The sequence below is a fragment of the Saccostrea cucullata genome, unplaced genomic scaffold, assembly GCF_032062105.1.
Source record: "Saccostrea cucullata isolate Sc308-1 unplaced genomic scaffold, CSIRO_AGI_Scuc_v1 ctg6360, whole genome shotgun sequence".
Lineage (NCBI taxonomy): Eukaryota > Metazoa > Mollusca > Bivalvia > Ostreida > Ostreidae > Saccostrea > Saccostrea cuccullata.
Window position 1 is genome coordinate 30046 of NW_026939784.1, and position 65416 is coordinate 95461.

General features: G+C 33.1%; 5 protein-coding genes across 5 annotated transcripts; 2 read left to right on the forward strand and 3 right to left on the reverse strand.

Annotated features, from left to right (window-relative positions):
• Positions 1–2899: 2899 nt before the first annotated feature.
• On the reverse strand, positions 2900–20176 carry LOC134253979 (uncharacterized). Its single transcript, XM_062736555.1, has 5 exons — positions 20104–20176; positions 15253–15329; positions 13951–14134; positions 3438–3623; positions 2900–2958 (listed from the first exon to the last, which is right to left on the reverse strand). The coding sequence occupies exons 1-5, from the start codon at positions 20174–20176 to the stop codon at positions 2900–2902; spliced, it is 579 nt and encodes a 192-aa protein (XP_062592539.1).
• On the forward strand, positions 6586–9404 carry LOC134253974 (uncharacterized). The gene is made up of 2 exons (XM_062736550.1): positions 6586–6801; positions 7151–9404. The coding sequence occupies exons 1-2, from the start codon at positions 6776–6778 to the stop codon at positions 9192–9194; spliced, it is 2070 nt and encodes a 689-aa protein (XP_062592534.1). The 5' UTR covers positions 6586–6775; the 3' UTR covers positions 9195–9404.
• Positions 20177–22237: 2061 nt separating the features above from the next.
• LOC134253977 (uncharacterized) lies at positions 22238–24439 on the forward strand. The gene is made up of 2 exons (XM_062736552.1): positions 22238–23844; positions 24043–24439. Exons 1-2 carry the CDS (start codon positions 22238–22240, stop codon positions 24296–24298), a joined length of 1863 nt encoding a protein of 620 aa, XP_062592536.1. The 3' UTR covers positions 24299–24439.
• Positions 24440–45384: 20945 nt separating this feature from the next.
• On the reverse strand, positions 45385–49795 carry LOC134253980 (uncharacterized). The gene is made up of 4 exons (XM_062736556.1): positions 49180–49795; positions 46735–47889; positions 46094–46260; positions 45385–45426 (listed from the first exon to the last, which is right to left on the reverse strand). The coding sequence occupies exons 1-4, from the start codon at positions 49793–49795 to the stop codon at positions 45385–45387; spliced, it is 1980 nt and encodes a 659-aa protein (XP_062592540.1).
• Positions 49796–62587: 12792 nt separating this feature from the next.
• Positions 62588–64259, reverse strand: LOC134253976 (sarcoplasmic calcium-binding protein-like). The gene is made up of 2 exons (XM_062736551.1): positions 64077–64259; positions 62588–63626 (listed from the first exon to the last, which is right to left on the reverse strand). Exons 1-2 carry the CDS (start codon positions 64129–64131, stop codon positions 63055–63057), a joined length of 627 nt encoding a protein of 208 aa, XP_062592535.1. The 5' UTR covers positions 64132–64259; the 3' UTR covers positions 62588–63054.
• Between the last annotated feature and the right edge of the window lie 1157 nt (positions 64260–65416).

The window sequence follows — 65416 nt, forward strand, 5'->3', positions numbered from 1 at the left end:
TTTAAAAAGGTGACCTTTATAGAGAGATGACCTTCAAGGTTCATCTTATTAAAGGAATTTATTTATACAAATATGCCATTTTATTTGTGTTTATATATAATGTATTTCACTACAAAATATACAAGGAAGTTAGGTATTGGACATAAGTGATCTCACTTTTAATTTTTGTTTCTTCCGCATAACTTCTGTGGATGAATTTTAACAAAATTCAATGAATTCTAGAAAATTATAAAATATTTGTATATAGAATCTTACAAGGTAAAAGCATTATCCCTCATCAAAGCAACAATTTTTCCACTTGTGTAGGGAATGAATATATTAAGCAATGAAGAAAATCAATCGAATATTTTTTTATCTAAACTTGAATTGTAAAATAAACTTTTGTACATATATATATATATATATATTTTTAAATGCATGTAATGGATTTTTGTGTAATTAAACAGACAGGTAACTGTCAGATGTACTCAGTTGAAATTGGTGTTAAATAAAGACTAAACAGTATTTATCTATTTTTGTTCTCATTCTTCTTAATCCCGCACCGCTTGACCAATTATTTACATTAGTAACAAATATTGGGAATCAGCTGACTACAGTTCAGGTCACGTGATTATCTGTCGTCAATTCAGTGTATAAATAACGGACTAACAAATCAGGAGTGAAACAAAGAATTACCTCATAAATAAACATCAGAGATGGAATCAGATGTCATAAATCCCTATGCTCTCTTTTTTAAATGAAACATTTTTGCTTCAAGCCTCATGCATAAGAGCAGACATTCATAGCTATAATTTTCTTCAACAGCAGGGGTTTGTTAAAATATTAAATGTGACAATGAAACTTTTTATGAAATTGTGACTATGGCTTAAAAATTTCGAAATTGTAGACTTGTTCATCTTTAATCATTTTGAAACATTTGATGCCATGTATCCACTTTTTATTAATTGTACAATCAACATTTTAGTGTCGTCTGACATTTCAGTGTCATGGTTTCCCATTTGGTAAACAAGGAAGTAGACAAATAACAAAATCAAATTCACTCAAGAAAATCCTAAAAATATGTCAGTAAGAGTTACTTCCCTTTGTTCATAAAAAATCAGTACCACTTTGTTCATCTTTCTACCAATCTAATTTTGAAGTTTTGAAGCGGCTATGAAATTCAAAATTTGTTCAAAAGTTTACGAACGACATAAGACAACAACAGATGACAAGAGGCCCACGGGTCACCTGAGTACCATGCAACAACTTTCCAGCGATTGTATTTGGTTCGTGTTTTAATCCAAAAGCCATGAAATTCACAAATTTTGAAAGAGGCACCATTGCTTATCAAAAGGGCAGATTTCAAAGCATTAATTTATTTTTAGTCAAAGTACGTCCTGGTACCCATGACCCAGCTGCCCTGAAATTATCTATTTTGAAAGAGGCCCCTTTCTTCATTACAAGACAAGCATTTTTTTTATGTTTAGGTTTAGTTATGAACATGAGAATTAAAATGTCCTGTATGAGAAGAAAATATTTTTTTATATAAATCAATTATTAAATTTGTACATTCTTTTTTATGCCATTCTAATAGGCTCCTTACCACTGGACACATAATGCTTACAAATAGGAAAGTAGAACATTGCTTATTTCATCATCTGCCAGTTTGGGCCAGTTATATAAATTTTGTGATGTTGGTCAAAATGTATTTTAAAAAATCAATTCTTTAAATGTCTTTCAATATATCTTCATTTTTTTAATATGTGTTAGGTGAATGTGTAGGCATTGTTCTAAAATTTACTTGATGTCTAAAATTATATAACTCCTATCATAAAACAGACAGGGAGTATTAGGGAGTAGGGTGAACATTTTTTCAATTAAGTGTAAAATAATTTTTCTGGCTGATACAAATGATACTTCATGCCTGTATATATTTGTATATTTTTGCCTTTTAATAGTTGAATTTTTTTCTTTATTTCTTCAGGTTATTGTTTATTTCTTCCTCAAATGGACTTAACTTCTCCCATAGTTTTATTCATTACATCTGATGCATAAGCAACCCCTGAACCCTTTTCTGAAGAATGATGCTTAGACTGTAAGCGATAAGGGATCTAAACAATTTCGCTGACAATATGCAAAAGCTACCACTGGCAGTTTAAAACCTGGGGGAGGAAAATAATTTACAGACAGATACTTTTGAAACGAATACATAATTATCTCACCAGCATGTCATTGTGCAACAAAGTCGTCAGCATTTAATTTGTCCTTTGAACGGGTGAATCGTTTTGAATGGCACTCGAATCGATGAATTTTACACTAAACCAAGCTATCTTCTCAGATAGATCTAACATTATTTACCCGCCGTTTCATCTTAACACCGGAAGTGCGACTTTGTAAATTTGAAATCTCGATCCCGACTCAAATTTGACATCGGAAAGAATTTTTTTTTTTCTGAAAATTCAAAATTCTAAAACTGAAAATAAAATAAATCCTGGCCTTAAATATGTAATTAGATCATTAGCATATTAACCAGGAGCAAAGGATAAGATGTTCAAAGAATTCATGCATTTCACTATATAATCATTAGAGCCCCCCCCCCCCCCAAAAAAAAAACAAGAACCCTTGACCCTGGGGCAATAAAATTCATAATTTTCATAGAGGCACTCTTGTTCATCATAACTATGTACTTAGTTGGTTTATTTAATACCCTGGAGCTGAGAAGAAGATTTTCAAACAAGTAATGTATTTTCACTATATAATCAATAGAGCCCCGCCCTAACACCAGAACCCCTGACCCCGGGGCCATAAAATTCACAATTTTGGTAGAGGTACTCTTGCTCATCATAACTATGTACTTAGTTGGTGTATTTAATACCCAGGAGCTGAGGAGATTTTCTAATTTGTATATTTTATCCTCCTCTCAACCATTAATAGTCACCTCTACAGGCGATAAACTAGCTTGACTTGAATTCTCTAAGCCTAAGGGATTGCAGAAAATTCTCATTCAGTTGAGTTTATCGCTTGTAGAGACAACTAAAAAGGGTTGGAAGGAAGATAAAACATTCAGATTTATTTAAAATGTCTCCAGATTATCGAGGGAAAGGTAGAAGATTTACCAATGCTGGAGATTGCTGCAATTCCCCTAATCAGTGTGAAAAAAATCATGCGCTGTAGTTTGCATTATGGGATCTGTGGCGTAATGGTCAAGGACAACTATAGAAAACTATAATGCTACAGTTCTGCAGCTAGTGATATAGATGTATGTCTAATTCTAGATTCATTTAATATTGTGAACTAAACCTTGGCTAAAATTACAATTTCATTGATAAGTTAATTTACAGGGATGAAATCTTCATACTATAAAGGGAACTACCAACAAATTCTACGAATATTGATCTACCATTAAATCTAATCATTCCAAAGTATACTGTGATACATAAACAACATAAACAACATACCCTTAGCGTTACTGAAGACTTTCTCGCGTTCGTCGAGGTGTGAAAATTCTAGCCCCGTGACAGGAAGTGATCGGATGCTGTCCGTCTCGCCGTCCTCCGAGTCTGTCTGCTGACCCTGAGTCTGGCGAAATTTACGTGGAGAGATCGCAGTCACTGGTCGTATCTCTCCAAACCTTCTGAGATTTTCTGTTAAATTACAGTCGATAATACTTGGAACGTTAAACAAATAAAAGATCACCCAAGTCTGTACTTTTAGACATGATAGATATATTTCACAATTTGCCAAGAAGTTATTGAGTATTTAATAAGCAACACATGACTTGTCCTATAATAACATGATCAGATATTTTGGTTTTTTTCCCCAACAATTACTATTTTATCCTTTAATCACAGAGAGAGAGAGAATAGTTAAGAGAGGGATACCTTCAGTTTAACTGTTTGTGTTCATCACTAAATTTGATGTTGAGTTTATGAAGCCCCCCTAATGTGAAGACAAAAACTAAGCAACAGTCCTACCAATATTTTGAAAAAATACACATATATTTAAAATGATTTCAGCTCAAAAACAATTAACAATTTTAGTCCATTGACAAATAAAATTTTACCCTAAAGAAATGTAATTTCTCTCTGGTCCATGATACTGAGCACGAAATAAATTTGTTAAAAAGTGATCCGCAAGTCAATTAATAAGGAGGATCGTACACAGTAAATCAGTGTACAATATACCCCCCTGTCAGACACGGGGTTTACTGGTGAAGTCAGTGTCAACACATTAACATAGAAATGTTGTTTGATTTCACACCAAATCACAAAGAACCATCTCAGTTAAAGGGAACATTAAGAAGAAAATAAAGAAAACACTCTCCAGCTTATAGTACTATACATGTACATAGAGGCATCTTAATGTTATACACAGGGTACCTGACATAAACAAACTCAAAGTAGTTTAAATTCACTTGTTAGTTAGGAGTTAAAGGAACCACTATGGAGAAAGGATGCTCATTTCCTTTAAAAAAATCTCAAAGTACATACAGAATCCAGAAATTCAGGCAAAAATAAAATTTTTCTCTGAGGATTTTAGTTTCACATTGTTAAGTAATTTGAACTTCAAAAGCTGGTGCACTGACTTGAATTAAGTAAACTGGTCACCAGCTAAGCAACTAAATTCAAGAGTTAGGTCTTTTATTATTTTCAAAAAAAGAAAAAAAAATTCATTGCCAATATCAGTGGTATTTCAGATTTAAATTCCGATTTCATGAAAACCACTTAGTCCCTTGTTCACGACAGCCTGGCATTAAAGATGTTTTAAATCAACTAAATGGAAAACATCATACCCTTGTCTTCATTCAAATGACATGATAGGAATTCAATTTACATACCAGCTAGATATCTGACCTTTTTAAGGTACATTAACCCTCTGCTCACTCATATGAAATTTTTTTTAACTTTTTATGATTTTCCAGAGGAAATGTATATGCTGAATAAAAATAACAAACAATTATAGCATGGCTTGCGGGGCAAAATTTGACCAAAAAAAATACTTCAACTTGGCAAATTTATATAGGAATAATAGACATTTGTGTCATTAAGAGTTATCTCTCTTATCAGAGTATCAAAGTACCTTAATTAAACAACATAATCTTCTTCAGAGTGATTCCTGAATTTAAAGGGGAACTCTGAATTTTCATTTTATATTTAAACCAAAAGGTTCCTGACCATTTCAGATTGTAGAAATGAATTCATAAAAGAAACAAAGATAATGCTGATTTTAAAAGTAAAGTTTAACTTACGTGCCTTGTATGTAAATTGATTCCCTATCAGAAAATCAGAAATTAAACCAGGCTTTATTCAAAGAAATGTCTAAGACATGTAGAATAAGAAATGTTAAGATCATATGTATATGTGGGGAGGTTCTTTTAAATGAAGAATTTGATTTCAAATTCATTTACTTTTTGTTAAAGACAGTGTAAACAGAGAATTAATTTCCTGGAATATTGTTAATAACTTCTAAAATTTTTGTCTTCTCTAAATCCTGACATATAAAACAAGTAGAAAGGCATAGATCCTTTCATATAAAATCTTACTCCATTTGATAATAGACAGTTACTGTAGTCTTAACAATTTTTAGCCAGCCTCTTGAAACACATTTCTATCAGATCATCTCATCATCAAAAGAAATTGATTCACAATAAAAACTCGAAATTGGCGAAGCCCGCTTTGCATAAATTATCCCATCTTTCTGATATCGTTGATGTCCCTGGCATACTCTACTAACTAGACAGTGATTCCTTATATTTCCATTTCACTATATAATCAATAGAGCCCCACCCTAACACCAGAACCCCTGAACCTCAGGCCATAAAATTCACAATTTTGGTAGAGACACTCTTGCTCATCATAACTATTTACAAAGTTAATACCCAGGAGCAGAAAAGACTTTCAAAGAATCAATGTATTTTCACTATATTATCAAAAGAGCCCCGCCCTAACACCAGAACCCCTGACCCTAGGGCCATAATATCCACAATTTTGGTAGAGGATCTCTCTTGTTCATCATAACTATGTACAAAGTTATTTTATTTAATACCCAGAAGCAGTGAAGAAGATTTTCAAAGAATTAAAGCATTTTTACTATAAAATCAATAGAGCCCCACCCTAAAACCAAAACCCTCCATGGGCCAGCACATAAAGTTGTGACGCATGTCAATGGACGAAAACAGATAGCAGTATAGGTCACCTGAGTGACTCTCATCAACATTTAACTTCATATGAAGTTTGATGAAAATATCTTAATTTCTTTGAAAATGAGCTTTAAACTGAGCTAAACGCAAAGTGTGACGCCGGGGGAAGGACAGAAGATGGACATAACTAACACTTTATGCCCCCACCATACATAAGAACCATTCTTAGCAATCCACAATTTGATACCTATCCTTTTATGCTTCACTTCTGCTTAAGGACAAAACTAATTCCATGGCTGGAAATATTTTAAGCCAAAGTTCAAGTGTTATTAATCTCAAGTCTGTATCAGAAAATTTCATCGAAAGCAATTTCATCGAGTCCATAATACATGCAGGAAACGAAATTGATAACTGGAGTTATATTGGGTAAGTAGGAAATTTAACATTTTGACAGAATTTGATTTGGTAAGAAAGTTTCTATAATTCCTAAACATATTTAAATGAGATACGTCTACAATATTATATTCACTTGTCAAATTAAAATCGTCGGTGTCTGAGCTTGACCCCCCAATACTTATCCTGAGGAAGCTCCTTGTCTATCCACATCTGTGACTTGACACTAGTCTCATCAATAGAAAGGAATATACGCCACTGATAATGGACTCTATTAGAAGCTCACAAACGTAGGTTTTCATGACAAGAATTTATCATTCTAAAAACAATTCCTAAATCATCTGAATCAGTGTAATCATGCAGTGTAAATTGTAGACAGTAAAATTGGTTTTAACTTTTTACACCACTGAATTTAAAACATGATATATACCCTAAACACTTTTACTTAGTTATAAATTTAAAAAAAAAATGAATGATTTAGTTGAGTTGAAAAATAACTGATTTAGTTGAGGAAGTATTTTTTTTTTACTTTATGATTGATGAATGTAAAAGTTATTAATTATGATAATTACATTATACATTTACAAAAGTGAAACATTAATTGTACAAGAATATAAATTCCACATTAATCATTCTCAGAACTGAAGGCATACAACACATATCAGAGTCTGTGTTTGTGGGACTGTGTTGTAAAGTGGGGACATCACAACTGGTGGCCATGAGGAGAGATGTGATGGACATCAGGGAGATGGTGGTAAATCAAGTGAAAACAAGTGAGGAGCTCAGTGAGATGGTGAGTGGGAGTTATGGAGAAGGACTCAGACTTAAAGGATCAGATATAGACTTTATGTACTGGCCAAATGATCACCGTGTGATCTGGGATTTATCTCAGTCTCAGTATTACAACACACACAGACAAACACTGATCCTCTGTGACTGTTCTGATAGTCCACCAGGATTTACTTTGTTATATTTACTGTCATCAAGCATGTATAGAGAAATCCAGAGAGTGTGTGTTAGAATGAATAACAGATATTACGTATCTAGTTCTAAATACAGACAGATCACTTTATCTGAGGTATCATCACCTTATAATTACCTTACTCCACATGGACCCTGTGCCAGTGGGGCAACTGGAACACAAGAATATGATCATGCCTACTGTTTTGTCAGTGACCTTTGGCCTCCCTCTGCCTCCCTATGGATAGACAGATGTCACTCATGGCCCCAGCCTCATTTTGTTGATGATATCGTGAAAAATGGATGTCACTTTGTAGCAATTGGACATAAGCTAGGAAATCATGAAGATCATGAATGGAGAATTTCTTTCTCCCGAGCAGAACAAAAACTTGTGTATGTAATGAATCACTGTCAATTCTTAACTTACAGCTTACTTAAATTGATCTTAACAGAAATAATTAACAATGGAGTAGGTGATGATGATAAATTACTGTGCTCCTATCACATGAAGACGGCAGTTTTCTGGTTGATTCAACAAAATACAATACCTCACTGGTGTCCACAAAATTTCCTGGAGGGTTTCTGGGTCTGTTTTAAACTCATCCTCAAATGGGTGTATGAGGGGGTCTGTCCTAACTTTTTTATTCCAGGCAACAACATGTTTCTGAGTAAAATTCATGGCGTCAAACAACATCAATTATTTATAAGACTGTCAGAGTTGTATGAAAAGGATTTAGCATTCCTGCTACATAGTCCCTCCATTAGATCTTGTATTATAGATGTCCTCTATGACCCCAGAAACTCCATCTATACAGATGATCATACTCTGATTTCTGAGGTTGAGTTTGTTAAAAATGTATTTGATGAAATACTACGTCAATGCTTAATACCAAGGCAACTGGACATACAAAGCTGCATTAGATATTTACATACAATAGAACAGATGATAGGTTCACCCCTCCTGACACAGTATCAAGTCCTCAGATTACAGAACATGATCGCTAGTGTCCTTCAGTACACTGCTTTTATATTACACATGGAAACTTACACACCTGACAACAAACTTAGTTATAGAGCTGACAAAATGTCCTGTCACATGCTAAAATTAGCAGCCAAGTTTGGTTTTATCACAGACATGCTGTACATAGACATGTATTATTACAAGACACATAGATACATGAAAGCTTTATCTGTTATAGAGATGATCAAGGTCAAGTTATCACAGCCTTATGTGATGTATATGGATAATGTAGATACAGAGAGGTATACTGAGGCTGTAGGGGGACAGTCCTGGTCTACAAAGATGAGACAGGCTGTAGCAGGGGTTATCATACTTATCAATAGAATCCATTACATCACTGAACTGATACCTGAACAACAGTCTGCTCTACAGAATCATGAAGATGTATTATGTATACCACCCTTGGTACTGTTATACATGCTAGAGATCTTGTGCTACAGACATGTAGACACAATGGAAGCACAAATAGCTTTAGGTGATCTACAAACCCTAGTTCACTATGATCAGGGACAGCTTATACATTTACTTCTTAGAGACATATCATGGCAGATTCTTGGGATCTGTCAACAGGTGACAGGGAACCTCCAGGCTGCTCTATACTCATACCAACAATCTCTCAGACAAGAACCATTCAATAAAATACAAACAGCTACAGAAATGAGAATACAGAGAGTTTGCCAATGGATTTCCTTTATTAATTAAATGTCAGATGATATTTGTAGGAGTTCACAGATAGAGATTATCATGTACATATCCTCTTCTGATTTCATATTTTCTTTTCTGTCTGTTTTATTACATATATTACAAAGCTAATAACTAGTCTATAATAAAATAAAAGAGGCACCACTGCTTATCATAATTACAGTCAAACCTGTATTAAGCAGCCACCTACGTAATCCATTAAAAGTGACCTTTACGTAGAGGTGACCTTTGAATAGAGGTTCATCTTATTAAAGGAATTTATTTAATATACAAAGATGCCAGTTTATTTGTGTTGATTTTATGTATTCCATTAGAAATATCAAGGAAGTTATGTATTGGACATTAGTCATCTCACTTTTAATTTTTTTTTTAATATGCATGACCTCTGTGGATGAATTCAACCTAAATTCAATTAATCCTAGAAAATTAATAAATTTTTTTTATATTGTATCTTACAATGTAAATACATTATTCCCCATAAAAGCAACACTTTTTCTTGTGTAAGAAATGAATATTTTATGCAATGAAGAAAATCAATAAAATATTATTTTACCGAAACTTGATTTGTAAAATTTACTTCTGCACATATATATATTTTTTCAAGGGCATGTACATGGATTTTTGTTTAATAAACAGACAAATCACTGTCAAATGTAGTCTGTTTGCATTGGTGTTAAATAAAGACTATTTATTAATTTTGTATTCACGATCAAATAAAGAATAATTTTTACATGTATTTTTTTTTTATTTTTGTTCATGATCCCGCACGATTTGACCAATTATTTACATTAGTAACAGATACTGGGAATCAACTGACTCCAGCTCAGGTCATGTGATTATCTGTTGTCAATTCAGTGTATAAATAACGGACTAACATTTCAGGAGCAAAACAAAGAATTACCTCTTTAAAAAACATCAGAGATGGGATCAGATGTCATAAATCACTACACTATGAGGTCTTTTTTAAATAAAATATTTTTACCCTAAGCTTCATGCATTAAAGCAGACATTCATTGCTTTAAGTTTCTTTTTCAGCAGGGGTTTGTTAAAATCGTAAATGTGACAATAAAACTTTTTTAATATGAAATTGTGACTGTGGCTTAAAAATTACGAAATTGCAGAATTGTTTATCTTTAAACATTTTGAAACTTCTGATGCCATGTGTCCACTTCTATTAATTGAACTATCACGTTTTTAGTGTCGTCTGACATTTCATTGCCATGGTTTCCTATTTGGTAAACAAGGAAGTAGACAAATAACAAAATCAAACTCACTCAAGAAAATCCGGAAAATTTAATGTCAGTAAGAGTTACTTTCCTTTGTTTATAAAAAAAATGATACGACATTGTTCATCCTTCTACCAATCTAACATTGAAGTTTTGAAGCGGCTATGTTTTTTGTTTCCATTCACCCATTGATGTTGTATACGAAATCTGGTTAAAATTTGTTCAGTAAGTATAGAAAAGAAGCTAAAAATGTTCAAAAGTTTACAAACGATGTACGACAGACAACGACAGACAAAAAAAAGACAAAAAGTCACTTGACTAAACTCAGTTGACCAAAAAATGTGCAATTTACAAGATTTCTTGCCCACTGTTTAGGATAATTTCAATTTTATATTTTGGTAAATCATTTAGTTTTTACTCCTCTACTTCCAGACACATTCCTAAACTAATTTGTATATTTTATCCTCCTCTCAACCATTAATTAAATAGTCCCCTCTACAGGCGATAAACTAGCTTGACTTGAATGCTCTAAGGGATTGCAGAAAATTCTAATTCAATCGAGTTTATTGCTTGTAGAGACGACTTAAAAGGGTTGGGAGGTGTATAAAACATACAGATTTATTTAGAATGTGTCTAGAATTATGGAGGGAAAGGTAGAAGATTTACCAATACTGGAGATTGCTGAAATTCTCCCAAACAGTGCGGAAAAAATCGAGCGCCATAGTTTGCATTACGGGATATGTAACCTTATGGTCAAAAAGACAACTATATAAAACCATAACGCTGCAGTTCTGCAGCTAGTGATATAGATGTATGTCTAATTCTGGATTCATTTTATATTGTGGACTAAAGCTTGGATAAAATTACAATTTCATTGAAAAGTTAATTTACAGGGAGGAAATCTTCATACTATATAGAGAACTAAAGCAAGTTAAATATGATGGGTAAAATTTTAAAACCGGGGAATCATTAAATTTCATGGAGGCTAGTTTTGTTCTTAAAGATTTAATTTCCAGGATTAATTCATTTGTATCTGCAAAACTTTAACAAGAGGGCCAAGAGCCTTGAATCGCTCTTCTGATAAATTGTACAACCTATCACTTGTATTTGAAGCCTCTAACCCTAAGTATCCTATTAAAGACCCAAGTTGCATCACCTGACAAAGTTTGATGATTCTTAGCCAATTAGAACTACTTTTTGGTCTACATTCTTGGAAATCACAACAGTGTTTTTTTCTGTACTTTGGGACTGGGGGCTTGGGCCCTTAGAATTGGGAATTTCAGCGTCAATTTGGCTAAATTGGGAATCTCCAAGAAAACCCAGTCACTTAAAAAGCATTGTCAAAAAGCATTGTTTTGTCTTTGTTTTAATAAATCAAGACTATTCGTGGTATGAGTTATCTATAATTACTTGCATCAAGAACAATAGTGGTATGAATTATCTAATTATGAAGAAATCCAACATGGCTGAACAACAAAACCTGCTTGAACTTCACTGAAAAACATGCAATAAACAAACTGAATTTGATCAAATATTTTGTAAGTTTTTCTTGGGGAAAACTTCCACGATATTTTGGGAAAAAACAGGCATATTTTCAATTGGGACTGGGGCCGAATTTCTGCCCCAAATCGGTCCTAAAAAAATCACTGCACAAAATGCATCAAGTGACAAAGTTTGATTATTCTAAGCCAATAAATACCTACGATACTTAAATATAGCCATAAAATGTCGAAAGAAGGTCATCGTGACCTACATTTTAGTCGACATTTTTCAGAGTCCCAAGTTGCATCTGCTTACTAAGTTTGATAATTCTAACCCAATAAATACCTGAGATATTCAAAAGTAGGTCACTGTGACCTACTCTTTGGTCAACATTCTCAGAAAACCCAAGATGCATCAACTGACAAAGTATGATGATTCTTAACCAATAAGTACCAGAGATACTTAAATATAGCCATAAAATGTCGAAATTAGGGCATTGTGACCTACATTTTGGTTGACATTTTTTAGAGTCTCAAGATGCATCTGCTGACCAAGTTTGATAATTCTAAGCCAATAAATACCTGAGATATTCAAAAGTAGGTCACCATGACCTACTTGTAGGTTGACATTCTCCGAAAATCCAAGATGCATCAACTGACAAAGTATGATGATTCTAAATCGATAAGTACTAGAGTTACATAAATATAGCCAAAATGTCAAAAAGTAGGTCACGGTGACCTACTTTTTGGTCGACATTCTCCGAAAAACCCAGGATGCATCAACTGACAAAGTTTGATGATTCTAAGCCAATAAGTACCGGAGATACTTAAATATAGCCATAAAATGTCGAAAGTAGGTCACTGTGACCTAATTTTTGGTCGTCAGTATCCGAAAACCCAAGATGCATCAACTTACAAAGTTTGATGATTCTAAGCCAATAAATACCTAAGATACTTAAATAAAGCCATAAAATGTCGAAAGTAGGTCACTGTGACCTACATTTTGGTCAACATTTTTCAGAGTCCCAAGATGCATCTCCTGACCAAGTTTGATGATCATAGGTTTGAAGGAAATCAAAATATGTCTTTTAAACAATTTGAAAACAAATGCCTGCAAAATTCTAAAAGTAGGTCACAGTGACCTACATTTTCTTAAATATGTTTTAAGGTGCCATGATGCAGCAACTTACAAGATTTTATGATTCTAACCCTTTCAGTGCCTGAAATAATAGGATTAAATGTTTTGAAAAGGATAAGTCATAAAGTTCAAAAAGTAGGTCACGGTGACCTACTTTTAAGTTGACGTTGTTCAAGGTCCCAAGATGCATCAACTGACTAAGTTTGATGATCATAGACCTTAAAGTATCCAAAATATGCCTTTAAATCAATTTGAAAACAAATGCCCGCAAAATTTAAAAAGTAGGTCACCGTGACCTACTTTTGAGTTAACATGATGTGAAGTCATATGATGCATCAACTTACAAGATTTGGTGATCCTAGTCCTTATAGTAAGCAAAATATGAACATTTTTATTAATTGTAAATTTAGGTCAACTTTAAAGTGACCTTGAGACCACTCCCTTAGCCCTAGGGTCATGCCTCGAACAATTTTAAATCTTCAACATATCCTGATCCTTGTATGTAAGTTTGGTGAAAATCTGCCTGGTGGTTCTGGAGAAGAAGATTTTTTATCAACCAGTACTTTTTGTTTTGTTTTCCTGATTATATCCCCTTGATTCAGGGTCCCAACCCTTATTTTAGTATAAATGGTAGCCCTTGGGCCATGGATACCCTGTGACCAATTTTACACTGATTGACCAAGGGGTTCTTGAGTTATGGCCCATATGTATAAAAGTTAACGCACATCGCACACCGCACGATGCACACCGCACAAATGGCCATAGCATTAGCTCTTTGAGCCTTTGGCTCAGAAGAGCTAAAAATCCAGTTTATCTTTTCAAGGACAGGAGGTACCAACAAATTCTACGAATATTGATCTACCATTAAATCTAATCATTCCAAAGTATATTCTGATACATAAACAACATACCCTTCGCGTTACTGAGGACTTTCTCGCGTTCGTCGAGATGTGAGAATTCTAGCCCAGTGACAGGAAGTGATCGGATGCTGTCCGTCTCACCGTCTTCTGAGTCCGTCTGCTGACCCTGAGTCTGGCGAGATTTACGTGGAGATCCCAGTCGCTGGTCGTGTCTCTCCAAACCTTCCGAGATTTTCTGTTTAATTACAGTAGATACAACTTGGATGTAAAACAATAAAAGATCACCCATGTCTGAACTTTTAGACATGATAGATATATTTCAAAATTTGCCAAGAAGTTATGGAGTATTTAATTAGCAACACATAACTTGTCCTACAATAACATGATCAGATTTCTTTTTTTTTCCACAAATACAGTTTTATCCTTTAATCACAGAGTAAAGAAAACGAACAGTATTCAATCTCAAAGAGAGAGAGAGATACAGTGGAGCCTCATTTATCCGGACGTTTTGGTTCCTAGTCAGTTTGTCCGGATATGTTAAGCGTCCGGATACCTGAATCACCAGTTATACAAGACAGAATTACATTTAAAAATTCAATCCAGATGAAAAATCTGAAGCATCCGGATATCTGAAGGTCCACTGTACATCAACCCCACAGTAACCAGACAGCACTAATGGTAGAGTACTTGAATATTTAATTTGGAGGCCTGGGTTCAAATCCCTTTCTTGTTTGTCAGATTTTTCTCTTTGTTGTTTATATAAGGGAAAAATCTCCTCCCTCTTACTTATTCTCTCTTTCTTTTCATTCATCCTCCCTTTAACCTCCCCCCTCCTTTACCTCCTTTATAACTGTTTCTGTTCATCACTAAGTTTGTTGTTGAGTTTATGAAGCCCCCCTTCATACCCCCCACCCATTTATGATACATTACTTTCAGTAACTGTCTTTGTTCCAAAGTCTATTGTTGAGTTTAAGAAGTCCCCCCAACCTTACTTTCAGTTACTGTATTCTTCACTCTTTTTGGGGGGATGAGTTTATGAAACCCCCTCCTTTAATCCCCCTTCCCCCCTTTATCAATAAATCTCAGTCTGGCTTGTCAGATTTTTCTCTTTTTTGTTTATTGGAAAAATCTCGTTCCTCTTACTTGTTCTTTCTTTCTTTTCATTCCTCCTCCCCTTATATTACCCCCTTACCTTCAGTGTTTGTTTATGTTCCTCACTCAATCATATTTTTGGTGAGTTTATTGAGTTTATAGAGCACCCCTTTATTACACCTTCATTTAGAACCCCCCCTTTATCTTCAATAACTGTTTTTGACCCCCTTCCCCCTTTTCTACCCCCCTCCCCATTCTTACCTTCAGTAACTGTTTATACTCCTCACTCAGTTTTTTGTTGCGTTTATGAAGAAGGTTAGACTTGGCAATCTCAGAACCTGTATCAATCAAAGTGAAAGTGAAAGTAAGAATTCATTTATATATATACCTCATGTCTTACCCACTTCTCTATTTTTTTACCACTATAAATTGTTAATTGAAATAAAGATATTAAGGACTGTGATATTTCAAAATAAAAAAAAAATAAATTTCTAATAATTAATAATGAAAATAATTCAAAGGACCAGGTTCCTGTAATACTGTTTAACATAAACTTTAAGAAAAAATTAGAATAATGAAGCCTTAAAAACAGAGATAAGTTAAAAATAGAACTGAGAAATAAAAGCAGCAAAAAGCTAAAAAAAAAAAAAAAAAAAAGACTTTTTATGTACTTTTAAATCCTTATTAACAAAATTTGTGAATATATCAGTGCATTTTAGACTAAGATTATTATGCTTTAAGGCTAAATTTTGAATAATTTTCTAAAAATATTAACTAAAATTAAAGTGCAGAAATTTTAATGTTTATAATATCTTTATATATACATATCGTAGGTATAGCACTTGGTTATTGGTGCATTTTTTATAAGAAAATATTTATGATAGTTACAAGAATGCATGCAGTTAAAATCTGACCCCTTGCCCCGGACAGTACATATTAAAACAATCATATAAGGCTGTAATTATCCAGCAATCTCAATTTGTTGAATGAAATATATTAACTTAAGGTCAAACAAAAAAAAAATTTGATGTCTCCAAATCAGAAAACTAATTTCTTTGTTGCATTGAAAAAAAAAATTCCAACATCTAACTAAATACTTAAAGTCTTTTTAAACTAAAATCATTGATAAATCCTTAGATTTTGATTCTGAACACACACATATTAATTAATTGGCATGTATTGATTAGTTTAATCATTTGCACAGCCATAAGTCTGAGAAATAAACACACAGTAACTGTGGTCTGAGATTGTTTAGACTGTGGATTGATTTCACAGCGATTTTCATGCAATATTAATACAGCCTTCTGTTTGCCTTACACAATTTTCCAATAGTCCACACAAAAAATAACAACACATCGGGGGGATTTATACAGGTAATCTGGTTTATTGTATGTCTTGTAATGGTTCGGGCCGTGGATACCACCCTCGGGTAGGTCAGTCGGTAGAGCACCAGACTCATGATTCAAGGGTCCTGGGTTCGATTCCTGTCCAACCAAACAATTTTACTATTTTCTCCTTTCCTTTTACACATATGATTTCAGAGAGAAAAACATAGTGGTCTCTGTATTTTCTTCTTAGCAAAAGTTTAACACAGCTCTTACATTTGCAAAAATGTGAGACTGTAATCATATATACATTACTGATTAGAAGAAAGAGCATTGAGTTTGCTCAGGCAGTCTGACTCTAAATAATTGATTTATTGATTGATTGTATGTTGTTTAACGTCTCTCTCGAGAATTTTTCAATCATATGGAGACGCCACCACTTGCCGGTGGAGGGCTACCTAAATAATTGAAATCTATCACTTTGATTGACCATCTTCACTTGCTTTACAGGTTAATTAAGTGATCTTCTCTGCAATTGGTGAATGTGAGAGAATCCTAAAAATTAAGTTCAAGAAATGTGGATTTTAAACTGTAATCATCCGTCTTAAATATTTCTTAAATATACAGACCAGGAAAGAATACATGTGTTCTTGGGTTTTTTTTTCGTTTTTTTCTCTACACTGAACTATGACGTACGTTTCTGTATGTGTACTTGGGTTTTGTTTCTTTTTTTCTGTACACTGAATTATGACGTACGTTTCTTTATGTGTTCTTGGGTTTTGTTTGATTTTTTCTCTACACTGAATTATGCCGTACCTTTCTGTATGTGTTCTTGGGTTTTGTTTCGTTTTATTTCTCTACACTGAATTATGGCGTACGTTTCTTTATGTGTTCTTGGGTTTTGTTTCGTTTTATTTCTTTACACTGAATTATGACGTACGTTTCTGTATGTGTTCTTGGGTTTTGTTTGTTTTTATCCCTACACTGAATTATGCCGTATGTTTCTTTATGTGTTCTTGGGTTTTGTTTCGTTTTATTTCTCTACACTGAATTATGGCGTACGTTTCTTTATGTGTTCTTGGGTTTTGTTTCGTTTTATTTCTCTACACTGAATTATGACGTACGTTTCTGTATGTGTTCTTGGGTTTTGTTTGTTTTTATCCCTACACTGAATTATGACGTACGTTTCTGTATGTGTTCTTGGGTTTTGTTTGTTTTTATCCCTACACTGAATTATGACGTACGTTTCTGTATGTGTTCTTGGGTTTTGTTTGGTTTTTTATCTACACTGAATTATGACGTACGTTTCTGTATGTGTACTTGGGTTTTGTTTCGTTTTATTTCTCTACACTGAATTATGCCGTATGTTTCTTTATGTGTTCTTGGGTTTTGTTTCGTTTTTATTCTCTACACTGAATTATGACGCACGTTTTTGTATAAGTTCACAATGAAGAATTGGCTTCCTTATAAAAAGAAAAAAAAACAAAGAAAATTGTGAATTATAAGAAATTTAAAGAAAGAATTTGAAAAGAGAAGAAGATAAAAGATCTCTTGTTCTTTTAAATCTGCATAAAAAGGATGTTTAATAAATCTCTCTTTACTGAAATTCTGATGTTTTCATTTGTTTGTAACATACTGATTGATTTTTTATTGTCTCATAATTGTAATTTTATTTATTGTATATATGCATTGTATATGTGTTTTTAAAGAAGGCCCCGAGGAAGACTAGTGTTCGCACTAATCGGGTTACCTTCTCTAAATAAAGTATTATTATTATTATTATTATTAAAATGGATGTCACTTTGTAGCAATTGGACATAAGCTAGGAAATCATGAAGATCATGAATGGAGAATTTCTTTCTCTCAAGCAGAACAAAAACTTGTGTTTGTAATGAATCACTGTCAATTTTTAACTTATGGCTTACTTTAATTGATCTTAACAGAAATAATTAACGATGGAGTAGGTTCTAATGATAAATTACTGTGCTCTCCTATCACATGAAGACGGCAGTTTTCTGGGTGATTCAACAAAATACAATACCTCACTGGTGTCTACAAAATCTCCTGTGGGGTTTCTGGGTCTGTTTTAAACTCATCCTCAAATGCGTGTATGAGGGGGTCTGTCCTAACTTTTTTCATTCCAGGCAACAACATGTTTCTGAGTAAAATTCATGGCATCAAACAACATCAATTATTTATAAGATTATCAAAGTTGTATGAAAAGGGTTTAGCATTCCTGCTACATAGTCCCTCCATTATATTTTGTATTATAGATGTCCTATATAACCCCAGAAACTCCATTTGCACAAATGATTTCTGAGTATATGTTTGATAGAAATCTATTTGGTGAAATACTACGTCTTATTATAATACTAAGGAAATTGGACACACAAATCTGCATTAGATATCTACATACAATAGAACAGATCAAAGGTTCACCCTTCCTGACACAGTATCAAGTCATTATGCTTCAGAACATGACTACTAGTGTCCTTAAGTATACTGCTTTTATATAACACATGGAAACTTACACATCTGACAAAAAACTGAGTTATAGAGCTGACAAAATGTCCTGTCACATGCTGAAATTAGCAGCCAGGTTTGGTTGTATTACAGACATGATGTACATAGGCTTGTATTATTACCAGACACTGAGATACACGGAAGCTTTATCTATTATAGAGATGATCAAGGTCAAGTTAGCACAGCCATATGTGATGTATATGCATAATGTAGATACACAGATGTATATCGAGGCTGTAGGGGGGCAGTCCTGGTCTACAAAGATGAGTCAGGCTGTAGCACGGGTTATCACACTTGACAATATAATCCATTAAATCAGTGAACTGATACTAGAACAACAGTCTGCTAGAGTACAGGAACATTGGTGCTTTTTATTTGTACCACCATTGGTACTGTTATACATGCTTGAGATTTTGTGCTACAGACATGTAGACACAATGCGAGCACAAACAGCTCTAATTGATCTACAGACCGTAGTTCACTATGATCAGGGACAGATTATACGTTTACATCCCTTGGATAAAGGTTCTGAGCTACTGCAAAGTTTGACGGAAGGACAGAAGACGGACATAACAAACATTCTATGCCCCGGCCATATTCATGTAGGGATATAAAAGCCATTCTTTGCTATCCACAATTTTATACCTAATAGTATCCTATATTTGCTATACATTTAAGGACAAAACTAATTCCATAGCTGGAAATATTTTAAGCCAAAGTTCAAGTGTTACTAATTTCAAGTCTATATCAGGAATTTTTTTTGAAAACAACAGGAGTCCAAATACATGCAGGAAACGATATTGACAACTTGAGTTATATTGGGTAAGCAGGAAATTCAACTTTTTGACGGAATTTGATTTAGTAAGAAAGTTCCCAAATTTCCTAAGCATAGTTAACTGAGATATGTCGACAATATTATATTCACTTGTCAAATTAGAATTGTAGTTGTCTGAGCTTGACCCCCAATACCTATTGAGAGGAAGCTCCTTGTCTATCCACATTTTGCACCCCAGGTTAAATCTGTGACTTCACACTAGCCTACATATCAGCAGAAAGGAATGTACGCTGAAGAAAATGGACTTCATTAGAAGCTCACAAACTTAAGTTTTAAAGGTCATAGGAAACGATGCCTTACACCATAATTTCACTGTTTAAACCCAAAGCTACATATGTAAGAATGTTAAATTAAGAATAGTTCTATTTTCTGGCCTTTGTTCTGCTGTGAAATTAATACAAAAAGTATTCCACTTGTTGCTTTTATTACCTGCTTTTCGTTCTTGATTTTGTGGTTTTATGACGTCACAAAGGCCCACGGATGCAAATGGATCATGGGACATAATGTAAATCTATTTTATCAAGTTAATCATATTTTTTTGTGGATATAAACGCGTGTCTGTGTTCAGATGAGTTATATGATTTCGCAGTTCCTATATTTCAGTTTGAATTAGTTGATAAGAAATAACGGCAACCGAAGACTTGTTTTTTCTTCAGAGGATGACCCTGATGAATATCCTAGAACAATCAGACTAATTACTCTTTGTTAATCAAATCTTCAGAAATAATTGAGTACCATTTTCTTTATTTAGTACAAAATCAAGAGGATTTCATCGTGTTTTGATGAAAAAATATTAACTGTCCTTTTTAAATCAAGAATAATCACGAAATGAAACAAGAATAGAATGATGTATAAAGATTAACATATATCAACTTACAGCAGAAATTTGATTAGGCCTATAGAAATATAAAAGAATTTTTAACAAGTATGTACGGAATATCCCTCATGTATACTCCAAAAATTAACATTGGGTACCAGTGGTATTGAAATCCGTGATAAGCGTTTACCACTTAAAATGTCAGCATGTTTCAAGTTTCGTATTCTCTGATCTGAAAGACACATATTGCTGCATTATTGATACAGCAGTAGATAGTATTCTCGTACAGAAAGACAGTACATCATTACTAGTAATAATAATAAGAAATTAAATTTAAGCTCAAAGCAACCGAGATTCTTACAATAGAATCACATTGATAGGTACTACTCTTTGATATAAGGCTATTAAAATACGTGTAAATACACGGTCTATGCCGCAGTATTTTTTAAAACTTTACTCAACTGAAAAAGAAATCGATTTTTTATCTACTCTTTAAATACTTATTTTCAAACATTTCATAGATGTATTTTTACTTAATGAAGCCTTGAATTTCTTTTTTACTTCGTAGGCTGCGATTTTTTATTTTGTTTGATAGTCGTTTGTACCAATTTACGCATATTTTTTTAAGTTTAAATTGTTTAGTTCTTGTTTTAGTTGTTAAAAAACCTTCTGGGAAAATTATAAGTTTTCGAGAATTTTCTTTTACAAAAAGTATGGAAAATCGAAGATCGGGGGTGGGGGTGAGGAGCTGCAGAGTGAGAGACAGGAAGTGGGGTAGAGTGTTGTGCATGAATAACCGTATATAATGATTTATATCATATATAATAACTTCACATTAAGAAAAAACCCATAAAAGCAACAGGCCCTTCCTATCAGTAGCACATTTACTAGGTCTATTTTGTCCAGTTAAAATGAATCATTGACAACATTGGACTCTTGATGATAAAAACAATGTTTTAAATAAATGCCCTACATATAAAAGTGAATCAATTCCCAATCTCCCATCTTTCTCTCTTTCGATCGCTTTTATCCTTTCTCTCAATCGGTCGAAGTCTCAAACAATGAAATTAAACCACTGACTGATAAAACATGCTTAAAATCTTGCAAATATGCGATGAAATTTAAAAAAAAAATAAATACCAGCCTGTTTGAAGATCGTATAATTCTTAGTAATGGCGATGATATTTTTTATAACTTATCTGAAAAATGACATGACAGTTTGTTAACATTGCATAGCCTTGAACAGCGACTGGTCCTTTCTGAATTCATATGCTAAGGGAGATAAGCAACGTAAGTCAAAGCTCATTTTCCCGACTGAATAAGTTTGATCAACTGTGTTGTCGTTATCTTGCATTAAAAAGCTAAATAACATTTTCAGTCTCATATTATTAGCTCAGATAAAGTAATTCCCGTATGTAACACAATATGATCAGGTATTTGTCTCCAATGACCTTTATTGACGAGAATTTATAACTCTAAAAACAATTCCTAAATCATCTGAATCAGTGTAATTTGTTGACAGGAAAAATGGTTTTAACTTTTTACACCACTGAATGAAATATATATCCTAGACACTTTTAGTTACAAATTTCACTATTTAAAACATTGAATGATTCAGTTGAGTTTAAAAATAACTGATTCAGTTGAAAAAGCATTTTTTTATTTTATGATTTATGAATGTAAAAATTATCAATTATGATAATTATAATATAGATTCACAAAAGTAAAACGGTATTATACAAGAATATGAATTCCACTTTAATCATTCTCAGTACTAAAGCCATACAACGCATATCAGAGTCGGTGTTTGTGGGACTGTGTCGTAAAGTGGGGACCTCACAAGTGGTGGCCATAAGGAGAGATGTGATGGACTTCAGGGATATGGTGAGAAATCAAGTGAAATCAAGTCATAAGTTCAGACTGATGGTGAGTGGAAGTCAAAGAGAAGGATTCAGACTGAAAGGGTCAGATATAGATTCTATGTTCTGGCCAAGCAATAACCGTGTGATCTGGGAATTATCTCAGTCTCAGTATTACAACACACACAGACAAGCACTGATCCTCTGTGACTGTTCTGATAGTCCACCAGGATTTACTTTGTTATATTTACTGTCACCAAAAACGAACAGATACATCTTTAGAGCATGTGTTAGAATGAATAACAGATATTATGTATCTAGTTCTAAACACAGACAGATCTTTTTATCTAATTCAACATTTAATTATAACCCTACTCCACATGGACCCTGTGCCAGTAGAACATTGGGAACACAAGAATCTGATCATGCCTACTGTCTTATCAGTGATATTTGGCCTCCCTCTGCCTCCCCATGGATAGACAGATGTCATTCATGGCCCCAGCCTCATGTTGTTGATGATAAAGTGAAAAATGGATGTCACTTTGTAGCAATTGGACATAAGCTAGGAAATCATGAAGATCATGAATGGAGAATTTCTTTCTCCCAAGCAGAACAAAAACTTGTGTTTGTAATGAATCACTGTCAATTCTTAACGTACGGCCTACTTAAATTGATCTTAACAGAAATAATTAACAATGGAGTAGGTGATGATGATAAATTAATGTGTTCCTATCACATGAAGACGGCAGTTTTCTGGGTGATTCAACAAAATACAGTACCTCACTGGTCTCCACAAAATCTATTGGAGGGTTTCTGGGTCTGTTTTAAACTCATTCTCAAATGGGTGTATGAGGGGGTCTGTCCTAACTTTTTCATTCCAGACAACAATATGTTTCTGAGTAAAATTCATGGTGTCAAACAAAATCAGTTATTTATAAGACTGTCCGAGTTGTATGAAAAAGGTTTAGCATTCCTGCTACATAGTCCCTCCATTAGATCTTGTATTATAGATGTCCTCTATAACCCCAGAAACTCCATCTGTACAGAAGATCATATTCTGATTTCTGAGGCTGAGTTTGATGGAAATCTATTTTGTGAAATACTACGTCATTACACAATACCAGTCCAAGTGGACATGCAAATCTGCATTAGATACCTACAAACAATAGAACAGATGATAAGTTTACCCCTCCTGACACAGTGTCAAGTTATTATGCTACAGAACATGACCGCTACGATCCTTCAGTACAATGCTTTTATATTTCACATAGAAACATACACACCTGACAAAAAACTGAGTTATAGAGCTGACAAAATGTCCTGTCACATGCTGAAATTAGCAGCCAGGTTTGGTTGTATTACAGACATGCTGTACATAGCCATGCATTATTATAAGACACTTAGATACATGGAAGCTTTATCTATTATAGACATGATCAAGGTCAAGTTAGCACAGCCATATGTGATGAATATGGGTAATAGAGATAAAGAGATGTATACTGAGGCTGTAGGGGGACAGTCCTGGTCTACAAGGATGAGACAGGCTGTAGCAGGGAATTTCATACTTTACAATAGAATCCATTACATCAGTGAACTGATACCAGAACAAAAGTCTGCTCTACAGAGACACTGGCCTTTTTTATTTGTACCACCCTTGGTACTGTTATACATGCTAGAGATTTTGTGTTACAGACATGTAGACACAATGCGAGCACAAACAGCTCGAGATGATCTACAGACCCTAGTTCACTATGATCAGGGACAGCTTATTTTTTCAGATCATAGAGACATATCGTGGCAGATTCTGGGGATCTGTCAACAGGTGACAGGGAACCCCCACGCTGCTCTATATTCATACCAACAATCTCTCAGACAAGAACCATTCCACAATATACAAACAGCTACAGAAATGAGAATACAGAGTTTGTCAATGGATTCTTTTAATTAATTAAATGTCAGATTACACTTTTAGGAGTTCACCTGAAAGATAATATCGTTTACATATCCTCTTCTGACTTCATATTTTCTTTTCTGTCTGTTTTATTATATGTATTACAAAGCAAATAACAAGTCTATAATAAAATGAAAGAGGCACCAATGTTTATCATAATTAAAGCCAAACCTGTATTTAGCAGCCACCTACGTGAGGCATTAAAAGTGACCTTTATAGAGAGGTGACCTTTGGTTAATCTTTGTAAAGGAATTTATTTATACAGATATGCCAGTTTATTTCTGTTTATATATAACGTATTTCACTAGAAATAAACAAGGAAGGTATTGGACATTGATGATCTCACTTTCAATTTTTTTTTTATTCCGCATGACTTTTGAGGATGCATTCAAACAAAATTCAATGAATCCAAGAAAATTATTAAAATATTTGTATATTGAATCTTACAAGCATTATCCTCCATCAAAGCAAAAAAAAATTCTTGTGTTAAGAATGAATATTTTATGCAATGAAGAAAATCCATCAAATATTATTTTATGAAAACTTGTTTTGTAAAATTAACTTCTGTACATAATTTTTTTAAATGCATGTAATGGATTTTTGTATAATAAACAGACAAGTAACTGTCAGATGTACTCAGTTGGTATTGGTGTTAAATAAAGACTGCACGGTATTTATCAATTTTGTTCACAATCCCGCACCACTTGACCAATTATTTACATTAGTAACAAATATTGGGAATCAGCTGACTCCATATCAGGTCACGTAATTATCTGTCGTCAATTCAGTGTATAAATAACGGACTAACATATCAGGAGCAAAACAAAGAATTACATATGTCAAAAAATCAGAGATGGGATCAGATGGGAGGCATTAAAAGTGACCTTTATAGAAAGGTGACCTTTGGCTCATCTTTGTAATGGAATTTATTTATACAGATATGCCAGTTTATTTCTGTTATATATAACGTATTTCAGTAGAAATATACAAGGAAGGTATTGGACATTGGTGATCTCACTTTCAATTTTTTTTTTTATTCCGCATGACTTTTGAGGATGCATTCAAACAAAATTCAATGAATCCAAGAAAATTATTAAAATATTTGTATATTGAATCTTACAAGCATTATCCTCCATCAAAGCAAAAAAAAATTCTTGTGTTAAGAATGAATATTTTATGCAATGAAGAAAATCCATCAAATATTATTTTATGAAAACTTGTTTTGTAAAATTAACTTCTGTACATATCTTTTTTAAATGCATGTAATGGATTTTTGTATAATAAACAGACAAGTAACTGTCAGATGTACTCAGTTGGTATTGGTGTTAAATAAAGACTGCACGGTATTTATCAATTTTGTTCACAATCCCGTACCACTTAACTAATTATTTAAATTAGAAACAAATACTGGGAATCAGCTGACTCCATATCAGGTCACGTAATTATCTGTCGTCAATACAGTGTATAAATAACGGACTTACATATCAGGAGCAAAACGAAGAATTACATCTTTTAAAACATCAGAGATGGGATCAGATGTCAAAAATCACTATGCTGTCTCTTTTAAATGAAAAACTTCTACCTTAAGCTTCATGCATTCGAGCAAACATTCATAGCTAAAAATTTCTTCTTCAGCAGCTGTTTGTTAAAATCCTAAATGTGACAATGAAACTTTATATGAAATTGTGACTGTGGCTTAAAAATTTCAAAATTGTAGACTTCTGATGCCCTATGTCCACTTTCTATTAATTGTACTATCACGTTTTTTGTGTCGTCTGACATTTCATTGCCATGGTTTCCCATTTTGTTAACAAGGAAGTAGAGTAAAAACAAAATCAAATTCACTCAGGAAAAATCCGGAAAATTTAATGTCAATAAGCGTAACTTCCCTTTGTTCATAAAAAATCGATGCGACATTGTTCATCTTCCTACCAATCCAACTTTGAAGTCTTGAAGCAGCTATGAAATTCACAATGTTTGTTTCCATTCATCCAATGATGCTGTATACCAAATTTGGTTGAAATTAGTTCAGTAGTCAGAAAAGAAGCTAAAAATGTTCAAAAGTTTAGGAACGATGTACAACAGACGACGACAGATGATAACAGATATCAATACGTCACTTGACTAAACTCAGGTCACTGGTGACCAAAAATTGTGCAATTTACTGTGCATAATTTCTTCCCCCTGTTTAGGAGAGTTTCAATTTCTAATTGTCGTAAATCATTTTGTTTTTACCCCTGTACTTCCAGACACATTTTTAAACTAATTTGTATATTTTATCCTCCTCTCAACCCTTCATAGTGGCCTCTACGGGCGATAAACTAGCTTGACTTGAATGCTCTAAGGGATTGCAGAAAATTCGAATTCAAACGAGTTAATCGCTTGTAGAGACGACTATAAAGGATTGGGAGGTGTATAAAACATACAGATTTATTTAAAATGTGTCTAGAATTATGGAGGGAAAGTAGAAGATTTACTAATGCTGGAGATTGCTGAAATTCTCCCGAACAGTGCACAAAAAATGGTTCGCCATAGTTTGCATTATGGGATCTGTGGCGTAATGGTCAAGGACAACTATAGAAAACTATAATGCTACAGTTCTGCAGCTAGTGATATAGATGTATGTCTAATTCTAGATTCATTTAATATTGTGAACTAAACCTTGGCTAAAATTACAATTTAATTGATATGTTAATTTACAGGGATGAAATCTTCATACTATATAGAAGACTAAAGCAAGTTAAATATTAAGGGTGAAATTTTAAGTACTTGGGAATCATAAAATTTAAGGAAGCCTTCTTTTCTTAGGGATTTAATTTCCAGGATTAATTCACTTGTATCTGCAAAAGGGCAAAAGGAAAGATAACTTTAAAAAGCCAAAGTCAGTTTATCAATTCAAAAACAGGAGGTACCTACAAATTCTACGGATATTGAGCGATCATTAAATCTAATCGTTCTAAAGTATATTGTACTACATAAACAACATAAACGTTACTGAGGACTTTCTCGTGATATATAAACAACATACCCTTAGCGTTACTGAGGACTTTCTCGCGTTTGTCGAGATGTGAGAAGTCTAGCCCTGTGACAGGAAGTGATAAGATGTTGTCCGTCTCGCCATCCTCTGAGTCCGTCTGCTGACGCTGAGTCTGACGGGATTTCCGCGAAGATCGCATTCGCAGGTCTTGTCTCTCCAAACCTTCCGAGATTTTTTGTTAAATTCCAGTAGATGATACTTTGATGTAAAACAATAAAAGATCACCCATTTCTGAACTTTTAGACATGACAGATATATTTTAAAATTTGCAAAGAAGTTATTGAGTATTTATTGAGTATTAGCAACACATGACCTGTCCTATAACAGGATCAGATATTTTGTTTTCTCCCAAACAATTACTGTTTTATCCTTTTATCACAGAGAGAGAGAGAATAGTTAAGAGAGGGATACCTTCAGTATAACTGTTTGTGTTCATCACTAAGTTTGTTATTGAGTTTATGAAGCCATACCTAAATACGGAAGGAAATATGACCAAGCTCTATTTAGTATCGATATTAACACGGAAAGTTTTGTTACAACAAAATACTTTGAATGATAAGATATATATCTTCTTGAAATACATTTTTTTCATGACACTCGTTTCTGACAAGGAAGACAATAATTTTATTACCTGATGGGAATTTCTCTACCAGGAAGCGTCTATAAATGTAGAATATTTATTGGTTTTTATGTTTTAGTCAAATTTCTTTTTAAATGTAATGATCGTCTTGTTTTCACGTGATTAGAAAGAGTAAGGTTACCAAAACTTAACACACTCTTAAAATTAAAACAACCAGGGGGCTATTTCGGGCAAGATTTTCAATGTTCGTACTTTTCTGTGTCGGGTGGGGGATAAAAACAATGTTTTATGAAATGTATAGGTGCAGAACCTCAGATGTGCTACTACTCCACACGCTCGCTGCACGAACGGTACACGAACGCCACGCGGTTTGCACGAAACGCTGCACGGTTTACAAGAAACGCTACACGGTTTGCCCGAAACGCTACACGGTTTACTCGAAACGCTTTGCACAAAAGGCTGCACGGTTTACACGAAACGCTACACGGTTTGCCCGATACGCTACACGGTTTACACGAAACGCTACACGGTTTGCCCGAAACCTTTGCAATAAACGCTGCACAGTTTACACGAAACGCTACACGGTTTGCCCCAAACGCTACACGGTTTACACGAAACGCTTTGCACGAAAGGCTGCACGGTTTACACGGAAGGCTTCACCAAACGCTTTGTACACGTTTCTCACACGCTTTGTACACGTTTCTCGCACGTTTTGGCCTCGGTTTGGATTTTTTACTCGGAATATCTTGGACATTAATACGCTTTCATCATTAATTACATGGAAACTTTCACAAAGCCACATTTAGCAGTTGTTTAGATTAAATATTAGTACATTAGTATCATATAAACCGATAGAAATATTTAATATTCTGAGAGTTGCAATGAATTAATAAATAATTGTCCTTTCGTATTTATTTATTTAAATGTTTAAAAAACAAAATACTGATGTCATGAATGACTGTTTGATAAAATACATTTTTTATATATTAGTCATTCATTACAATTTATTTCTTGCATTTAAATAATTTTACGAGTATATTTTGATACATTTAACAAAAATTCATTTTCTTACTGAGAAATTTGAACTTTTTGATTTCAAATAATATTGATAATTTTGTGTTTGATTTCCGTAGGCGGATTATTCTTCTTGAGTTTGATTTTATAATAAAATTTGCCTAAATACTCTATTAAGGATTATTGATATAATTGTTCAGAATTTTTTTTTTACCCTACGCAAGCATCATCTGTAGGTAGGAAACCAGTGGGGGGGGGGGGGGGGGGGGGGGGGGTAAATGTGATGTCTTAATTTATGTTCATTCTCTTTCTCTATTTACATGAAGCTTTTCAAATAACACCAGTATACCCATCATACTGTAAAATCCTTCATTTCAAAACCCGACTAGACGTATGTAAGTTTGTGTACATTAATTATATAGTCGCGGCATTTGACTATACATTGTACATACAATATAGATCCATCTTACACGGCATTTAAGTATATTCTGTACTAGAAAACAAAAATATTTTAGATTAAAAAGTACGTGATTTATAAAACAAATGAAATAAAATACAATTATTCAAGATATACTCCTAAACTTATTCATGAAAGGACTATCAAATCAGTTCTATTTATTTTACTGTTGACGGATAGAAAATCGGATTTACCAATAATAGATTTAATAAGTTTTGCCCATAAATTTTTATAGAACCATTTTATGTCAAAAAAATATAACCCAGTCGTAATTTTTGGGTGTTGCTAAAACACGGAACGGAAAACGGAACGGAAAGCGGAACGGAACGGAAAACGAAAAAAAAAATTGTCAAACAAATAACATAGATTCAATATAAATCAGTCAAAGAGCAATATTCATTTCTAATAAAAATTTATAGTAAACTAGTATATATTCAAGAGTTATACACACTCTCCGTGGAAAAAATGCTACTGAAAGAAATACACCCCCCCACACACACACACGAAATAGGATTTTCGTGTTTGGGCAAAAGACATATCCCCCCTTTTTTTGCTTTTCAAATTTGTTGTATGTTGAAATTTTTTTTTCTTACCCCCACCCCCTCTTTCAATGTCAATGTCTGAAAAGACAAAAACATCTAGTTATGCTTTTTATTCGCGAGAACTTTATTTTCGCGTTACCGTAATTACGCGAGACGGTATGCTCGCAAAAATTTCATTCTTGCGTATTTTAGAATTCTTTAAAATTATATAGAGAAAAGACCACAAATCGTGAAAATTTTGTCTCGCTTATAAAGAGTCAATGACTACCTCGCGAAAATAAGGTGTCGCAAAAATTAAGTCATCTCCAGGATTCAGATTATGCATGCAGTGTTGAATTCGCGAGTCATGAAAGGGGGTGGCAGTTATTAATTATTTATTAAACCTTATGTACATTTTGGACACAAAAACGGGGGGAGGACCTATTACAACTTCTCAGATCTTTCCGATGAGCGGTAAAACACACTCATTTTTTACGAGGTCATTCATATACGCACCCCCCCCCCTCCCCCAACATGCACACATATGTGCTGCAAACAAACAAAATTTAACTTTAATGAATGCAAAAATTCTGCAATCTGCATTATATCTACCACAACTCTGTCTATACAGAAAAGGACTCTATTTTAAATAAAATTTTAACAACCAGTGTGTATCAGAGATGTTTATTCGAGCTTACCCTAGACGTAATCTTAATATTAAAAAAAAAACTTTTTTCTTCTCTTTCCATGGTTCATTTAGATATCAAATATTTGCCCCCCCCCCCCCCCCCCCCCCCAGTCATAACGGAAATGTTCGTTCAAGTTCACATTTTCACACTTTTTGTGAATATAATAAATGTTGTATGTTAGTGTAAAAAAAAATTAGTACTGAAAAATGTTGGGAGTTGGAACTTATCCCCCTCCCGAATCAGACAATTGTTTTTATTTTGTGTTTTATCTCCCTTCCCGAATCAAACAATTGTCTTCTTTTTGTGTTTTTTTTTTTCCTTGTCAAGACTTTTTCCAGTTCGTTTAACCCCCACCTTTTTCAATTTCGATTATATGTAACTGTCATTGCACAAAATATTCATTCCTTACACAAGAAAAAATAGTTACTTTGATGGGGGATAATGCATTAACATTGTAAGATTCAATATATAAATATTTTATTAATTTTCTGGGATTCATTGAATTTTGTTTGAATTCATACCTTCTTCCATACAAGTGGGTTTGAAAAAAAAATACGTTTTTGAATATTTTATTTAAAATGTTTGAAACTCTACGTTTCCATTGTTTATACAATTCATTTTCTTCGCCTGTCTTTTTTACATATATGGAGTCGAAACGTAGTAAATAGGCAAATAAAGGACAAATGAATCATTTATATTTATACCGTACCTTAAATTTAAACTTTCATTGAATTAAGGCGTCAATTTGAAAGCGTCTTTTAACTTCTAAGTTTTTTAAAAAAGCAAATCACAATTAAAATTGGTTACAAATATTTGTACACATTACATGTACCCCCCCCCTTTTCTTTTTTAAAAATTGTTGCAACTGTACCGTGTTTCACACTTACACAACATTTGTATATTTCTTACAAGGACCGCTACTAATATTTCAAAAAAAATATTTATGTACAATATTATATAATTTAATCAATAGATGGTAATTGTGCTGTTCTTTTCTCTTTTTATTATATGTACACTAAAAGGTGCTTGAATTTTCTTTCCGAAATCACAGATCCATAAAAATTTTGGCGAATTTTTTTTGAAACTGAAACTGAATGATTACTAATACATTTTTAGGCAGGAACGTCAGGTCCCTAGGAAGCCATTTCAGTTGGGGATGGAGTGGTCGGGGTGTAGCTATTTAATTAGTTTTGGGCACTTTTAAGCACCAAATTTTCCTTGACAAGCAAAACAATTTTTTTTTACGGCCACGAACAGTCATCTTTTCATTTTCCTCCGTGACAATGGATATTTTTTTTCACATTTTGATGCGATTGTCTCACCTAATAATGAAATATAACGTCCAAAATTCGTTCAGAACATACCAAACATATAAAAACAACAACATTTGGCTCGTACCTACGCCTGTCGCCACACAACTCGTTTGAAAAAGAGAGGGAAGGGTTCAGTCAGGGAAAAAATAACTTAAAAAACCCTCACGCCCCCCAAAAAGGGGTGGGTGGTGGGTGTTTAAACTCGAATCCAATTTCGCCATTGGGAAGGGGGGGGGGAGTGGTAGATTTAGTTTTTTTTCTTGATCAAAATTTCCTAATCAAATTAAAGATAATACAATTCCTTTTTTGTCCTATTGTGCACGAATTTGACTATGCTGCAACAAAAAAGAAGTGTGTGGAGGTTGGGGGTGGCTGACTTTCAATGTACATCCCCTCAATCCCCTTTGCTACTTGCGTGTGACTGTAATGGCCAATATTTAATTCAAAAGAAGAAAAAATGTGTTTGTTTATTAATTACCTTCCGTAGAGTCATGTTAGGATTATGATACAGAGTCTTATCTCGGAACTAAAAGAAATTAATGTCGAGATATGCGGGTTATGTTGATACATGTATCAGATTTAAAGATTTCAACTCAAAATATGACTTATGTATTTCATATCATGAATTATATATTCAGTGATATATATGTCACGCTCATTAAAGTTTTTCAAAATATTTTTAAACATTTTCAAAACTTTTGGAATTTACACCTATAACACATACTTTTTGCTCTTTCATTGATGTATTCTCAAGAGATGTAGCCATATATCTGATGTTATCCAAAACTCTATAGTTTTTTCTCTCGGTCTAATTATAAATATCCTCATTCATAATATCACTGTCGATGTAATATTTTTAATTTCTTCAACATTGGGTCTAATGCTTTTGGGAAAAGTCTACAGTACCTGTATTTAATTTCTTATAACATATAACATATTGCAAATTAGGTTCCAGTTGGATTTCATTCATTCATATCATCGGAACAATTTCAGAAATTTGAAGCAATAGTCGTTTCTACCATACAATTCATTTGAATGTATTTGTTTGTTAATTTTGAACTAGTTTTTGAAAATAATTCATTTTAGCAAAATTTTCGTGGCATCACCATCATCCCTATTTTTTACCCTTAGCAAATTCTATTACTGTTAATTTATTAAAAAGATATTTATTGTTGATGTAGAAAGATTGGATCTCCCATGTTACTGGAATCTTTATTCAATGAAAGAGGGATTATGTTTCTTAGCTCTAATTTTTACCGGTCTTTTTATTCGAAGATTTTTTTCGCTTGTCTTCTTACCCCCTTTTTTTTTTACCCAAACATTTTAATATCGACAGTTCACCGAGGGCTGGTTATCGGGGTAAATCAGTTTGATTAACTATGGATTAAAATTAAAATGGATAAATACGTTTTAAATTATGGTATATATTTTTCAGGGAAAAAGGAACGTTTATAAGAACGGTAATTACTATATGTTCATAGATCTCTCTCTCTCTTTCTCTAAAAAAATGTACATGTATATTGAATATACCTTTTAATATTAGGACTTCTTCACATGAATTCAAATTTAAGCATGTACTTTGCTCAGAAAACAAATATACAGCATCTTTCATTAAGTCATTCATATACATCTTTTTAATCGCTGTCCCATCTGAGCTAGTGTAGCAACGTGCATGCCCAATGTCCCGCATATCAACGTCAAGTAAAATACTTAAACAAAATTATGAAAAAAATCTTACGTACTAAATAGTAATAATATCATTTACCTATTGAAAAATGTCTGCAACAAAATTCAAATTTTTGTCACTCTTTGCAATTCAATTTTATTTTATTTATTTTTTTTTTTTTACAAAATGCAGTCAACAGAAATTACTTCCGTACTTACAATCCCACGACTTTGACGTCGTTTTCTGAGCATTGTGATGTCAAAAGATAAGGACCCTTTTCTCTTGACCGTATTCATATAGTTTTGAAAAAAATGTACATTCCTCTTATCAGTGTGAATTTACATCGCATAAGAAAGGATATCCAGTGTACCATGCCTCCCAGTTTTTCTCGACTCTCACTAAATGATATTTATTTCACAAAATTATAAATTCATGTTTCTCCGTTATATAAACTTAAAAATTATAGTGAATTATATGTTTTTATTCGTATATGTGCTCTTTTTGTTGATGTTGGTGTTGTTATATATCCTGTGTGAATTGTTTATTTCTTCGTTGCTTACTTTAAATTAATTGCATATTACTGAATACAAAATAGTCGAAGCGATTGATTAAAAAAAATAACTGATACAAATATTTTTACAAAACATTGACCTCTAGAAATATCAGATGTGGGATAAGACATTAGGTACCAAGAAGTATTAAGAATCCCCATAGATCAGCCTCACCCAACATGCAAGCTTCTTTTCTTCAGGCAAATGGAAAAACCCAGGTTCAGACTATCTATATCATTAATGATCCCCTTGCTGTGTCTTTCAATTTAACATTTAGATATATCTCATATATCTGATAGAGATGCCCAACAGCCTAATATATCTGTTTCATACATGGAAATCTTAATCAGAAAAAAAAATAATGAAAACAATGTCCCCTAAAAATAATGATAAACGTGATGATTTTGACTTTTCCATCGTCAACTTCCTTTGTTTATGTAGCAATATAAAATCAGATTTTGTTTATATCTCCAAGATGATTAAATAGAAAAGAACTTGCTTCACTTACGAAAAAAAAAACAAATCTGTAAGGAAAATTTTATTCATTATGGCACCAGATTGTGCCTGATTTGAATTTCAGTAGTTTTCTGATGTTGCTTTCTGAAGTTTGTTTTCTGCATACTTTGTGTAAAAACATGAACTTATTATATTTCTTGGAACTTAGAAATAAAATTAGTTTGTTAAAATATACTTATTTTTTTTGGATGGTAAGGGTTTATCACACAGAATTTAGAACAGGATTAAATTGATACGATTATTTTGTACGCATTTCGTTAAACGGAAAAATTTCTTTCGTCAGCATAGCTCCCTTTTTAAAACTTAATTTGTAGTTTATACGATATTGACTTCTGTTTTAAACACTTTCAAATACGTAAACTAAACAATGTATCAAAAACATTCAGGATGTCCCAAAACATATGTTACAATGTAAATCACGAATACACACAAAGATATTTTGTCAACTTCTAATGAATTAGCATAAATTTTATCTGACAAACTTTCGAGAACTTTCTTTTCAAGAGTCAGGTAATAATAATGTCCTAATGACGTCATCAAATTTTGATATGGAACCATCAGACGAAGAGCTGGTAGAAATTGTAAAACTTTACTATCGGTCTAAAATTGCTACTTAAGTCAATAGTACCATGAAAAAACAACATCCTGTTATGAAAGTTCTCAACAGAAAACAAAGCTTGGTAAGTAAAAACAATTTTAATTCAAGGGACGTCATTTGGAACATGTTATAAAATGACATATGTTATTCTAAAGAAAAAAATATTGATGATTAATAAAGAAACTGTGAAAACTGTATGCTTCGCAAAAAAATTATAACAATTTTAAATTTCATCATTGTAGCTTGAGGCATGAAAGATTTATAGCGGTTTAAAAGTGTAACATATGTTTTGGGACACCCTGTATATCGCTGATTTACAAGTAACCCTTCAATTATTTACAACTTGTAAAAATGGAACTTCTAATCAAGAAATTTAGAGGGTATTTTAGCCTAATTTTAATACATAACCATACATTTTAAAAAAGTGAATCAAGAATTATCATATATATGTATATAAGGATAATACAGTTCCCCACCATTGTTGTTATTTGTCTTACGATTGTTTGAAGTTTGTCACTTGAAGGAGGTGGATAACTTTTACCCAGTCAGTTGCAAATCAATACCCAGTCGATGTATTACGTAATTAACTAAACATGACGTCATAATAGGCACAGTATAAGCTTGATGAAGCATGTAGCAGAGAAATCATTTATAAACAACAGATTTTATGTAAACCTTTCACCGATGGTGGTACATGTTATTTCATTTCATATTTTTTTATTGACAGGGAGGTAGGGACTGATAGCTGGTTAGTAAATTTCAGACCTGAATCGGCACCGCCTCGCCAGGTTTGAAATTTACTAAACAGATATCATCCCGTACCCTGTCACTAAAATATGTAACAATTAAAACCTGCAATCCAATCGGTATTTACAAAATCGTTAAAACAAGTGACAACACCCGATTTTTCATCCAATCAGAATTTGCTGTTGTATAAAGGGTTATTTTCGCCTTGTTTTATTTTCACCCTTTTGTACTTGTGAATAATTTTGCGCCGTTTTAAATTCGCCAAGTCATACTTTTGTTTAAGAAATTGTGAGGTGTTATTTGAATTCGCCTCTTTTTTAATTCGCCCAATCAAGGAGAGGGCGAAAGGGGGGAAATAAAATGGAGGTGAAATTTTCCTGTATACAGGACATATAATGGACACTGAAAATACCCGCTTTTTTATTAAGCAGCATTTGCTATATAATGGAGCAAGTGAAATAATCTACTTTTTGTCCCCCGCGTGAAAAGTGGGGGATATTAATTTGGGTTTGTCCGTCCGTCCGTCTGTAGCTTTCCGTCCGTCCGTCCGTCTTTCTGTCTGTCTGTAACGCTTTCGTTTCCACACGATATCTCAAGAACCCTTTGAGCTTTTGCAATGAAATTTAGCATAGCAACTCCCTATGGACTAAAGAAGACCCCTATTGATTTTGAGGTCAAAAGGTCAAAGGTCAAGGTCATAAGTAAGCAAGTTCTGTCTGTTAAAACACTGTCGTTTCCACACGATATCTCTAGAACCATTTGAGCTATTGCAATGAAATTTTATATAACAACTCCCTGTGGCCCAACGAAGACCCCTATTGATTTTGAGGTCAAAAGGTCAAAGTTCAAGGTCGTAAATTTATACATTCTGACTGTGTGTAATACTATCATTTCCTGGTGATATTTCAAGAAGATTTTGAGTTTATGCAATGTAATTTTATACCAAAACTCCCTAGGACGTCTCTCGCCCCTCTCAAAGTGCCCCGCCCCGTTTGTTTTATTAGTATTCATAGTATCACACGTCGCTATTTTTAGCGTAGGGGCATGAGGAGAGTTATTGCGTATAAAACAGGTTCTCGGCGGACTTTATGTTCTTATTACATCTATTAGAACTGTTTAATAAAGGCTAAATAAATCAAACACCATGGATTGTGTAAAACTTTGAGAAAACCGAACACGAAAACATGAATATATACATGTATGTGACTTCAGTTCTGCATATATTTCACATCGGGTAAAGCGTTTCCGTGGTCTAGTGGTCATGTCTCTCGCTTCAAAGGTGAGAGGTCCCGGGATCGAAACTCGGTCGATCCTTTCTTTTTTTTTTTAATACTTTTTTTTTTAATAAATGATAGTATTCAGCATGTGAAATGGAAAATTTATGAGGTTATAAAATCATTATTACAGTGTGATAAATATTCCATATAAAAAGAATCTTCTATACACATAATAAAGAATAGGCGATCAATCTTTATATGCATATTGACATACATGTATTTTATTTGCTTCAGTATACATGTATACATTTAATAATTCTACAAATTTAATTATTTACAACTTAAGTAAGGGGGATCCGACCCCCTCCCCCCCTCCACGAACTGCGAATGGTTTACTTTTTCCCTAAGCGGGGGACACAAATTCTCTGAATTAGCTTGTTTTCATCACAATCAACAATTGCTATAGAATGCAATTTAATGAATCGCTGTGAATTGTTTACATTTTATCGATATGCATGTGACTGGTTCGGTTTACTCCCTACGCCTCTTTTCGGCGCTTTGATTGATTGATTGATTGCATATTGTTTAATGTCCCTCTCGAGAATTTTTCACTCATATGGAGACGTCACCGTATGCCGGTGAAGGGCTTCAAATTTTTACCTATACTCGGCACTCAGGGCCATTGAGCAGTGAGGGATCTTTATCGTGCCAACGCCTGCCGCTGACACGGGGCCTCGGTTTTTAAGGTCTCATCCGAAGGACCCGCAACTTTCACTTCAAAGTGCCAAGCGCATGGCGAAGGAACAGTTGCTACCTATTTTAACGACTAGGTCAGTCGCGGCCGAGATACAAACTCACGACCTCCCGATCACGGAGCGAGCGCTCTACCGACTGAGCTACCGTGAACGGTTTCGGCGCTTTGAAAGTATACTCAGTATGATTAAATGGACAGTTTTTTTATTGATTAATAGTATAATGTTTTATGTCCAATTCCAAATTTTCAAAATATATACGTGACGTCACCGTAAACCGTTGAATGGAGTCACGATTTTTCCTTTACTCGGCAATCTGGTCCATTGAGCAGTGGGTGATTTTTATCGTACTAACCCAGCTGTGATACATGGCCTCCTTTTTTAAGGTCTTAATCGAAAGACGCGCACCTTTCATTTCAAAGTGCAGCACATACGGCAGAAAAACATTTGTTACCCATTCGATCCACGGACTAAGCTACCACGAACGATACTTAGAGTGAGAAAAAAGAAATTACAGGTGGAAATGGAAATCTCTCTGGCGGTGTGAATTGAAGGGTTCAATTAAAAAGACATTTACACAAATTTAAGTTTGATATAAAAACTTTAATAGCAATAAAAAAAAAGAACTTTCGCAACTCTCCACCGAATGGACCCCTCACTGGACTGTTTTTTGAAAAAATAAGAAACAAATTAATTAACATTTTATATATCTTTTTTTGAGAGTTCTTCATAATTTTTGTATTAGGGGACAGATAGAGAGTAAGAAAGAGAGATAGAGAGAGGGGGTGATGTAAAAGAAAAATGAACACAACGCACTGTAAAAGATAAATAAAAATACATGAACAGAACAAGTATGTGAGGAAAATATAAAACAGAGACTTCTGGAAGCTAGTATCATGTGCTTTGGATGAGTTAAAATCGCCTGTTGACTTAGTCAATACTCAAGAGCTTACCAGTTTTGTAAATTGAGGCATGCTACTGACTGACAAAGTGATAAGAAGGATTTCAAGAATTTCTTAGAGCCCTATGAATTGGTAAAGTATAAACTGCACACTGTCAGTTAGATGAGTATAATCAAAGATCTATATTTTTTATATGAAACATCTGAGACAAATTAGGACTCAATGACAGGCTGTACTTGTTAACAAAGTTATTATATAGAATTCACGACATGCTGACATTTAACGAGGATCTTGTAATCTTTATAATCGCTTTGTCAGTCAGTAGCATGCTCCACTTTAAAAAATTGGATAATTCTTTAGTAGCTAATAAGTTAGCTAAAACAACACAATAATCACTTGGTGATGGAATTTCTTTTATCAAAATGGAGAGTACTCAATTGAAATCCAAAGTGGCCTCGATTGATTGTCATATAATCTAATCATAATTAAGCCCTATCCTTTGTTAACAATATGAATGAAAACAACAAAATGATAAATTAAACAGTTCACCTTTAACCATTATTTCTTTCTCCTTTGTGTCGTTCTTCAATAATGTTATGACAGATATCAGGTGTAATGGATTTTATTCAAAGTAGAATGTAATATGAGATCAACATTACGGAAGAAGCAACTGTCAACCCCCATCAAGTGACAGCATATATTCATACACGGCATAAAACACAGCTTACAAAAGTTAATTTAATGTCCTCAACAATTTAAATTGAATGAATAAAAGTAAATAGCATGTTTACACCATACAAAAAAAATTGATGACACACAAACGTTAGTTTCGAATTCAGGTCTTAAAGTATGTAATAAAATTGATTCAATTTTGTTTAGTTGTGTGTGTATGCATGCATGTTTAGTTTCAGTTTATTCTTTTATTTTGTTGACTATGTTTTAACGGTAGTGGGTTACCATAGACGGCTGAATTGTGTGAGTTATTTTTAGGGTGAGTATAAAAGTGACCGGTTAGGTCAGAGTGGTCAGATTAGGGAACGGTAGCAACACCAGCTGCATGCCACGTTTCTACTTGTCCTATACGTTCTCAGGGTGTGGCAAATTCTACAATTAATAGGGACTGTTTTACTGGTACCCATTAAAATAAGAAATGCTTGTCTGGACTGGTATATCTTTCTATTTTCCCTATCTCACTAGCAGTGCATAGTATGATGTGAGGATTGTTTGGAGTAATTCCTTGACAGAGACCAGTGAAAGCCGTATATACGTGTGCTACAGTATGGATGGTCGTTCAGGTGCTGAGGACAAGCGTTTTTTTTAAGAACCTAATACGTTCGATCCAAGCTGGAAGGTGAGACAAGCGAGTCCGGGCCTCCAACTACGTTTATAATTTCCCTGTAGTCGTTTGCTGCATTTGTGGTTATCGGGGCGAATCATCACGTGGTGGCGAGAGTCATTCAGTGTGACTAGTGTAGTGATTAGTTAATATAGTGAATAAATTGTGTTTGTAAAATAAAATTTGAAAGGGAAATTTCAAAACTATTTATACAGATTATGTATATAAGGTGACCTTTTTCTAATTTCTAATAAATTAAAACTATTTGTTGATATTTACATTCGCTGTGTTTTTCTACTAAGCCAACTGTGAAATTGATTTGAAAACCATTTTCATGTATACTCAAGCGTAGAAGTATACACGGAAAAACGTGTGTAAACATGACGTTACAATGAAGCTGCAGCGACGTTAGTAAAAGTGCAACGATATAGGGCAGCGAGAAATTCAAATATTGAATATATATAAGATTCTTCCAAACATGTAAAATGTAAATATTAGGAATGTTTTTCAGTTTAGTGTGAATTATTGGTGTGTGAATCATACAGACTTGCACGTAGGCATATTTTTCATGAAGCGCTAGCGCGCTTCATAAAATATGCCTACGTAACAAGTCTGTGTGATTCACACACCAAAAACTCACACAAAACATTCCTTAAATATCTATATTTGATATGCGATTTGAACAAAAAGACTGTTGAATTAAAGTAATTTTACATTGTATCAGATACTTGTATAAATTATTTCCGTTTCATATTATTTCAATTTTGAGTCTGGTGTAAAAGGAGGGAGAGATAATTTATCATTTTTTTTTTATTTTCTTAAATATTTTTTTTTGTTAAGTTAACATTTTTTTTTTATCTCAGCCATACAAAATTCCAAAGAACTCATTACAAAGTACAAACCAAAAAAATAAATCTAAACAAACATACAAGACACACAGTTATTTCTATCCAAACAATTGTGAAGAAACGTGCGGAATAAATAGCACAGACAAGAGAATATTAAAGTCATATACGCTATATGAACGCCAAATTTTGTATGAAACAAAATGATTTATGATTTAAAACACATGTAGTGTGATGAAAAATAAAACCTTCCACAAAAGTGTGCTTAACATTTCGTTGTAATTACAAAACAAATAAACAATATCTAGGAATTAAGAATTCAGTCTTTTCATGAATATTGAGAAAGGAAGTGCGTAAACAGTAGGTCTATATATAGAAACACGGGAAATCACAGACAACGAGATATGTTGCATTTTGACAACAATTTTTAATATAAGGTTAATATGCGTCACAACAGAGAAGATGGTTAATACTGAATACATTAAAAGATAAGTACCATTAAGTAAGACGCTTGCCATCCACGTCAAAAGTGAGTAGATCTCAAACGGCCTACCTTGTTTTCTTTACACCACGTGTGTTTATCAATCTAAAAGTAGCGACGGCGTCACGTGATGGATAAATTTAAAAAATAGCTATTTTTCTTTCCTTGCAGGATAATAAAAAATTATAATTTTATAACTTTGTAACGCGTTTAATTTTAATGGTGTAATTTACAGTATTTTCCTAACTTTTATTGATAAACAAATAATATCAATTTCCAATTGTATTTTAACTGGCGCAAGTTATAGCGTGTATACTTTTAAGTAATTTCCTCACATCAGTAAAACAATATATGAACTCCACTCAATCGTAAGTATCGAATGAACTTCCCACTAAAGAAATATAGAATGGACTCCTCGCAGTTTTTATAATAAGTGGACTCCACTCAAATGTAATTATTATATCTCAAATGAATAATTACAAGTTAAAAGAATCTGATTGGCGGAGGCAGTAACGTGACCGTCGTGTTCGCCCTGCATCGTCTTTTACGATTGTGACTTCACAATGCAACGACTGATACACAGGTAAAATTGCAGCGTATGTTCAATTTTTGTTGAACACACGTTTAACATATGTTCGCCATAAAAAACGAGCCACATATGATTAACATATTATGTTTTTAAACATATGTTGATTATACTTTAAGCATATGTTATTCATATTTTTGCATGATCTTATGATCAACATACGTTGATGTTCATATGTTTTGTAAAATTATATTACCATACCTTATTCGTAAGCTTTATTCCCATATGAATCACACATGATATTCATTTTAAAAAAAATGCGTTTAAACTCCGATTTCTTGTATTTCTTTACATGAATTCTCGTAACGTTTCACTTTCAATATGCTACTACACTTTTGACGTCACAGGTTTGGTATTTAACCCCTGTGATAACTTCAAGGACCCCAAAAAGTCAAAAATCCGTTTTTATAATGTCTTTGCAAATTTTGATTCATTTTTACAACCTCAATCTTAGATATCGATATCAAGATTGAATTCTTTTACATAATTTAAATCAGACTTCTAAGTTGCGCGCCACATATTACTCTTCGCGGATCTTAAAAGTCTGATTTTAATTAAAATTGATTTTTATGCTGTCTCTGCTTATAACGGTTGTGCAATTAGTCACTTGAATGAAACATGTGGGGATAACAAACAATATTCGAGCTTAAAAGTCCATTAAAAGTCACAAAATAGTATCAGAGCAAACACTGACCTCCAAAACATCAGGATTGGGATCAGGTGACATTGAATAATAAGCTTTCCTTGCCAACCTGTCACACCCAGCCTGTGCTTATTGTAATGCTCAGAAAAAAGGGAGAATCGGTCGACAATGCATTTTATAAATGATGGTCTAGCAATCAGTACAAAAAAAATGTGAGTCATTTCATTTAATTATAGATAATATTTTCTGACACATGAACACATAATTTAAAACTGCATAAAATACGACCTTGAAAATATATTTACATGTACTACATACATTATCAAACAAAAACAGAATTTGCATGTTTCAAAATAACTTATGCCACATTTATTGCATGAATTTAAAATGTTTAACTCAATTGTAAATCGTGCTGTGGTTGTCGATATTAACTTAGAGAAACAATTTTGCACAACAGATATATTTTCAACATTCCTTCATTCTTCCTTTTTGAACAAAAGGGAATGCATTATCCCGAATAACAAATAGTAAGCAATGCATTATATAAAACAAAGCATTATAAAAGAAATCAAGCAAACAAAATGAATACAAAATAAATACATGTACACACATTTTCAATTTCAAAAAAGAAAAGAGAAAAGAAATCAATGATATATCGACAAATGTAAAACATGTGTCTAAAGAAAGAAATGTTTCTGTGACGTGATTTTTTATTTCGTAGAATCAATGAATTGATAGACAGGGGCTTAAAAGACACATGCCGTCAAGATCTGTACATATTAAGGAATATTTGATATATACCCCCCCCCCCCCCCGAACATAAAATCTTTATACAATTAAAAGAATTGGTCCAAACGAATTTCGATTAATGGATAGAATATAACTGTATGTTGTAAACATAACAGTTCTAACTCATGTTTCGCCTGTATAGAGTTAAGATTTATTTAAATAAAGTCCTTAATTACACCCGAATAAATAATCATTATCCGTCTATCAGAATAAATTTAAATATTACAGAAATACAGTGCAATGTTTTAGCTTTATATCAAATAACAGACTGCTCCCTTGATGCTTACAAGAACAAAAAGATTTATGTAGCAGCAAGCCTTTGCTCTCTTGAAACAGGACGTTTCATTAGACTGATTTTTTTAAAGCTTACACCTTTAAATAGTCGTAGTTCAATAAAATAAAGAAATCCATATGACATGAAAAAGTAAGTTAACTTAATAAATTAATGTAAATACGTATACTTTTCATTCAAAAGAACATTTTTTGTGTTTTCTTACAAAAAAGAATTATTCTTCCGTATAAAAATATTATTAAATATGAACAATAACACAAACTTTCTTTTAAGTACAATAGCTCCATCTCGCTTTTACATACGAAGTTTCCATCTAAAAAAAATCAGTTGTCACAGAAAATTTGAAGATTAACAGTACGGCAGTAATCACTAAAATTTAAATAAACAAAGATCAATCCACACAAATTTTTAAAAGCAATAAATATCTGTGAACCAATCATAAAACACGATTCCCAGGCACTCCAGGAGTAGACTCAGGTGCCCAAAATGAGAAAACATACCCTTTTGATCGGTCATACTTGCAATGTTTTTTTCCGAGGATAGAGGCAACGTTCCTTTGTCAAATTAAGTACAAAACAGCCTATCACTTGGTATAAACCTGTCTGTTAAACCCATTCATGAAAGGTTATATTTGCTAACAATGCAATCTATAATATAATTCTCCGAACATTCGAACATGAAACAGAAGTAACAGATTCTGTGGTGTCTTCGATTTCAGATTCACTAGGAAATAGCAAGTCGACATATGAATGAAAATATATATTGATACCTGTAATTGATAATACAAATTATTTAAAATCTGTATGATAGTATCCAACTCATTTTTGCAAGCTCTAATCAAAGCTAAAGTTTTTTTAAGCTCCATATCTCAAAAATAATGTGAACGCACTTGGTATTGAGAAACCACTGAATCCATCTTCAGAATAAAACCTCAGCACCATACTGTAGTAAAAGTTCAGCAATACTGTCATGACCATATACATTTGCTATGTACAGTGGACTCTTATTGTCTGTATTGCATAAATTAATGCAAGTATCATTTCTTAATAATAATAATTCGACCGTGCTGTAATGTCCGTTTTCACAGGCTATGAAGAGTGGACTAGTTCCCACGTTGTCACATAAAATTGATATAGGACTTCGTTAAATAAAAGTTTAACCATACTGTCATCACCGTTGAGACATGCTAGGTACAATGGACTGCAGTGACCTTTATTGCATAAATTTAAATCAGCACCTGAATTTAATAGAAGTTCGATTGTGCTGCAACGTGAGTTTTCACAAGATATCCAAAGAGAACTGTTTCCATCTTTTTCACAAAAATTAATGCCAGCACCGTTGTTCAGTAACAAATGTGCAGTGCTATCATGTCCATTTTGACAAGCTACATATAGAGGACTGGCTTCATTCTTATCACGTAAATTGAAGTCGGCAACTGTAACAGTTGTTTGTTCAGTAACAGTTGTACTGTGCTTTCAAGTCCATTATGACAAACTATATAAAGAGGACTGGCTCCATTCTTATCACAAAAATTGAAGTCGAAATCGATGTTCAGTAATAGTTGTACCGTGCTATCATGTCCATTATGACAAGCTACATAAAGAAGACTTAATCCATCATTATCACATAGATTGATGTCGGCACCGTTGTTCAGTAACAGTTATACCGTGCTATCATGTCCATTATGACAAGCTATATTAAGAGGACTGATTGCATCGTTATCCCATAAATTGGTGTTAGCACCATTGTTCAGTAACAATTGTACCGTGCTATCGTTTCCATTTTGACAAGCTATATGAAAAGGACTGGCTCCATTCTTGTTACATAAATTAATATAAGCACCGTTGTTCAGTAGCAGTTGTACTGTGCTATCATGTCCATTATAACAGGCTATACAAAGAGGACTGAATCCATTTTTATCACATAAATTAATGCCGGCACCGTTGTTCAATAACAGTTGTGCCGTGTTATCATGTCTATTATAACAAGCTATAGAAAGAGGACTGGCTCCATTATTATCACATAAATTGATGTTGGCACCACTGTTCAGTAACAGTTGAACCGTGCTATCATGTCCATTTTGACATGATGTATAAAGAGGACTGGCTCCATTCTTGTTACATAAGTTGATGTCGGCACCGTTGTTCAGTAACAGTTGAACCGTGCTATCATGTCCATTTTGACATGATATATAAAGAGGACTGGCTCTGTCCATATCGCATAGATTGATGTCGGCGTCATTGTTCAGAAACACTTGTACTGTGCTTGCATATCCCTTTTGACAAGTAATCCACAGAGGAGGTTTTCCATCGTCGCCACATAAATTGACTTTGGCGCCACAGTTCAATAAGCAAGAAACAGTTTTACGTCTTTCTCCTTCTTTTGTCTCCTTTCCAGCTTCTCTTAAATGTTCTTCGTCATTTCCTGCTGCCAAAATTAACGGAGTCCAAATATTACCAGCACTTAACATATTGACGTCAGCACCGAGTATAATCATCTCTGGAATTATTTCATAGTTATGGAAGACTGAAGCAATGTGGATTGGATAAAATAACCCCCAAATTTCATTTAAAGCCGTTTCTTTGTATTCTTGACTCAGACTATGAAACAGTTGCATTGCTCCATTAGCACACACGGCAGAAAAAACTAAACGATTCAGCAATGATTTTTTGTTGATACTTCTTATAAAAGATAGGGAAATATCATCATGACCAAATACTATAAATCCAACTAAAGGACATATTGTACAAGCCCAGTCAAGAAAAGTAAGTCTTGATACGCTGAAATCACTAAACGGTTTTACAAACGCTGATTTATCTATTAAGACCACATTGATGCCTGAGAGAATGTTTGATAGATTTTTTAGTAATTTAATTTTGTGTTCAAAATCTCTTATCACACTTTTATTTCTTAAACATGGATTGAATAGAACATCTACAATATGTTCTGTTTGCATATCAACGATAAACCTATCCACAAGATCACCAATGTACTCTTCAGGAAGGTAAACAGTAAACGGATCGCGATTTTCCTCTTCTGTATCATCTACTATTCTCACACGACGTCTCAGAAAACCACTGTCTGCGTACTGTATTGTCTCTTTTGGACACTCGGCACCAAACACCAGAGTCGTTATCTCCATAATAAAGTCGTGAAGGAATTGGAAAGTTTGTCCGACACATTTCACATAAGATCCTGTAAGTTCTTGGAGAGTACTGCGGAAGGCCGATATACGTGTGCTTTCCGATAATTCACACATTTCGAGAATGTCTTTATATTTTTTCTTAGATTCATCATTCCTTTCAATTGTTTCAATTTTCAGATTGTTTTTAAAAGCTACAACTAAAATAAGAGTGCAGAATTTCTTCTTGTCTATTCTCTTGAAAATATCAATTTCTTGTTTAATGAACTTCTTCGGAAATTTAAAGAAGTCAAGTCCATTTTCCGTGTAATTTGGCCTAGAAAAAAGCTTACAAAGCAGTGGAAAATACGCTTCTGTTTTGATTATTTCAAAAACAATTTCCTCAGAAAGGTCTAGATTCTGTGTGTATTGATTGAGGATTGCTCTTTTCTCTACACCTGTCAGTCCATTTTCTTTGTTGTCTATTTCCACTATGGTGGATTCCTCGAATAAAATACCCTTTATTCTCTTGTCATAAAGAACACATCTTCTACAGGACAAAAGTAGTTTGACTTTCTTCAAGCAAGTCTCTATCGTTTTTTGATACTTTTTCCATAAAGTAAACAAAATTTCATCCAAAGATTCTTTACCTAAAGGATCGTTGAGTACAAAGAGGGTTTGATTTTCTGTCGAATACGAATATTTCTCTTTAATTTCTTTAACCTCATCGACTGGTACGACATAACTTCCCCGATCTTTATACTTGAGGGCAATATGTTGAATAATCGCCGATTTTCCAGATCCAGAATTTCCAACCACTATGACTAGGTTATGGCTTTTAAGCTTTTCTTCGACGATCCTACTTGCTTTTGTAGGAATAAAAGCAACGTTCTCTTTTTGCCAGACTTTGAGAATCTCATCTATCATTGGTATTCCTGAAATAAATTCAATGTCTTGACATTAATGAAAAAGTATATGCCAGATGATGGTGTATAGATGAGCTTTTATTCATGATTCTTAGCCGCTACGAGGTCAGTCTGTATTTCTTTTTTTAAAGGGGCCTGTACACAGATTCAACTGATTTTAATTTTTACAATTCTTACCTATCATCTATTGATTAGCAAACATTTGCACATTATATGTTTATTAAATAACAAGATACTGAACTTAACGTTTTTCATAATGTAAAAAAGGCTCTTGTCTTTCTTTTGTTTATATATAGAAAATAACATATTTATACAAAATGAATTTCAGCAAATCAATAGTAACTGCCGAATTGTATTTAAAATTAACTTTTATTTACTTTTATTTACTTTGAACGAAGATATATTAGTAAATTAACCCGCGTAAACAAAAAGCATGTCACTAGCCTTATTTACAAAAAAAAAATTGGACCTCAAAATCTGTCTTGTATCTTGACAACTAGCATTCAAATTTTTCATGATCATTAGAAAGACCCTAATCAAATATTTGTAAAAAGGAAAGATCAATTTAAGGGGTTCAAAGGGTTTTTCATTGCTCAATGCTTTGAACATCATAGTAAAATAAAGCGAATTTAGAGTATCTTTTTAAATGAAATTAATAAGATTTAAAAATTTTTAGAATGACAGGTTATGAAACCTGATTTTAATTCTAAATGTATATTACTGATTTGTAAAGCAATTTTTTCAAACGATGGGAAGATTGACAATGCAAAAGTATTTTTGTAACGGCAGGATAACTCATGTATTTTTTCCTTGGTGGGTTTCAAAAGCAACGGTATACTATATTAAGTCCTAAAATTTGACACATTTTGTGATTCACACAATTATCTTTCTAATTTTTGGTATGAATCCTTTGTATCTGTAAAATTTTGTCGTACTCCATAAAAAGATTTTGCTAATTTTGACATTTTGAGATACCCTCTCTGGAAATCGGTGGTAAAATTTTGTGTTTCTTACATATATTGTACAATATAATAATACTCATCATATATTATAGTTTGAGCAATAAAACCTCTTGTGCGTTTTGTATAATGTGCTTTTAAGAGCGATATGGGGTAATTGCACAATGCGACTTTAGAGATATACTGTAAACATTAAATCTGTAAAATTCATTTTGATTAAAAATGCGTAAGAAGTGTATTTTCATTTGAGGAAAAAATAATGCAGTCACTGTTTCATTAAATATAACATTTACACAGTAAAAAGTCTTTAGATCCCGGGATTCGGATTTTGAATTCATACCTAACAAATATGATTCCAAACAAGACATCCTTTCCATAAGATCTGTATTATTTTTGTAGTGGGCTTCAAGATTTTCGATTATAGCCTTTTCGTTTTCCTCTTCCAGGGCCTGACTTTGAATATTACTCAGTCCAGACAGGTAGTCTTTGTTTGTGTACGTTTGCAGTCTTTGGCAGACATCAGTTATTATTTGCCATGTGTCATCAAACTCTGTCTGTGAGGTAGACGCCGAACTTATGTGTCCAAACATGCTGTTTCGTATCATCCTTATCCTTTCAATGTCATCACCAATTGTTGTTTCTCCTACTGGCGGCATCGTGTTTCCACCCCAACCTTTAGTTGGTGGAGGAATCTTTGTGGATATGTTTCTTATCAGTGTATATAACAATGTAATATCAAATTCTTTATAACCATCTGTTTTGGCACCTCTAAGACGAAGTTCTTGCTCAGGGCGTATGTTTTTGTAAATTGATGATGCTTTCACTTTATTGTAGATAAGACCAGGAGGTACCTCCATTTCTAAGACATCTCGACAAGCCTGGTTTAATTCTTCGTTTATTGCCATCCCAAGTTTAGCAAACCTAGAACGGCCGCCAGGGTCTGGTCCAGAGGCCATATTCGGGTTTTTGCAGTTTAATTAACACTCTGAAATGACAATTCGACGTTTTATCGTTTTTTAAAATTAAATTAGACGATCTTATGATATTTTTGCAAAAGTTTTAATTTTTTAAGTAAGTTATATTTTTCAGCTTTAAAGCATGTCAGTATGTCTTTGTTTAATAGCCAGCCGCAAATAACAATATTCATTCATTTTCCTTATTACAACTGTGCAGCTTAAAATGGAAATGGTACACGTGAGTTCATGGAAAATACAGTTGAATTGATTTATTCCACAGTTGCTAGAGATCACACATTTTAAAGATATTCTGAAATAAATGGTATTCTTGAACGGTACCAATTTTATGTATCAGATGCACTTTTGGAAAAAAAATGTCTACTGATGCTCAGCCGACACGTTAGAAACCCGATATATTTAAATATTAAAATAAAAAAAAAAACATTTCAAGAGCTCAGAAGGGGTGGGGGCTAAGCTGATGAAATTTATGTATAAGAGATATGCATTTATCAGCTTAATATTTTAATAAATATTCATATAATTTTTTTTTTTTGATTTAAGAATATTTAAGGTCAAGATCTAGTAAATAACTTTAGACTATTTTTTTATGCTAGATCCATAATGACGTCATAATCAATTTCGACTTTCTTTTTCCCGTACTTTACGCCTTTAGCAGAAGTATGTATTGATTGATTGATTGTATACTGTTTAACATCCCTCTCCAGAATATTTCACTGATATGGAGACGTCACCATTGCCGGCGAAGGGCTGCAATTTTAGGCCTATGCTCGGCACTTACGGCTTTTGAGCAGGGAGGGATCTTTATCGTGCCACGCCTGCTGTGACAGACACGGGGCCTCGGTTAATATGGTCTCATCAGAAGGACCGCCCCATTTGGTCGCCTTTTACGACAAGCAAGGGGTACTGAGGACCTATTCTAACCTGGATCCCCACGGGACTAGCAGAATTATGTAGAAAATAGGGTATTTTCATGTCATTCAATTTGAAATCCGATGAAAAGTAAACCGGATAACTATATTAAATTTGATAATGATTGAAACATGAGGTCATGAACATACTAATTACCATTTTCTGAGAAACTGCAGGCAATCTGGAAAAATTTCTTTTGTCGAATATGAAAAAAAAAACCATATTCATGACTGGTTTTCTAAATTTTTCAGTGAAAATGACAGTTTAAAATAGTTTTTCATCTTGTTTACCAACAAATTATGCACCAAAACACCTTATTTGACCAAGCTAAAGTTTTAAAGCATCAACAAAGGAATTTATTTTTCAGGTTTGATAAATCTGTAGGCACCTTTCATTTACTAGATCTTGACCGTAATGAACATGAATTTCCAAAAAAAACTTTCGGTATTTTAATAATTTGTGTGATTGGTAAGTATTGGATGCTCTCTCCTCTATGGCACCTGATCCCAACTCTGATTTTTGGAGATCCGTATTTGCTCTGCTCCTATTTTCTAAAATTGTTTAATGGACTTTGATATAGAATACTCCTTCTTGTAAATCTATTCTATATCTTCCTTTATGAGTAAAAAAATCCGTTTTTCTTCCTTTATTTCAAGGTCAAAAACACAAAATAGGTGCAGGGTTTACGCGGACGTCCAAACTATTAAATGTTGGATCACGCGCCGACCAATCACGCTGCTGTATTTTCTTTATCGTGTTTGGGGACAAATGGAAAATGTGTAGACAATTTTGTTAAATCAGCATGCACATAATGCTCTACAAATGAATATGAAAAACATCTTTAAGTATTTGACTTAAGGCTAGATTGTCTCTGTTGACAAGGGCCTTACCGACCAAAGAAATTTCTAAATGACGAGTTAAATTAAGACTGATGGTATTCATTTTTCATGAATTTGTTTGTCAAAAGATTACCTCGATTCCTCGTCAGGAACGTAACGGAAGACCCTATTGTTTTCGTTCGTTTTTCCCCCTATTATTATTATTATTCTTCCAACCGATTTTGTGCACGCAATTTCTCAGAAACGGCTCGGTCGATTTACATGAAATTTTCATATGTAATAGATCATCCATTAATCTTGATAGATTTTTGAGCGTTTTTATGACGTCACCTCCGGCCGAGAGATATGGATATACCTTAACTTATATATATATCAAACTTATTTGTCTTAACTTAGTAGCGAAAACTGCTTAAAATATGAACAGGAGACAATTGGAGATGATAGTTCATGACTTATAGGGTTGCAGAATTGCCTTTTTGTGCGTCGTCAATACTTCCGGTCGATACTGGAAGCAAATTTAAAAAACGTTATTTTTTAACTTTTTTTTTTTTTAATATTTTTGTTTTGAATTGAATAGAGACCCTTTTGCAGAAGCGAAATATGTAATTTGTTTGAAAATCAATAAAGCCAATCTCGAGATATTTGCATTTGAAAACGCGAAGCGGCGATCACAATGGCCGAGTGGTTAGCGCGTTGGATTGTCACGCGGGCGACCCGAGTTCGATCCCCAGTGTGACCAAAAAATTTTATCATTTTTTTCCGCTCGAGTTTTCGATATCTTGTTATTTTAGACCATTTGGAATAATATATTGTCAATTTTTAAGCATATCTTGAGTAATTAAGGGTCACAAGGGGCCAGAATTCCAAATCTTTGACCCTTTATATTTCGAAAAGGGGGAATATTTTGATAAGAAATATTGAACAAAAGATGGTCAGAATAATGTTGTAATCAATATGCATACTTTGAATTTTTGTAAAACTGTCCCATTAAGGACTTCTGGGAGTGGCCCCTAAATATTTCCATTAAGCATATCTCCACAACGAATAGAAATCTATGAATAAGTGTTGAACAAAAAATCTTTAAAATCATAAGACCTTTTATTTGATATCAAGAAAATGGGTCTGACCCCTCAAATTAGGGGCTTAGAAGGGACAAAAGTCTTCTATCTATAACTCTCTAAAAATCATTTTTTTTGTTTACATTACTGAAGCAAAAGTATTTATCTTAACTATTTGCAACAATATATGACAAAATTTTGATGATATGTTACGTAATTAGTGGTCTCAAGGGACCAGAATGTCAAATCTTTGACGCTGTATATCTCGAAAATGGGGGAATAATTTGATAAGAAATATTAAACAAAAGATGGCCAGACTTTGAAGTTTTGTAAAACGGCCCCTATAAGGACTTGTAGAAGTGTCCCCTAAATATTTCCATTTAGCATATCTCCATAAGAAATAGAAATCTCTGAATACGTGTTGAACGAAAAATCTTCAAAATTACAAGACGTTACATTTGATATCAAGAAAATGGGGCTCACCCCTCACATTAGGGGCTCAGAGGGTCCAAGAGTATTTCATCTATAACTCTCTAATGATCAATATTTCGTTATAGATTACTGGGGCAAAAGTATTCATTTTAACGATTTCAAACAATATATGAAAACAATTTAATCATATTTTTCGTAATTAGGGATTGCAAGGGAACAAAATGCTATATTTTTATAAGCCTCATTAAACAAAAGATGTTCAGAATATCTTGATAAAAATTTGAAACTTTAAAGCCATATATGGCATAACTGATCAAAAATATATATTTTTGAAAAATACAAAATTGAGTAAAAGAAATATAGTCGATACATTTAAATTAAAAATTTTCATACAATTCAGGAAACGGAGAAGACATCGTTTCAACTAATAATACGATTTTATCTTCTCTGTAATGTGTTATTTAAATCTTTTGTATTTTCTTACAAGTCGGAAAAAATTCCAAGAATCCAAATTAATTTATGATATCTTTATAACACAATTGACTTAGATTTTGTAATTTACGGAAAAGTTCAATCTTTATTTAAAGTAATGATACAAATAATAAGTTCTTATAATTTTCGTCTAATAATTTTCATTGTACATACGCCATAAATGGCTTCAAATATAATGTAGGAAAACTTAATGTCGTTCTCTTTTAACGAATATCTCAGTCAAAATCACATCTCATCGAGAAATTCAACGGAAGACCTACCCGTTGCTTGCAAGGAGATCTCATCTAGTTATTATTATTATTATTATCATTATTATTTGAATTAGTAACATAACATCCTTTATGTAGGTACATGTATATTTGCCTCTGCTCCAAAGGTTACACTACTCACATATTATTGCAACATTATTTTTGTTAAACTGTTAAAGCTGTCCTCCTTCAACCATGCGATTGGAATACCACAGTAAATACGTGTTGTTTATGTAAAATACGATACAGACGTATTTATGTAACCCGAATAAATATGAAAAATCGGCCATTCTCTCAGTGATATTATTTTTGCAATTAGATCATCTTGGGTCTTTCGTCAGATGTCGGAAAAACAATCTCAATATAATTTAGATGATGTCTAGACAGTCTGTAGATGGAGCCAAATCTTCGCTACAAATGAGATAGCCTCACATTAAATACCTTTTAAAGTACTAAAGACTATCCAGGCGGTGTGAATCAATTAGCAAAATAAATATAAAGTAGTTAGAGTTTGACGTTTACAACTTTGGCAAAGAAAACATCTAAATACATTTACTTACGCAAAGATAGTTTTCATTAAATCATTTAGCCATTCTTTTACATATTCAAAGTATTTATTAACAACAAAAACTCCATTATTGTAGATTCTTTCATTTTGAGGAAAAAAATGTAAATAAAGTGTTCAATAAATTTATGTCAGGCTACATGCTTTAAGCTGTGTAGAATTTTGCATTTTTACACAAGTTAGCAATTCACTTAGATTTCATTATTTGAACAAAGGATCATCTAACCAAAAAAAGACACAACACACTTTATTGTTTATTGTAAACAATGTACTTAAATACGGAAAGAAATACGACCAAGCTCTATTTAGTATCAACTTAAACACGGAAAGTTTTGTTACAACAAAAGACTTTGAATAATAGTATAAAACTTCCGGAAATTCATTTTTTTATGACAGTCGTTTCTGACAAGGAAGAAAATAAATTTAATTTCGTGATGGGGTTTGCTCCACCAGGAAGCTTAGGTTTTTTCTCAAAAGCGTCTATAAATTTAGAATATTTATTGGCTTTTCTGTTTCAGTCAAATTTCTTTTTAAATGTAATGACCGGCTTGTTTTCACGTGATTATAAAGAGTAAGGTTACCAACACTTCACACACTCTTAAAATTAAAACAACCAGACGGCTATTTCCGGCAGGATTTTTTTCAATGTTCATATTTTTTTTGTCCGATGGGGGATAAAAACTATTTTTTAATGTAATGTATAGGTAACTAGTTATTAAACCATGTTTTCATATATTTATAAAATTATTCGGTTTATATCTGGGTATTAATGTTATTATATCTCTATATTGAAACATAGTTTTAAAAAAAAATGTACATTCCTCTTATCAATATTCTCAGTAATACTAAAAAATTGAGCTCGTATCAATTACCAGTGTCAATTTCAATGGCATAAGAAAGAAGGATATGGAGATCCAGTGTACCTAGCCTCCCAGTTTTTTCGACTCCCACTATAGAATATTTATTTCACAAAATTAAAAATCAACACAGAGATAGTTACAAAATTCATGTTACTCCTACGTAATTTAAAAATTATAGTGAATTATATGTTTTTATTCGTATATGTTTTCTTTTAGTTGGTGTTGGTGTTGTTTTGTAACCTGTCTGAATTCTGTTTATTTCTTCCTTGCTTACCTTCATTTAATTGCATTTTACTGAATACAAAATAATCGAAGAGATTGATTAAAAAATTACCCGATACAAATCTTTTACAAAACATTGACATTTGGAAATATCAGACTTGGGATAAGGTACCAAGGAATAAAAATAATCCCCAAAGATCTGCCACACCCAACATGCAAGTTTTGTTTTCTTCAAGTAAATGGAAAAACCCAGGTTCAAACCATCTACATCATTAATGATCCCCTTGCTGTGTCTTTCAATTTAACACATGAGCCTCGTCGGATAGAGATTGACCTTATCGTATGTAACGTCATAATGAGAGAAAAGTGAATAAAGTTGAGAAAGATTTCCCGGGATTTTTACTACACATGGTTTACACTTTAAGGAATGTTTTAGACATCGTCAACTGCAGTTCAAAGATTTTTTCTTTAAAAAATCGGATCATTTTAAACAGGTACTAATAAAACAAACAAGTTTTAAATGTATTCCCCTTCGTAGAGGAATGCCGATTCCGATCTACACTTTTTTTTTCAAACAGCAGAAGACATAATGCCATATCTAACACCGGAGAAATAATAAGTTGGTAGATATATAGCGAAGAAAAAGAAGCAAGGTGCATTACTGTGGAAGTACAGAATATATATTTTATTGTAGTTTAGAGTATAAATTTTAGCCAAAGGAGGAGAAGTAATCTGGCACAGAAAATCGCACATGTACTCATGCAGTAATGTTATGTGTCAATTTCTTCTTTTACTATCATCGTGTGCACATGTATTCAATCATTCACGATGAAATTCGCAATACAATATTAGATATACTTTAATTTTTCATGTCTTTGAATGAATTTACGTGTATCTTCAAATTTATCACAGAAATTAACCAGAGGGTGGATACCCACAACAGATAACTTAATAATAAATCTCAGTTTTTTTTATTTGAATTTCTTTTTATTTACAAAATCATAAAACAAATGATTATGAAATGTCTAAAAATTCATATGTGTTGTGTTGGATTGGGTAAGGAACGGGATAGCAGAATGTTGTCGATGCATACGTTGCGTGCCTTTATACATATTTTTCTCTAAAGGAGAGTTAATGTTTTTTTTTTTTTGGGGGGGGGGGGTACTTCTTAAGTCAGCACACATGTGTATAAAGCTACCTCGCTGGCTAAATGTGATATAATTTATTTTAGAATCCTACGCACCCAGCTGAATCCGACTATCTAATTCATAGCATTATTTATTCTTTTTTAAATGGTTTAATGGCATAATCTAATAAAATATTTATTAAGACATTCTCAATACAGTCTATATGTAATCAATTCTCTTTTAAACATTTAGTTCGTTTGCAGTTAATTGAATTGTAATTGAAAGAAAATGTTCTGGCACATGGTTTTATATCGCAATTCAACATAGCTGGTGTTTTTCTTTTTCTTTCCCTTAATGCATTTATAATACTCCAGGTAACAGAGAAATTATAATTTTTGCATTTCTGAAATTTATATTGATATCCCTTCATTTTTCTGTTGATAAAAATATTTTGTAAACGTCATGTAAAATCTCTTTTTTAATGCATTTGAATGTCGTGTTACGAATTGACTATCATCGTTGGGAATTCACGAGTGATTTCGTTTTTACTTACCACCCGGTGATGAGTAAAAACGAGATCACTCTTGGGGTATCCAATGATGATAAACTATATGCTATAAAGAACAAAAAAAAAAATGAAAAATCATCTTCCCAAAATAATGCATGCATGCGTTTTGAGTCGAGAATTTCAGCCAATGTGTATACAATTATGTTTCCCGTGACTTTCTGCTATATGTACACTGTAACTATAAATCTTATTCTTCTAAAATTAGGTGGGGTCTCTAATATACGAAGTTAATTAAAAATGTACGAACGATGCATGATTATTATTTTATTTCACAATGAATTTTAAATTGTTTACAACAAATTGATTTTTAAAGTAAAATTTTGTACATCATGAGATATTTTCTTGATGAACACAGAGAACAAAATCTTTTTTAACTGTTAACATATTTTTGAAACTATGGTCCGTCGGATGGAAGGTTAATTAGTTCCCTATATTAAGGTTACATGTATCAACTACATGTATTTTTCATGCAACAGATAAAAATTTCACGCCGATAATTGCTGAAATCTTGCCAACTCGGCGTTAAGCAAAATTCAATCAATCAATAATTTGTACATGTATTTATTTTTCTACATTATGGATAATAGACATTTGATGAAAAGGGGGGGGGGGTCAATAATGTAAAAACATAGTGGCTAATTTTTTGTCGAGCTATCCGTTCAATTATTCAATTACAACCAAGGGAGAATGATGTGGAGGGAAAAGTGGGTGTATATATATGAACTAGCAATTTTCGAAGGTGAAAGTCGCTGCAGTAGAGACGGTTTTAAGGGGGGGGGGGTCCTAATAAAATGAGCTTACTTTAAGACATAAGGGTTAGTATTACACCATGTTTGATTTCACGTGTCACGATGGATGCGATTTTTTTATTTAACTTAAGAATAACCATTGAAGCATGATTTATGTTGTGATTTTATCGGCTGCATGGTTCATGTTTTTTCTGTAAGAAACTATATATTTCTGAGATCGAATTCGAATCCCTGTAAATTTTGACTGGATCTTATTGGTTCCCTTTTTTCTTTACATGGTGATTACGTAAAATAAATAAAGTGTTAACTAACTTGCATACTTTGAGGATACAGGCTTTATCAAACGTAAAAGTAGCATAGTTTAGATCTATATTTTGTTTATTGGAAGTTCAGTATCCACTTTTTAAAGGATTTAAAATACAGTTAACCCATTTTTGGGATTGTACATCATGATCATCTGTTTTTGTCATTTATTTAGCAATTCTTTTAACTTAGATATAATGACAGCTTGGATTGCAACGCGTTGACAGGTGCCCTACCGAACAACTGAGAATAAACCATGACGTCACAATTGAAACGTGAAAAAATCACGATATGCTCAGAGATAATTTTGCAAACATACCAATTTCAAAATATGATATCTTTGTTATAAATGAATATATTTTGATACCGTTTTTAGCTTTTGTAATGGTTTTGTATGGACCATTAAAAAACACAAAAATCTCAAATTCGATAAATTTTGCCATAAGGTCGATATCTATCCGACGAGGCTCATATATATATATATATAGATACCAAACAGCCTAATATATCTGTTTCATATTTAGAAATTTTTATCAGAAAAATAAAATTAATGAAACCAAGCCACCCCCCCCCCGCAATAATAATAAACGTGATGATTTTAACTTCTCCAAGATGATTTAATACAAAAAAACTTGCTTCACTTACGAAAACAAATTGTAAGGAAGATTTTTACTCCATTATGGCACAAGATCTCTCATTTGATATTTTGTTTTGTTTCCGCTTTTACTCTGTGCCCGATTTGAATATCAGTAGTTTTCTGAAGTTGTTTTCTGAGGTTTGTTTTCTACAAACTTTGTGTAAAAATATGAACTTTTTTCATCACAATCAACAACTGCTATAGAATGTAATTTAATGAATTGCTGTAAATTGTTTACATTTTATCAATATGCATGTGACTGGTTCGGTTTACTCCCTACGCCTCTTTTCGGCGCTTTGATTGATTGATTGATAGTATATTGTTTAATGTCCCTCTGAGAATTTTTCACTCATATGGAGACGTCACCGTATGCCGGTGAAGGGCTTCAAATTTTGACCTATACTCAGCACTCAGGGCCATTGAGCAGTAAGGGATCTTTATCATGCCAACGCCTGCCGCTGACACGGGGCCTCGGTTTTTAAGATCTCATCCGAAGGACCCGCAACTTTCACTTCAAATTGCTAGCGCCTGACTAAGGAACAGTTGCTGCCTTCTTTTAACGACTAGGTCAGTCGCGGCCGAGATACGAACTCACGACCTCCCGATCACGGAGCGAGCGCTCTACCGACTGAGCTACCGTGAACGGTTTCGGCGCTTTGATAGTATACTCAGAATGATTAAGTGGACAGTTTATTGATTGATTAATAGTATATTTTTTTATGTCCAATTCCAAATTTTCAAAAATATATACGTGACGTCACGTAAACCGTTGAATGGCGTCACGATTTTTCCTTTACTCGGCAATCTGGTCCATTGAACAGTGTGTGATTTTTATCGTACTAACGCCAGCTGTGATACATGGACTCCTTTTTTAAGGTCTTAATCGAAAGACGAAACACCTTTCATTTCAAAGTGCAGCACATACGGCAGAAAAACATTTGTTACCCATTTTTTCATCGACTTAAGTTGGTTGCGGCGGGGATTATAAAACACGACATCCCGAATCGCACGGACTAAGCTACCACGAACGATACTTAGAGTGAGAAAAAAAAATTCCGGGTGGAAATTGAAATCTTTCTGTCGGAGTGAATTGAAGGGTTTAATTAAAAAGACATCTACACAATATTTAAATTTGATATGTAAACTTTAATAGCATTAAAAATAAAAAAAGGAACTTTCAAAACTCTCCACCGAATGGACCCCTCACTGGATTCTTTTTAATATTAAGGGACAGATAGAGAAAAAAGAGAGAAAGAGAAATAGAGGGAGTAGTGATTAAAAAAAAAAGTTGAACACACCGCACAGTGAAAGATAAAAAATATATGAACCTAACAAGTATGTGAAAAAAATATAAAACAGAGACTTCTCGAAGCTAGTATCAGGTGCTTTGGATGAGTTAAAATACCCAAGAACTTACCAGTTTTGTAAAGCGAGGCATGTTACTGACTAACAAAGTGATAAGAAGGGCTTCAAGAATTTCTAAGAGCCCTGTGAATTGGTAAAGTATAAACTGCACACTGTCAGTTAGATGAGTATAAAGTCAAAGATTTATATTTTAATATGAAACAACTGAGACAAATTAGGATTCAACGACCGGCTGTATTTGTTAACAAGGTTATTATATAGAATTCACGACAACCTGACATTCAACGAGGATATTGTAATCTTTATAATCGCTTTGTCAGTCAGTAGCATGCTCCACTTTACAAAATTGGATAACTCTTATGTAACTAATGAGTTAGGTGACATTAACACAATAACCACTTGGTGATGGAATTTCTTTTATCAAAAACATGAAAAAGGAGAGTTGACAATTGAAATCCGAAGTAGCCTCAATTGATTCTCATATAATATAATTACCATTTAGCCCTTTCCTTTGTAAACAATATGAATAAATACAGTAAAATGATAAATAAAAAGCCCACCTTTAACCATGATATTTTTCTCCTTTGTATCGTTCTTCTATAATGGTATGACAGATATCAGGTGTATTGGGATTTTATTCAAAGTAGAATGTAATATGAGATCAACAATAAGGAAAAAGCAACCACACACCTATATCACGTGACAACAAATATTGAATAAAAGTAAACAGCAAGTTGACACCAGACAAAAGTATATATCAAAATGATGACAAACAAAAGTTTGAATTCAGTTCGAAAAGGACAAACAAAAGAAATGTGTCTTAAAGACATATTAGACACACGATTATTTCTATCAAAACAATAGTAAACAAAAGTGGGGAATAAATATCAAAGACAAGAAAATATTAAGTAATTCCCTGACATCAGTAAAACAATATATAAACTCCACTCAATCCTATGTATCGAATGAATTTCACACAAAAGGAAATATAAAACGGAATCTCACAGTTTTTATATGAAGTGGACTCCACTCAAATGTTATTATTATATCTCATATGAATTATTAAAAGTTAAAGGAATCTGACTGGCGGAGGCAGTCACGTGACCGTCGTGTTCGCCCTGCATCGTGTTTTACGATTGTGACTTCACAATGCAACGACTGATACGCAGGTAAAATTGCAGCGTATGTTCAATTTTGGTTGCACACACGTTTAACATATGTTCGCCATAAAAAAACGAGCCACATATGATTAACATATGTTTTGAAACATATGTTGATTATACGTTAAGCGTATGTTATTCATATTTTTGCATGATCTTATGATCAACATACGTTGATGTTCATATGTCAAAATCATATTACCATACCTTATTCATAAGCTTTATTCCCATATGAATCACACATAATATTCATTTTAAAAAATCTTTCGGTTGGTATTTTTAAAAGTCTGTTTATGTGGACACTGCAAAGATGAGAAAATGTGGTCGAAGCACCTCACAAGGACAAATACAAGTTTTATCATACCTTTTAATGAAATCTACCACGAGTTCAAATTAAGTTTGTTATTGTTTCGTTTATTTTTTTCTATTTCTAAGTACATGTTACAGTCATTATTCATTTTCGCTAAAATATGAACAAAACATTTAAATTCAAATTCATTTAAAACGTGTATGCACAGCATGTGAAGAAAAAAAGATTATTTTATGGAGGGCTAGGTCTATTTAATACGCATTATTTTTTTTTAAATGAACAATAACTGTTCAGGAGCCTTAATATTGGCATTGCTCCAAGTCATGATAATTTTTCATTTTTAGTCAATGTTCAATAATGTTTCTCTAAGTAAACGATGCTCCAATTTCTAAAAAAATGTCTTAATAAAAAAATCGAAGATGTTTTTAAAAGAAATACAATTTTTTTTTTGGGGGGGGGGGGGCTCTCACTGGCTTAGTAGTAATGAGGCATTAAAACATATTAAGAAGACATAGTCAAATAAAACTTACATATGATGGTTTTAGAAATTCTATAGTATTTTTTTTTTAATTTTCAATTTAAGATGAATATTATTTAGATGAAATGTTGTTATGCTTTTATCATTGAAAAAGCATGTTGTATTTATCAGTTAAACTTTACATCACGTTGATCCAAACCATAGAAGCTAAATGTTCACGTCTGAAGATACTGTTTTATGTTTATTTAAGTTGTTTCTCGTGGAAACAAAATGCCTGATCAATTTAAAATATATTTCCTTAGTTTAACACCCCCCATTGTAAAAATAAACATTTTTTGAATAAGGACCAACTACTATATAAGTCTGTCTTAATCTTTGAAAACAAACTGGAGTCAGTTAACAGAACTCGATAAAATAGATTGACGTATGCAATACACCTTGATTGAATTTTTATTGAGTCTGGAATAATGCACGCATTTATCATAGTTTTGTATTCTACGTGTAGATACAAGTTTAAGAACACAGATACCTTAGACATGAGTAATAACAGTATTTCTCGATTCATTCAAAAGAATTAATCAGTTGTTTCATTTGTATTGTTGTTGCTTATGGAGTAATTTGAAAATGTACAACCTCCAATGTCTTTAACCGTAATAAAAATTCTATACATGTATGTGAGTGTAAAATGACAAGGCTGATAAACAATTACATCACGTCTTCCGGGCAAAAAACACACATTGATGAGATATTTTTTTCATACAAATGGACATTTTCACAACCAATCAAGCAGAACGTATTCCATATGTAACGGTTGTTATTCTCATATAGTATTTTTTTCATTCTTGATATCTTTTAAGCCCGAACTAAAACATTGTGATAGTGAAAAACTGGCGTGTGAAGAAGTTTATTAGAATTTTCATACTCTGCAGCATCTACTCGTGTCTTTATATTTCAGAATGTTGAATACTCTGTAGCCATATTCATTCCAAAATTCATTATGCGAAAGAAAAGCCACAAAGTCCTCCATGAAATAAGCCATCGTTAGTGGTGAAGGAATATGCTTAACAAAAACTTCTCTGCAATGACGTTCGTTGATATCGGCAAGAATGGTCCAGAACTTGACAAAGTCATCTTCACTCATGATGAGGTTTTTCTTTTCATAATCCTCCGTAGAGAAGAAATTGAAGAATCCTGTAACCATTGGTTTAAGTTTGCTTGCCATTTCATGAGGAGGAGCGCTTGATTCCAACCAAGATATGTAATCAGTCATTGATATGCTTTTTCCAGGACCACTTTTAAAAATGTTGTTGTTCCACCATTTCTTTTGTTCTTGAGCAGACAAAGGAGTATTTCTGGCACCAACAAGTCTACGAATCTGTTCCAGCTTGGCGTTAGTCCTTTCCATGTCATCAGCGCTGATGACGCCATCTTGGTCTGCGTCAAGAAGCCTGACCCATTGACGCCATTTACGCCGTAGAAACCATTTTTCTATACAACGAAATTTCAAGAACATAACATTTCCTTTCTTTCTTTAAAAATTGTAAAAAATAAAGCTGTATGAAGGTTTTAAATTTAAAATGGTTTATTGTTTCGGATTGATTGGATAATTAATATGGATATAAAAAAGTTTATGGTAACGTTTTAAAATCTTTTTTTTTTCCAAAACAAGATCGAAGCCACAGCATTGAAGGAATTGAAAAGATATGAAACGGGACACATCTTGTTTCGATCAAAACATAACATTTGAAAGTGCACATTAATCTAGGCACAATTCTTAACTTATTCATAGAAAAACAAATGCAATTGCAAAAATTACAGTATAATTATTGTTACGAAGGTAATACGTACAGAGAAAAACCATAGCTTGTTTATAGAAGAAAGACCAAAGTCAAAATTATAGTTTAAGTATTGTAACAAAGAAAAATATACAAATCTTACTATTTTGTTCTGGTATAAAGATCAAGGCAATCAAGACGTAAAGAGCGTACGGCATTAACACAATCAGTTCTCCTATTTTGGCATTATAGTAAAAGCTGTAGAAATCTGTGTCGCACTTAATTATATACGTTTTATTTTTTTCTGTTTCGTTTCTTTCGTCATAAAAGTGGAAAACTTTCGTGGCTCCTGTAAAAAGAAAGAACACAATGAGATGAATTAAGTCTATACAATAATATTTGATTCTTCCCATAAAATGCGTGCATTTAATGATTTAAACCAACAGACTAGCAGATGTCCTTATTTCATTACGAAAGATATCGGTAGTCGCTTCTTAAGGGGGATGTACGGCCACCTTTAGTGCAGTGAACGCAAAATGTAAACATTTCTTCAAATGGCTAAAATACATTATATTTTGATCAAATTTTAAGTCTTTTTGATAAAGATACAATAAATATACATAACCGAATGCATGTTGTGCATATATAATCTATACTTTTGCAGAAAAATGCTTTTGATATGCACCTTAGAACTGCGCAGCTACAGAATTCAGCAGAGCCTTAAAAAATCCAAAAAAATATGCAAAATTAATGTTCTCTCTACAACCATTTGTTGAGAAAATGTCTAAATTTTGCACTTTTAAATGATAATTTCAAGTTCAAAACAAGGTACCATTGTCTTCAAAAAGAGTGTAAAGAACCATGAAAGTAGTTCATGGATAGCAGCACGTGGTCTATTTTTAGCACCGAATCTTGTTTTCCAGACCTCTTCTTAATATGGAGGGGCATAACAATCTTTAAATGTAGAAGAGAATTACAGTTGCAAAATATTTCAAATAATATGAACACTTTAAAAAGAGGAAAGGTGTTATAGTGTGGCTTGAAGTAATTTATTTAGTTTGAACATAAATTTTTTTTTTCTATTTGCCCATATTTTCAAAATTACTGACACGCAAAAGAAACGCAACACCCTATTTTAGGGGGAAATAATTATGTAAAGTAAAGAATTTTGTATCTTAAAATTATGAATATCTTCAATTTGGTAAACATCAGTAAATTAACGGTTGAACGATTTCCATACCATAACCGAAAGTCAAGTTTTAGTCTGCTTAACAGAAATCAAAATTTGCATGTTTAACAAAACATTTGGCAATATTATGGAATTTTAAGGGTTTTTTACTGTTCATCATATAAAATAATGCAGCAATATTTCAAAAAATAAACTCTACTTTCGTTTCCCGAAACAATGCTAAATCTACTTAAAAAATGGCTTATTTACGCATTTCCATTGCTCTAGCTGGAAAATTTCAATGTAAAGGTGATGGAGAGTTGCTGATGCGAAAT

Excerpts from the sequence above, each read along its gene's own strand:
- LOC134253974 (XM_062736550.1), top strand. The coding sequence starts at position 6,776 with ATGGACTCTATTAGAAGCTCACAAAC. Across the intron at positions 6,802-7,150 it reads TCTATTAGAAGCTCACAAAC|AACTGAAGGCATACAACACA; the intron begins GTAGGTTTTCAT and ends AATCATTCTCAG.
- LOC134253979 (XM_062736555.1), bottom strand. The coding sequence starts at position 20,176 with ATGTCCCATGATCCATTTGCATCCGTGGGCCTTTGTGACGTCATAAAA. Across the intron at positions 15,330-20,103 it reads AAATCAAGAACGAAAAGCAG|GTTCTGAGATTGCCAAGTCT; the intron begins GTAATAAAAGCA and ends TGATTGATACAG. Across the intron at positions 14,135-15,252 it reads AGTATAAACAGTTACTGAAG|AAAATCTCGGAAGGTTTGGA; the intron begins GTAAGAATGGGG and ends GTAATTAAACAG.
- LOC134253977 (XM_062736552.1), top strand. The coding sequence starts at position 22,238 with ATGAATTCCACTTTAATCATTCTCAGTACTAAAGCCATACAACGCATA. Across the intron at positions 23,845-24,042 it reads GGTAATAGAGATAAAGAGAT|ACATGTAGACACAATGCGAG; the intron begins GTATACTGAGGC and ends TTTGTGTTACAG.
- LOC134253980 (XM_062736556.1), bottom strand. The coding sequence starts at position 49,795 with ATGGCCTCTGGACCAGACCCTGGCGGCCGTTCTAGGTTTGCTAAACTT. Across the intron at positions 47,890-49,179 it reads TTTGGAATCATATTTGTTAG|GAATACCAATGATAGATGAG; the intron begins GTATGAATTCAA and ends AATTTATTTCAG. Across the intron at positions 45,427-46,093 it reads AAAAGGGATATGCAAGCACA|CTTGTCATAATGGACATGAT; the intron begins GTACAAGTGTTT and ends TTCTTTATGTAG.
- LOC134253976 (XM_062736551.1), bottom strand. The coding sequence starts at position 64,131 with ATGCCGTACGCTCTTTACGTCTTGATTGCCTTGATCTTTATACCAGAA. Across the intron at positions 63,627-64,076 it reads CTTTATACCAGAACAAAATA|AAAAATGGTTTCTACGGCGT; the intron begins GTAAGATTTGTA and ends TTCGTTGTATAG.